This window comes from Bemisia tabaci, unplaced genomic scaffold (genome assembly GCF_918797505.1).
Source record: "Bemisia tabaci unplaced genomic scaffold, PGI_BMITA_v3".
Lineage (NCBI taxonomy): Eukaryota > Metazoa > Arthropoda > Insecta > Hemiptera > Aleyrodidae > Bemisia > Bemisia tabaci.
Genome location: NW_027311758.1, coordinates 106359 through 175997, shown reverse-complemented (window position 1 = coordinate 175997; position 69639 = coordinate 106359). Strand labels below are relative to the sequence as shown.

Here is a 69639-nt window from a genome sequence, read left to right as displayed (position 1 = left end):
CTGTAATCTTTATTCCCGTTTGTGACATTCATGAGCCGAATAGTCTTGACTCTCAGTATAAAGGGACTCTAGTCAAAGCCATAGTGAATCCATGAATGTATCATACTCTTGAATAATATTCAAAAAGGGACGTAAATTGAGACCGACCAGCATTCCTCATCACGACGGCTTACGGGAAAACAGAAATGGAAAATGAAATTTCATAAGGATCGAATTTATTACTTTTTTTAGAAATACTGATTAAACCTTGGGAGGTCTGAAAGCGTTGCAGATCGTCTTTCTGTTGATGCTGCGGTATTATGCTACTCTACTGAAGGTGCCAGACACAAAGAGGGGGCAAAAAGGGGAGTTTAGAGAGAAAAACCCCAACCTAACCTCTAAACTAAACGAAAACATTTGCAACGGGCGAATGTTTTAGGATTGGGGTGAAAAATTTCAAAATGTAGAATCACTGTTTCTAGGCGTTTCTTATCCTCCTAATTGTATCCTCAAAAGCTTCAATAAATTTCATGAAATTTCACGCGTGAAATTTCACTCGAATAAATTTCATGAAATTTTCCATCTCTGCGGGAAAAGCAACGACAGCTTGTGTTTTTTCGACATTTTTTAATTCAATCGACATTAGTTTGTGCAAATTTTGTTACAAATACATATTCAAAGCCATTATGAATCCATTAGTGTACGGTGCTCCTGGATAATATTCATCTATGGACTCCATTTCAGACTTATTACCGGCCTACTTAGCTGGTTCATTCGTGTTCAAAAATGGCGGTGCTTTGTTTTGGTTTTTTTAAGATGGGAGGGGGGTCATTGCCAACTTTTGACGGTTATCACCAACCGCACTTGCTGCCAACCTTACTACGTAAGTAGGGTGAAAATGGGAATTTGAGCACAGTAAATTATCCAACAGCGTTGCATGATTGTGCAGAAAAATATGAATTAAATTACAGCGTTGTATAGGGAGTATTGTTCAATATGGCAACGCTGTAAAAAGAAAGTATTGCATGTTGCCCCTTCAATATGCGGGTTATGCAATGGTGTAATAATGCCCCTTCATTTTTCGGGTTATGCAATGGTGTATTTTTCAAGATGGCGCAGCAGCGTTGCCGAACGGGGCACGTAAATAAATGATTTATTTATTGGTGAAATTTTGCAACATCGCATTTTACAGTGTTGCCAGATGGGGCAAGAAATTAGTTGATTTTTCCGTACAGTGTTGCCAGATTGTGCAAAAAAAATTCGGATTTTCGGACTTGTAAAATTTTTCGGTTTCGAGAGACCGTATCTTTCCATATGTGTCGGTATCTGATACTGTAGATTAGGGTCTGATTCGGTAATTTCAAATTTTGTACTAGTGTGCGCTTGGAATGGATATTGCAATGTTCCGTTTGACGAATCAAAAATTTTTATTGGATATTTACAGTTTCAGTTTAAAAAATCAGTTCGCGTTTAGAAAACGCACTAAAAACGTGAGGGTTGTCAACCACAAACATCGGATCCTTCTCCTTCTCCGAACTTTAAATCTACACTTATGTCATCGACTTTCCGATTGTTATTTTTCCGGGCCATCCTGATGAAACGAAACTTGCAGTCGGATGAAAGGTACTTGGAGTACAGGTACGGTGCGGAGCAAATGAGCGCCAGTAAACTCAAGATGAAAAGAAGAACATCCGTCAAGGTAGAGGGTGCGCATTTGATTTCCGGACAGACAGGGCACATTGTGATGTTTGCTTCGGATGAGTTTTCCACCAGTGAGGATTTCACTCCAACAACAGCCGAGTTTGGTGATTAACAAATACTACTATATTTACTTTGAGGTAAATCATGAGTCTACAGTTTCTTTCCGCTCGGTGAGGAAACTATATATATTTACCTCCGCGTAGAAAACTCGTCAGTCTCACTTTTGATGATATTGGAAACCCTCGAGCTTATAATAGTATTCACATGTTCACTCTGAAATCTTTTCAGAGAACAGAATCTTACAAACGAGAAAATAGTGTTGATTTTCTGTTCTGACGAAATCAGAAAATCTCGAGCTTATAATAGTATAAAACTTTGAGCTTAAAATAGTATTCACTTGTTCGCTCTGAAATCTTTTCAGTGAACAGAATCTAGCAAACGTAAAGAAAGTGTAAGTTTTCTTTTCTGACCGACTCGGAAGACTTTGAGCCTGTATAAATAGTATCTTTATCATGGCTGCTCAAGAACAGAATGTTGAAACTTTCATCCAATGTGATATTTGTGATGAATTTTATAAACAAGGTGAAAAGCATGAACATGGTGCGGAACAAATTAAGAAGGAGGAGGGTATCAACGATGAAACGTATATTAAACAGGAGCTCATCCAATGTGATATTTGTGATGAATTTTATAGACAAGGTGAAAAGCACGAACATGGTGCCGAACAAATTAAGAAGGAGGAGGGTATCAACGATGAAACGCACATTAAACAGGAGCACAACGCGCTCATCCATTGTGATCTTTGTGATGAGTTTTATGCGGAGGGAGAGAATCATGAGCAATCTCCCGAACATATTGAAAAGATGTCCACCTCATCACCTACCGATGACAACAACGATCAAGAATATTGTGACACGTGTAAAATATCATACCATAAAAGAGAAAAACATGAAGAATCTGCAAGTCACATAAGAAATTTGTTCGAGATGAAAGTACCGATTGTTCAAGTTGAGACTGCTTGTCAAAGCAGGTTGAAAACATTTTTCATCACAAACTTCCAGCCAGAGAATCTCATCATAGATGAGTACCTCCTATCGGCTAAAGACCTCATGCTTAAAAAAATAAAAGAAGAACTCACCGGCGAGGCATTGAAGGTTAATATACTAGTTTACGCCGAGTACGAGAAAGCTGATGATAAGGACAAGGAAGGAATGCAGTTGAAAAAGTTTAAGACTAAAAACGAAGCTATTTTCGCGTCAACGGATCTGGACGAGTATTATGAAAAGTTCAGGGCCAAGATCAATAAAGAGTCATTCGATTTTCACATGAACGGATCCGGATGGGTGCTGAAGAAGATACAGAGTATGGAGCTACGTGTCAACCGCTATTACGCGTTACATCGAGGAGGAACGTATGTTAAGCTGCCATTTCGAACGAACAATGTTGTCAATGTAAATAACGGTGAATTAAACGATTGTTTCTTGTACGCAATGTTGGGAAAGTTTCTCCCACTCGATGAGAGAAATAAACAACGTCCGGAAAAATATTTAAATCTGTTCGATCGTTACGATTTCTCGGACGTTCGATTACCCACGAGCATAGATGACATTATCAAATTCGAGAAAAGGAACAACGTATCGGTTTCGGTATTTGGGCTCCGTGAGAGTTTGGTGTCCAACAAGAAAAAGTATACAGTTTACCCAATTAAAGTTGCCGACCCGGAAAGAGAGGACCACACCGACCTACTATGTCTCTCAACCCCCGTACCTTTAAGTTACCATTATTGCTGGATCAGTAACTTTGAACAACTTGTACGAAAACAGTTGACAAACCATCACGGACAAATCTTTATCTGCAAGAAATGCTTTACACACAAGAACTCGATGGAGGAATTGAATCAACATAAAGTTCTCTGCTCTTTAGTCAGCAAAGACGCATTTCTAGCTTCATTTCCAGACGAGCGATACCTCAAGTTCGAAAATCACCACAAGGAAATAAAACATAATTATGTAATTTATGCAGACTTTGAAGCCTACTTGGAACAAATTCATGGTGACTCGGAGCATCCAGCGTCTGCGTATAGGCGGCACATCTCAAATTCTTACGCTTACCTCCTCGTCACGGAGGATCCCGAATTTAAAATGACGGAACCGAAACTGTACCGTGGCGAAGAGGCACATATCAAATTTCTGGACGATATAATCACTCTCGTAGGAAGAATCAGTGAGAGTTACAATGACAAAGAGAGTAAAATAATAATGACACATGAAGACCGGGCCACATTTGAAGCGGAAAATAGGTGTGGACATTGCGAGGTGGATTTCTCACAACCAGGTATCGTAAAGGTAAGGGATCATGACCATCAAAAGAGAGCGGGAGGGAAAACAGGGTCCAATTATCGAAAGGCGCTATGTTCAAATTGCAATCTTATTTTCCGACATGAGAAATGTGTTAGAGTCGTCCTGCACAATGGTAGCAGGTATGATTTCCACGAGGTAGTGCTGGCTCTGAACAAATATCCTCATCGCGTCGAAATAATACCACACACGGAGGAAAATTACATCAGTATGACGGTCCATCTGGGAAACAGGTTTTCGATCAAGTTCATCGACTCGTTCCGATTCCTCCCCGCATCGTTGGATAAACTGGTTCAGACGATCCCGCGCGAATCTTTCGTTCGCACGAGGAAACTCACTCGCACAGACAATGAGTTCGATATGGTTTGTCGGAAAGCTCCGTTCCCGTACGATTACGTTGACAATCCGGCCAAGCTGAACGAGACGCGTCCACCACCGCGAGAGGCTTTCTTCAACACCCTGACTCAAACGGACATCTCTGAAGAAGAATACGAACGGTTTCTCCAAGTTTGGCAAACTTTCAATTTCCGTAATCTCGGCGAGTATTCAGATTTCTACTTGCGACTCGATGTGTGCCTCCTCAGCGATGTGTTTGAGGAGTTCCGACTTTTCGGAATAAAAAATTATAGTTTGGACTGTGCCAATTACCTGACGCTACCCGGTTTCGCTTTCGACGCCTTCCTAAAAATAACTAATGTGAAAATTCAACTCTTCAATGATATGGATATGGTATTCATGATTATGAGCTCGATCCGAGGTGGGATAACACAGGTGGTGAAACGGCACGCTCTCGCAAACAATCCTTTGATACCGGATCAGTTTGATCCTAAAAAACCAGTGAACTATATACAATACTTGGATGTGACGGCACTTTACGCACACACCATGAGAAAGCATCTGCCCTACGATAACTACACTTGGGTCCCGGAAGGAGAAGAGTTGCTAACTCTGGCGAAAACTATAATCAACCATCCCGACGACGCTCCTTTCGGGTACATACTCGATGTAGATATTGAATATCCAGAACACCTCCACGACCTGCACAAGGACCTTCCGTTCTTGTGCAAGAACGAAATACCACCATCGGGAGCGGGGAAATGTACGAAACTATTGACGACTCTAGCTAATAAAAACAACTATGTTATCCACTATGTAATGTTGAAAGAAGCGCTTGGTCAAGGATTAAAACTCCTGCGCGTCAACCGGGCCATCAAATTCCGTCAGGCTCCTTTCTTGGCACCCTTCATCGAGCTGAACGCCCGGTTGAGACGGGACGCTACGAATCCGTTCCACCAAACGCTCCTGAAACTGTGCAGCAACGCTTGCTACGGAAAATTTATCGAGAACCCGTTGAAGCGAAAGAATATTAAATTGGGTACAAACAGCAGACAGATATTGAAAGCCATCTCACGGGTCGATTTCGTAGATCGCACGATTTTCGCAGAAGAATTGGTAGCAATCCATTTACGGAGAACAGAGGTCGTCATAGACAGACCAATGATTGTTGGTTTTTCAATCTTAGATCTGAGTAAAGTACACATGTATCAATTCCACTATAATCACATGCTTAAGAAGTACAATCCCGACCAAGTTCAACTTCTCTATATGGATACGGACTCGTTCATTTACGAGTTGACTACACCGAACGTCTACGATGATATGATGTCAGATCTACACTTGTACGACACCTCCAACTTCCCAGAAGGTCATCAATGTCGCAGCGCGACAAACCGTAAAGTAATGGGTAGTTTTAAGGATGAAACGGGTGGAATACCCATTGCTGAGTTTGTCGCGCTGCGACCCAAGATGTATGCGTATCGTTTTAGCGACGGGGAAACAGAGAAAAGGGCAAAAGGGATATCAACACCAGTGGTAAGATCGCTAAACTTTGCCAATTTTCTCACAGTATTAAAAGATCCTGAATCGAGAATGACCGCCTCGATGCGCAGGATCGGGGCGCGGAAACACCAACTATACTCCTTCGAAACTACAAAAAGAACCCTCTCCGGCTTAGACGATAAACGTTGTATTTTAGAAGACGGTGTTAGCACTGTTCCTTGGGGTCATCGTGACAACAAAGATCCTTGCATGGTGGATGAAAGTTGCGGAGCCGAGACCGAGTTGAGAAAAATCCTCGCTGTTAAACAACTTCGTATAAATAGTATAGATAATTCTGGAGAACCGTCAGTTAAGAAACCTCGAATTTGAAAATAGGAACATCCTCGCTGTTAAACAACCTCGTATAAATAGTATAAATAATTCTGCTGGAGAACCGTCAGTTAAGAAACCTCGAATTTGAAAATAGTAAAAGTGCAACTAACGGAACGAACAAATGATGGCTTGTCTCGATGTACAAGGTTTTTGGAGCCAAGGAAATTTCATCGTCAAAGAGTTTGGTCTTGTGGACATGAAGTGTACTCAAACTGAACTCTATTTATTCAAACCTCCGTTCCCGAGCAGCATGTTGAGCGCTAAAGACGTTGTGACAAACAACTGGTTAACACGCAATTATCATCACTTGGAATGGGAAAGCGGGTTTCTCGAGTACGATGAATTCACTTCAAAAATGAATAGCATCGGGAACCGCTACGATGTACTTTATGTTAAAGGTGAACAAAAACGAAATTTCATCAGTAGTTTCGTGCCGGACAAATGTATCGTTGTAAATTTGGACACTAAAGATTGTCCGTCCTTGCGACTATTGGCTCGTTGGTCGACAGCATATACGTGTCCTTTAGTACATCCATTCTGCGCAATGTCGAACGCATTCCGATTGTGTATGTGGATGTCGGCATCTTATTATCGTGATTATTTCACAGATGAAATCATGCAATGGCAGGAGAAGATTATAGTGGCAGACGAACAAAGGAATCACCCCGATAATAATAAAGGAGTAGTAGATGAACAGTCAGATTGAACGAACCGAAATATTGCGGACGAAAAGTGAAATCATCCGTGCTTAATATAGCAGACAAATTGTCGAATCAACCCGACTTAATACATATATAAGTAGCACACGAAAAGTGGAATCATTCGCAGACGAATTATCGAAGCGAAATATAGCAGTCGAAAAGTATCCGTGCTTAATATAGCAAACAACTTGTTTCACTCGAAATATTTAGCGCACGAAAATTGGAATCATTTGTACCTTGAAAGAACTGACGACATGGAAGTTTTCAACAATTCAATCTTGATCGTCAACGCTAAAGAGCTGACTGTAAACGCCCGCTACAAGATGAACAAACTCATCAAAATACCAACCAAGTACGGGATCACCGTTGCCGCCGATATCATCTTCGAGAATCATCATCGTCTCCTCTTCCTACCTTCGCACATTACGAACCGTTTGACGGACGATGCAATTCAGGATATCAACGCTGGATCCTTCGATCTCATCTACGAAGGCCCGATCGGAAGAACATATAAATTCGCACTCGTTCCAAACATTGCAGCTTAATTTATATTGTATGTCATGTTTGTATTCTTTTGTAAATGATGTAATGTTTGAAAAAAAAAAAAATAAAATAAAATAAAAAAAAAAAAATGAAAAAATAAACATGTTATTTTTTTTTTAAATTTTTGCTTAAGATCAATCCAATTGCCTCACGGTTCCGTGCAGTAGTTCGTACGAATACTTCACAGGAGTGATCAGAATCACTTGGGCTGTAGTGTTGGCCGGGAAATTCTCTTTTACCACAACGGTCAACGTGATATCCACCGGAGCTGTTTTTAGATCTTCACCTTGAACGCATTTGATGACAAAAATCGCGCGATCTTTGAAATTTTCAAACAACATAGCTGGCTCGCAGAGTTTCTCACCTTTCCAGTAGTCTCTCATAAAATCGGTGTAGTTCAGGTAGGCGTGATTATAATCCATAGTCGGGAAATCGTAGATCGTATCAACTTGAGGAAACCGACGCTCACCGATTTGAACGCTGACCGAGCGCACATTTACATGGTCGAAACGAGAGGAATCCTTCAGGTGATTGTCCCGTCGATCCGTTTGAAATACCAAGACCACGAATTTGGGCTTGTGCCTGCTGGTTGTTCTTACGCTCCATTTGAACGTCTTGGTCGGAAAAATCCCAGGGATGTCGTGCGATTCCCAATTCATGTAACCGAAACTCATCTTATCGTTCTTCTTCATCTTGAGCAAGATTTGTTTTTCCAGTTCCAACGTGAATTTGACGACGGGAATCTCCCAATAGATTTCGATTATTTTAAATTTAATGGTGTAACCGTCCGCGGTCGCCGCGTCGGTGATATAATATGCATTCTTATCCGTACCACTGCGCACTAGGATCAACTCTTGCGAGCATCTGACTAGAACGTCTTTGAAATGTACTGCGAATCCGCTGAGTGAAGACAACGGAACGACGGCGCACTGAGTTTCATCCAACGTTGTCATATCCCATTCGGCCCATGAAGAAGAGATGTCACAAAACCCGGCAGTTGCGAGTCCCGCGGTTTCCGCTCTAGTGTATGTGAGATAATTTTTCACGGTCGATGTCACTCCGACACACTGCATGCTATCGATTTCCGTCCCGTTCACTTTGTACTGCATACGGTCGAACAAGTGCAGGGGATAATTGTTAGCCCACTTGACTTTAGGTTTCGCAGCATCTGCGGCGGCTCCAGGATTTTTCTCGAGTTTCACTTCTAAACGCATGAAGATCCTCGAATCTTGAGGCACGGTGATCAGACCGTGGGTATCGGGGGTGAACCGGATCGAATCGTTGTTTCCACGCCGTTCGTCGACCGGACCGAAACGGATGTATTCGTATTCGATGATCTCTTGTCGCCAAGCTTCCATCTTGTTCTTATTTCGGATTTTTCACCACGAATCCGAGTTGTGTGAGAGCCCTCTTGGAATATTCGCTCAAAGTTTTCCTCTGTTGCTGCTGTTGCTGACAACTAGTCCGTGGATTATCAATACTATTATATGCGAGAGAATTTAGGAACGTATCGTCGTTCTGGATCCTTCGTTTACCCATAAGTTACTGGTCTCACGTGCAGTCGAACTGTCACTTCTTCACCACCGAAATTGATCGCTCTTCCTTGTTGGTCTACTATATTAACGAGCAAACGTTGGATCTTATCACCCAAGACGGGGTAGTAATGAATCGTCGACGGTTGCTCTACCATTTTGAATCCTGGTTCGATATCGGGAGCAAACGCATAAATGTGATGTCCGCGCACCCCGTTCACGTATCCACCGTCGGCGATGCTGCATTCGATGCATATCATGTTTACGGGCGAGATGTTGACGCGATAGTCAGCTTCGTGCCATTCGTCCGGTGCCAAGAGACGCTTTCCGAATCCGAGCACCTTACGTAAAGTGCCGGGTCTGCGGAAATCGATCCAGTACTTGGATTTGATGCTTACTTTAAGCGTAGCGTTGTTCGCTTTGAGTTTGATAGCTTCCGCTCCGCCAAGATCTCCCTGCAAGTATTCTTGTATACCCTCGATCTCGTAGGCTCCGATCGGGAACGAAATTGCCGAGTAATTCTCTTCAGGGCTCTCGGAGTAGAAAAGCAGTCTGTTCGTTATATCGATGTTCGGGATGGAATAATAAGTTACAAAACCCGTCAGACCGATCTCGCAAGGTCCGAACAACTCGAGAGGTCTAGGCAGTGCAAACTCGAGAACGTTGCTCCTCCCCGTCAACATGAACGTGTGACATCTTTTCTGAGTTTCCATATTCGGGTTTCGAGAATACTATATATTCCTGGTTTGTACGAGCCATTCTAAACATCGTTTCCCGCAGACGCTCGAGTTGAAATTTTGTTCGCTATCATAATTGTATCCTATTGTCGTCGTTGAGCTACCGCGTGAGCGTAAAATGTATCGCGTAATTTCAACGGGTGGTGGTAAATCACCGAAGCTGTCGTAGTACAATGCATTACCGCTCTTTGAAATCCGGTATGCTGTCCAATGTGTACCGGCTCCATCGCTTCGGTCCAGATTGATGATACCACACTCGGGACGTTTGGGTTTCTTGGTCGCCAATTCATCGATCATGAACACACCGCGGAAATGCGGGATTCGTAATTGTTCTGTCGCAGCGATCCTCAACTCAACATCCGTCATCGCTCGGCGCGGTAGCTCACGGATCAGTTTAAATTCTTACGGTAAGGTCTCAAGTAAAGTCCGTAACCTTTACGGTACGGTCGCAAGTACAATCCTTCACCGAGGTGTACGTTTTTCTTCAAAGATCCGTCGATGACCGTCTTGATCATTTTCGCTACCGGTGTGATTGTTCGCGCGGCCAGACCGATACTCGTCAGAAGATTCTTGACTCCGGCACCCGTCTTCGGGATAGCCAAGATTCGCTCCGCCGGTTTCTTCTTCGACGCTCCGGCACCCATCTTTGGGAGAGCCAAGATTCGTTCGATCGACCGCTCCACCGGTTTCGTCTTCTTCTTCGACGCTCTCTTCTTCTTCTTCTTGGGTTTCGGTTTTTTCGCTGCCACCGTCTTGTTTAGACCCATTCCGAGTTTGGCTTTGAGTTTCATAGCGTTCGTTACGGCGTATGCTGCCGCTCTTTCACCCAACGATGAGTCGGACGCTTTCACACGTTCCCAAGCTCTGTCGGCAAGTATGAGATCGGCTTTGTTCCTCTCGGTGGTGTCTTTGGTCTTACTGTAAGCGATGTCGTGGGACTTGCAAGCTTCGTCGAGCGGATTTATACCCGGATCTCCGCGTTTCAATCGTTCTGCGAGGCGAGTGCCCGGTCCGCAGTACCTGTAGTCGCCCGGTAAGTGTAGTTCGAACGGTAGTGAATTTATCAACGAGTTTAACAGTCCACGTCCTCGATTGGTTTTGCTGCAAGTTGATGTTCTTCTCGGTGACATACTCTGACGAAAATCTCCATACTATTTATACGGAGAAGTAAAAAATAACTGTCCGATAAAATAGGGAACGAATACGATGCGACTCGTCAAGCAAAGAAAGTCACTGCGAGTCCGGAACCTCGACAAACGGAAGAAGCAAAATGAAAACCGACGACAACGACGACGACACAGTGAACTGTTACCGAACAGTATCCGTTGCATTGTCGTTGGACCGTCCAACTGCGGTAAAACAAACGTGATGGTTTGCTTGCTACAACATCCGAACGGATTGAAGTTCCGCAACGTGTACTTGTACTCCAAGACACCGTTCCAACCCAAGTACGAAGAACTGCGTCAGATATTCGACGGAATCGACGGTCTCGGATACAACGTCTATTCGGACACGGCCGAGATTGTTCCACCAAACGATGCCGCATCAGACTCGGTCTTCATTTTCGATGATGTCGCTTGTGACAAACAAAATGCGATGCGGGAATATTTCAGTATGGGAAGACACAGCTCGGTCGATAGTTTCTACTTGTGTCAAACGTATTCTCGCATACCGAAACAATTGATTCGCGATAACGCTAACCTGCTCGTAGTTTTCAAACAGGACAATACAAACTTGCGACACATCTACGACGATCACGTCAACACAGATTTCACGTTCGAAGATTTCAGACACATCTGCTCGGTGTGCTGGCAGGACAAGTACGGGTTTTTAGTCATCGATAAAGATAGTAATAAGAACGAGGGAAGGTACCGGAAAGGCTTCGATACTTTTATTGAACAAGATGGATAACTTATCGTTGTCGACGATCGCTCAGAAATACGGTAGTATCGATAAAATCCGTCAAGATATCAAACGGAAGTTAAATACCATTCGCACCGGAGAGGCGGACGCTCAGGTGACGTTGAAGAAAGTTTTCAAACCGTTGACAGATCCGCTCGCAGCGTTGCAGAAAACTGTGTCGTCGTCGTCAACTCCCGCACTTGTCGCTGCTCCTCAGGAAAAGAAAACCAAGATCGAAGCTTCAAAATCGGAAACGAAAGATGGAACAACGTTTGTTGATAGTTTATTTGCTTCGTTCGGATCACCGAAAAATATAAACAACGATGATGATGATGACGATTCAAAGGAGGATGATGATGATGATGATGATGATGAATCGTTCCAAGATGCAACGGGTAAAGAACAAACAACGAGTCGCACTGAAGACGACGACGTCGATTCTCGAAACACAATCACTGCCCCGCACGTACAGTTCTACTTGGACGATCTGGAGAAACAACCGAAACAATCCGATACCACGTATGGTGTGCGGAAAGCGATCAACGGAAACTATCTTATCGGAAACCGAACCATAAGTTTCGATTCGGACGGACGACTAATCTTGGACGGTGGCGATGAGGTGTTCGAACCGACACCCGGGTTCTTGGAGCTCATTTTCAAGAAACATCCGCGTAATTACACAGCAGATGATCGTGCTAATTTCCAACGAGTAGTTACGCTCACCAATGCGCATTGGAGGAATCATCATCCACACGGTAGACCCAACTCGAACCGCAGTCAAAAATACCGCGATCTCATCAAACCTTTGTTCGCTACATCTACTCCGAGATCAACGAGGAAGTCATCGCGTAAAAAACTGAAGAAAGGCTCCGGTATGAAAATTCACCGTGCGAAACGGGAACTCGTCTATTGGGACGATCCGAACGAATTGGTCCAACGTCTCGTGTTACTTGTAGCTTCGAAACAAGCTGGTCACACCGATCACGATCGTGAAATTCTGAGTATCGTCGAAGAGCTTCGCGAAGCAGATTACATCCACTAAATATAGGTTCCGCACAAAAATGAGTCACACCGACCGGTTTGGAAGATCGAAAGGGATTTACGTTCGCAACACGAAGCAAGGTCTCAAAGGAGACGGTTTCTTACTGGATCCCGACGGAAATTATCTCGTATCCAACAAACGGATCCGACAACTGCAAGATCCCGAAGAGGATACCGACGCCGTGAACAAACAATGGACAGACTCGAGGTGGACGGAAGCTATGAATTTAGCACAGCTTTGTTTGGAGAGAATGGAAGAATACAAAAGTATCGCGCAACGACTCGAGACGAAATTATCACGACTGGAAAATAGAATCAGTCAATTAGAGGTTGTGAATCGAATGAAAGGAAAATAGTGTTGCGATGAGTCACACGGACGGTTTTGGCCGATCGAAATTCCGCCGCGGTCCAAAAGGAGACGGATTCTCACTGGATTCCGACGGAAATTATATCGTATCGAACAAACGGATTCGTCAAGTGCAAGATCCCGAAAGCGATGAGGATGCGGTGAACAAACAATGGTCCGAACGGAAGTGGAAGGAAGCCATGAAATTAGCTCAACACTGTCTGGAGCGTATCCACCAACTTCAGCAATCTTACAATCGTCTGGTTAAAATAGTAGCAACGAAACAGCATTTGAATCGAGAGAGCGGACGACGTCGACGGTAATTATCATGTCGGCAGAAAAACGTGGGATCGTCGAGGAGCTACATAAACCTGCACGACGAAACTATCCGCGTCGTAAAGTACGGATTCTCGGATTGTTCGATTTATGGCAAGCCGATCTCGTCGAGATGCAACCGTACGCCTCGGTCAACCAAGGATACAGATATCTCCTCACCGTCATCGACGCGTGCTCGAAAAGGCGTGGGCCGAACCGCTCAAATCAAAAACGGCCACCGATGTCACTTTTGCTCTGCAACGCGTTCTCAAAGCAGCCGGAAAGTCACCGAAACATTTACAAGTCGACATGGGCTCGGAATTCTACAACTCCAAATGTCAGGCATTGATGAAGCGTCACCAGATCAATATGTACAGCTCGTACTCGACAACCAAAGCCTCTATTGTGGAGCGATTCAATCGAACGCTCAAAACGAAGATGTGGAAAGAGTTCAGCGCGCAAGGATCTTACAAGTGGGTAGATCTATTACCGAAACTCATCCGTGAATATAACGGGAGCGTTCATCGCACAATCGGTATGAAACCAATCGATGTCACCGAAAAGGATGTACCGATGATCCTGCAAAAGCTTCGTGGGCCGCCGCCGAGTAAAATTGAAAAGAAACGTCTGGCCAGACGAAAACTGAATGTTGGTGATCACGTCCGGATCTCGAGACTCAAAGCCATGTTCGAGAAAGGATACACACCGAATTGGAGCACGGAAATTTTCAAGATTGTCAGCGTCAATCCCACCGTTCCGATCACGTACGATCTGAAAGACGCACACGATACGATCATCAAAGGAAAATTCTACCGCGAAGAACTCCAACCCACCAACTATAAAGATACGTTCCTGGTGGAGAAAATTCTGCGTCGCAAGAAAAACCAGGTCTTTGTCAAATGGTTGGGTCTGGACGCGAGTCACAATAGTTGGATCGATAGTAAGGATTTCGTATAAATAATAATAATAATAATATGCAACGTGTTTGCGTTTTCGAAACGTGTTTGCGTTTTCAAAACGTGTTTGCGTTTTCGAAACGTGTTTGCATTTTTTAAACATGTTTGCGTTTTCGAAACGTGTTTGCGTTTTCGAAACGTGTTTGTGTTTTCTAAACGCGAACTGATTTTTTAAACTGAAACTGTAAATATCCAATAAAAATTTTTGATTCGTCAAACGGAACATTGCAATATCCATTCCAAGCGCACACTAGTACAAAATTTGAAATTACCGAATCAGACCCTAATCTACAGTATCAGATACCGACACATATGGAAAGATACGGTCTCTCGAAACCGAAAAATTTTACAAGTCCGAAAATCCGAATTTTTTTTGCACAATCTGGCAACACTGTACGGAAAAATCAACTAATTTCTTGCCCCATCTGGCAACACTGTAAAATGCGATGTTGCAAAATTTCACCAATAAATAAATCATTTATTTACGTGCCCCGTTCGGCAACGCTGCTGCGCCATCTTGAAAAATACACCATTGCATAACCCGAAAAATGAAGGGGCATTATTACACCATTGCATAACCCGCATATTGAAGGGGCAACATGCAATACTTTCTTTTTACAGCGTTGCCATATTGAACAATACTCCCTATACAACGCTGTAATTTAATTCATATTTTTCTGCACAATCATGCAACGCTGTTGGATAATTTACTGTGCTCAAATTCCCATTTTCACCCTACTTACGTATAAGATAATTTTTCTCAAAAATTGCACACGATTAGCCTTAAAAATATGTATATAAGTCGCATTAGTGCATTTGGGTAAATTTCTCGTTACGATAAGCAAAGAAAACTACATTTTGAGTCATTTTGCATTACATTAATTTATGGCGTCCGCCTTTTTTGGGTCCCAAGGGCTCCATTCAGCCTAAGATGGCTGAGCCAATCAGAGGTGCGGTAACACCAGTGGCCATACTCTCTCAATATAGGTACTCTAGGAGTGGGGAGCGCTGAGCGCGAGTCTCTGCGCGTGCGTCATCGCTAGTCGCCGCACACTAGTCTTCGGAGTACTGGACAAAAAGCCTCCAAAAGTGGCCTCATCGGCGATCCAGCACATTGCGACTCCATTGTTGAAGGTCGTCCGAGCTCCGGACTATAGGCAAAATGTAAACAATGCTTTCTAAGTATGTTCTTCTTCTTCGACCGAGATACACTGGGAGTGAGCCCTCTTTTGGTGAAGCCTATAAACTACAAAAACCCTCAAAAACATTTTTCGGGCAAAAAATCCGGTCGAGGAAATTGACGTGTCACTTCCTTTTAATCAAGTATAAGATAGGCAAAAACCTTTGATGAATTCCCAAGGTCCACTAAGACTAATACTCATAAAAAGTTCCAAAAACTTACTCGAAAGGAAAAAAATAAAATGAAAAATAAATCCCTTGCCAAAAATAAATAAAAAACCGATTTTGAGATAAATCCCTCGAATGAACTTGAAATCGCAAAATCGGTCGAGGATGTCAACTGAAATTTTTCCCCCTTTAATTATGAGCTCCGCAACAAGCGTGACTCGCTTGCACCTTTTCTTACACGAGCCGCATGAATTCATCTCTTCTTCTCTCCTCTCCTTCCGTCCATGGACAGAGGTCCAAAATTTTTCGGATATACTGACCAGGGGCGTAGCTAGGAAATTTCTCTGGGGGGGGGGGGGGCATGGAACCACCTCTCGTGGTGAAGAGAGCGGGGGATGGGTGAGGAATGGAGAATCCCGTTTTTCTGGGGGGGGGGGGCAGGCCCTAGCCCCTAGCCCCCAGGCCCTAGCTACGCCTATGTTACTGACAAGACCGGCTGCGGCTCGATGCTCTCAGTGAATCGGTGCCTTCTTATCATCCCTGATGTCGGCTTCAAGTCGGTTGCAGTTTCACCAGTCGACCCATTTTTCCATAACCACATGTTAGACTTTTTCGAAACATGATTCATCTGAAACATGGATTTTTTTTTAAGGGAGCTTACCATTTGCTTTGTACGGTTGGTAGGTTGTAAGTAATAATTGTTTTTATACTCCATCAGTTAAGTATAAAATACATCTGTACCATTGGATGACATTTCGACAGACACGTTAAGTCCGGACAAGTGAGGGGATTTCTGAATCGCAAAATTATTAGTGGAATTGTTATAGTGGAGGAGTTAAGTCCCTTCACGGAATGAGCCCCACTTAAGTCGACAGGTTGTACGTGTTTCTCTCTGACTTATGTGTAATCTTAGTAATCCACCCATGCATCTTTACGCACCGAGCCGCAGCCGGTCGCGTCAGTAAATCCGAAAAATGTTGGACCTCTGTCCATGGATGGACGGAAGGAGAGGAGAGAAGAAGAGATGGATTCATGCGGCTCGTGTATGAAAAGGTACAAGCGAGTCACGCTTGTTGCGGAGCTCATAATTAAAGGGGGAAAAATTTCAGTTGACATCCTCGACCGATTTTGTGATTTCTAAGTTCATTCGAGGGATTTATCTCAAAATCGGGTTTTACTTATTTTTGGCGAGGGATTTATTTTTCATTTTATTTTTTTCCTTTCGAGTAAGTTTTTGGAACTTTTTGATGATTATTAGTCTCAGTGGACCTTGGGAATTCATCAAAGGTTTTTGCCTATCTTATACTTGATTAAAAGGAAGTGACACGTCAATTTCCTCGACCGGATTTTTTGCCCGTAAAATGTTTTTGAGGGTTTTTGTAGTTTATATCAGGTCGTTTTTGGGTGAATAAATACCTAAAGGTCTGGCTATACGAGGAGCTAGCAAAACCGAAGCATTCGGTGGCTCCCGGAGTTGGGTGTAGGATTCAGGAAGTTCAGAGCGAATCGGAGAACCGGAACGAAAGTAGAGCGCTACTGGTGGAGAAAAGTGAAAGTGAAAACTAGGGTTTCGGCGTTAGCCGCGAGAGAGCGCACCAATGCTGATTCTGATTCTTGCAACTTTCCAGATCCTGAGAACTCGGACCAATTGCAGCAAAGTAAAGTTTAAAAATTGCCCGCGAATTTATTTACTTTCAGATAGGGCTTTATAGGATGGCACACAGTATAGCAGCAAAAACTAAGAATATGGTGAAAATGCACTAAAAGAACAAGGGTTTTGAGGAGAATGTATTTTAAGATTGAAGTAGATATTCGTCTGGATAAAAATTTGCCTTCTTATTTTCGAGGTTTTGTTTATTTTGCTCTTGTTGCTTTCCTACCATTTCCCACTTACATTCCCTCTCTCATTCCGTTTGTTTCTTGTTGTACCCTTCGTTCCATGGTTCATACTCAGTCTTTCGCTTTAACCGAAATGCAAGAGCCAATCAAAAATTGATCCTACAAGACGAAACTCTAAGTATGAAACGAATCTGGTGTTCATTGGTTGAGAAGTAACTGCATCATGAAGAATGTGGCCACCACAATTGAGTCCAGAGAGTATAGAAGGTTAGAGGCCCGACTTAATGCTAGGTAATTGAAACAGAAGCGCTCGCAGCGCGCTCGCTGGCTACGTACGCAACTACTATTTTCTATTGTTTTCTAGAGCCCCTTTATACTGAGAGTCAAGACAATTCGGCTCATGGATGTCACAAACGGGAATAAAGATTACAGAAATTGAACGTTTTTCGTAATCTTTGATCGGCCCATTCTCAAATGCCTTTCTCCGTTCCTCCTCTCATTTCGTTTGTTCCTTGCCGAACCCGTAATTCCCTGGTCCATTCCAGATTATAATCTTTGCAATTGGTGAAAATGTAATCTTTATTCCCGTTTGTGACACTGTGGAGGCCTAAAATACGGGAACCAATCAGAAATGGATTCAAATTGTCTTGACTCTCAGTATAAAGGGACTCTATTGTTTTCCAGCGACTGACGGCGGGTATGTTGCTGCCGGACCACCCTCACGTAGGCAATTTTTTATACATCGTTCGTCCGCAACTCTCGCTTGGCCAATCAGCGCAGTAGTTTATGGGAATCCCGCTCGCCGCGCACTCTCGTGCCAACGTACGCAACTTCTTGCTGACGGCTCAAATTCTGTTTCAATTCTACCCTACCCTATCCAGTCGGGCCTCTAACCTTCCATACCCAGATAACAATTTCAACGTTGACAACAACGTAGAATTCCACGTTTCTCGTGAAACCTTCCCTGTGGAAAGCAACGTGTACCGGAACGTGTAATTCTACGTGGATGTCCATGTATTAAGTACCGTTTCCGGAACGATCCCGTGTAAACGTTGTCAGCGACAACGTTTACAAGAACGTTTCAGTGTCCACGTCGCAGGCACGTTTGCAGTGTCTACATTGCAGGGACGTGGCAGTGACTACATTGCACGGACGTGCAGTAACATTAGAATCCATTTTATTCGCAAAACATAGTGTGGCATTCATTTTTGGGCTTTTCGCAGTTTGTGCGTCTCTTTCCCTCCTAACGTGTTTACGATTAGAAAATTTCGTTAATTATCAACTTATTTGCGATAAATGACGATTAATTAAAATACTATCATTCACTTCATAGGCACGACTTTCATTTAGGTGTACGTACTAGAGGAGGAATAAGCACTTTCAGTTTTAGAGTAGAACATGAGGTCCACGGGTTAAAATTGTGGACATTGACTTGAGATACAGAATTAGAAACAGACAAGTAAGTGCAAACCAGATAATTAACGAACTTTTATGTATGTAAAACACGGAGGTATAAGCATCACTTCTAGCACAACATTAAACTGCGAAAATCACTTGGTACGCCAATATCAAGATAACAAATGGTGGACTCTCTCGAACAGTTGCAACCTTTGCTGATCAGACTGATTCCAGGAACTTGGTTGGTGCCGACATGGGCTGCGCATACGCTGTAGACTTTTTGAGTAATCTGCGCCGCGAAATGCAGCGCCACCTAGTGGGCGCTCCTGGCCTGTGTCCTGCCTGTGCCGCCTTTTCTAGTACAACGTGTTTTGGACTACGTTAAATTATACGTCCCGGAAACGTAGACAGCGAGACGGCGAGAGAGCGATTTTAACTTTTAGGTTAGGTTTACAGAGCAACGTTCCTTTCCACGTTCCTGTTACGTCGCCAGTAGAGTCCCTTTATACCCAGAGTTAAGACAACTCGATTATCAGCTGACTGGCAGCCGGCCTTGGCTGGCCACGGAGGCCGAAACGAGTGCACCCAAACGAACGATATTGAGGGATAAGGATCAGGAATCCTGCGATGTCTGTCACACAAAAACAACAACATCAAATAATTGATCAATTAAAAAGAAAATGGGATTGGTTTGTGAATAATTTCTTAATCTATATTCATTTTGGACCGATGGAAATAACAATTTACTCTTGATAAACCACAATTAGGTAAGATTTTCATTATTCTTGTTCACATTCGAGGTACCGCCATCTTGGTGCACTCGTTTCGGCCTCCATGAGCGAGAACCAATCAGATAATTGGATTTTTTTTTAGGCCACTTTCAGCCCAACCCTGGCCCAACCAAAAGTGAGTTGTCTTAACTCTGGGTATAAGTAAAGGGACTCTAGTCGCCAGTGAGACGTTTTCGGAGCACCCCTGTTCTTCCATGTTGATTAATACGTAGAAATTGTAAACGTTCCCGGAATGTTTCAAGGTCTACGTTGATTTCCACGTTGCTGAAACGTTCGATGTTATCTGGGTACTCTCTGATATAGTGAGTCCTTAGTTTTACTGAACTTCAGACAGTGGGAAACGCACACAGAACTGTTGTCAAATTAAATGATGTTTTCTAATGAAACAACTGTTCCGATGCACTTACCATTTAATGTTTTGCAACCGTAGGCTTCAGTGTTGTCACGATGTGTTCTGGCGTGTTTTTGCGGGGGTCTCTCTTTTTCTAATTACTTTGGTGCCGTAATTTATTAGATAGGTGTAGGTATTTAATAGTGTAAAAATTGGATTCTAAGTACCTATGTCTGAAATATGGTCTCCATTTGATAGGTATCTGAAACTAGTGCTTTGGCTACTAGAGAATGAGGCGTAATGGTTCCATCGTTGATTTTGAGCCATTTTGCATAGGAAACAATATTTTGTTCTTGTTGGAGTTGAAGTTAACGACAGACATATTCTTACATCTCACCCCATACAGTGTCCTATTTAAATAGCGCCACGCCATAACTGCGCGCGATGGGAGATTGGGACACGGTATTTTAGCGGGGCTGCGCGCGCTGACACGCTCCCGCAGCCCGTCCAACGACGCATCTCCAATAATCAATGGAACCAGTCCCCTGAGGAACGAAGTGCAGCTGACTTAGTTCCGCCACGAACATGGGTGTACACAGCACGTGGCTCATCTATCTAAGTTATCTTCTCTGCACCGTGCCTACTGAATCCTCGCGGGTTCGCGACTCATTTTATTCAAGCCTTAAGTACCTCCTCGGCCGAGGCCCGGATCTTCCAGACACACAGGTACGCACCCTGCGTTAAGCCCAGGTTCATCCGAATTTTCTGTCTCGACATTAGTAGACAATATCAAGCTGCACGCTAGGTTCTGAGTGTGTTCATCTTACAATGTTTACTTCAATTCTCAGTTTAATAGCTTTATTCCAATATGTACCTACCGGATGCTCTAGAGCACTTGTCCACTATCTTTTTCCCAGAAACGACCGAAAATTGAGCTTCGGGACGATAACTTTCCGCGATAAATCAACCCCTAACCTATGCTTAATCCTTATGGGGCGGGGTGCCCCCTGTTTCCCGCAAATTTCAAATGGGAAGGGTATGTTTTGACTACGGATTTAAATTCTAGGGCAAAAAATAAGAACTTTTTGTTCTATGCATTTTTTCCCTAAGCCCCCATTTTTGGAGTTACAGGGCATTTTTAGGGCAAATTTCAATTTGACACTGTAGGCATTAAAATTATTCGATTTTCAAAATCTAAAATTCTCCTGGGAGAAGAGGTCAATACCTTTTAAATGATGTGGTACATAATCCCTATTGACCCAAAATTATGGGGGCCACGACCCCCCCCCCCTTGAAATTTTGGGGCTTTAGAGGGCCGTAGGGTAGGTGGGGGTAAGAGTACGCATTTTTTGGTTTTTCCTGTATTTCCACGACCGAATCGACTTTCAAGGCGGAAAAAGTGGTCAGGCACCTACTGCAAGCCCTCGCGCACAAGTGCCCTTGCTGCGTTGTCCGAATTGAGAAATCAAATCTATGGCCGTGACGAATTTTTTAAAAAAATTTGAAAATACTTACTTTTGCCTCATTTAATGGGGCAAAAGTACGCAGGTGAATTTTTTTTTAAAAACATCTTCCGGGCTCCAAATTGCTGTTACATCCCGGAAAACGACTAAAACTGGTCTCTGAGAGTTTCAGTAGTGCCTAACCACTTTTACTGTGGAAAAAAATAAATAATTCAGTCATTACAAGCTCCCAAATAATTTTCGAAGTCAATATTTTTTTAAATAGGAAAAGAACAAAGTTTAAATGCTCAAATTGAACAAAGGAACATAAAAATGTATAGACCGTATTCGATAACGGTTCGATGTATCGTTTGGTTCAAAACAATAGAACATAACCTCAAACCAAACTGTAAGGATTTTAATTGGAAAAGCTGAAAATGAGAAATTTCCTGACAATTTCACTTTGCATTGGCATTTGGTACTCAAAAGAATAAAAAATCTGTTTCAAAAGATCCGTTCTCTCAGATATCTGAATTTACTTTTGAGGCTATGTTTATGTTTTGAACCAATCGATGTCGATACAATCTCACCCGTTTGATGTATCGAATACGATCTATTAAGATACTGAGTTGCCTACACAGAGTTAAGAAATTTCATGAAAGATTATAAAAAGAAATTTCATAATGAAATTTCATGAAATTTCATGAAATTTCGTGAAATTTCATTTAACACGCAGAAATCAGGATTAAACCCTTGAAACTTATGAATCTCCTTAAGTTCATTTATAGGAACGTGGTAAACTGTGAAAGGGAACTTTAGAAATGCCCAGAAAGTTGAATAAAACAGCAAAAACATAATTTTGAATTTTTTTCTCAAATCTTGGTTAAACACACAGCCGTACCGGTTGAACACCAAAATAAATTTAACGGATAAAGTAAGACGTTAGCTTTCATATTTCGAGCAAAACAAATTTCTTGACTATAAAGAATCCTAGTACCCTCTTATAGTATATCGTTCTTTTTTGGTACAAAAGGGAGGGATCTTGAACTATCTTTGAAACAATTTAAATGATTTTTTCATTTGTCTCTGATTTTTTCAGAAATTAACAGTTTGAAATTTGAGGTTAGGGTCCCCGGTCCCCCTCCCCATGATGAACCAGAACTGCCAGAAGAGAAAGAAAAAGTAAGAGAAGACCAGAAGAGAAGAGCTGAGAGAAGACCGCGCTCCAACTGGTCTAATTGACGAATATTATTCTCTTTGAAAATAAAAACAAATTCTGTTAGAAAAAATAAGCATTTTTGACATTTTGTCGGTCGAAAGAAATTTCATTCGATGAAATTTCTTTTAGCAACTCTGTAGCCTACATCTTCTACGTTGAAGTTCCTTTACACCTCCCCCCACCACCACGCTCCACTTTTGGGCGCGTACTTTTGCCCCATTCTGGCTGCGTACTCTTGCCCCATTTGTAAACATTGGACAACATAAAATAAAACTTGGGGCCCGAGGCCCAAGGTGTGGAAACAACTACGGATTATTAAAGCCAACACTATACCTCTTTGATATGGTGCCTGTCCGATTTTTTCCATCAACTATTCTACTCACAACAGACAATACAAATACTAAAAAAATCGATCTTTTTCGCATGAAAAGTGAATTTGCCTCATATTTACGTCAAACACATCTGCTTCTAACAAAACTTCGTCAAGAGGTAAAACTCAATGTTGCCAACAACCAACACCCAGTGCCATCATAAATTCAAACAATAAGCGCGCGAAAAAAGTGCGGTGCGCACTTTTACACCGTGCGTACTCTTACCTTACCACCACCTACCCTATAGCTAAGCCCTACACCATTTTTGACCTCAAGAAATCCCTCTTTTCGGCTTCTTAAAGTCTTTTAAGAACATTCATTTTCAGCACCAACACTGTTGAATCGGGAGTTGTGCAGATATATGGTGATACCTTAAATCCTTTCTTTCTTCCAATTTTAGGAATCCTTCGGAGTGAGTTCCATCACTGAAGTTGGAAACTGGCCAATACGATCCATTCAACATCTTGGACAAATCTCTGGAATTTCAGTGAACCCTGCAGGACAACCGGTGATTTTTCACAGAGGTCCTAAGATATGGGACTCAGGGTAAGCTGCGACATTTAAACTCCACTTTTACTAATTGTAAGATGGGTATTACTCTATATAAAGCTGCTGTTACCACTCACTCTGGATTATCCCCCCCCCCCCCCCCAGAGAAAAATTGGCTGAAGCGATTTCCTTTAAACTTGGTGCACGCTTAGCGATTGTCCTGAGGAGTTGATCAAAATTATTCCGCTGCTTAGGACGCCCGCGACATGGAAAAGTTGTTTCTCCCTATAATAATGCATTGGGTATACGTGGTTGTTTACGCGCACCGCGCCGAACAGGTTCAATCCTGTCGCGTGACGTCACACTATTGACAAGAATGAGGTTTTGGCGGACAAAAATCCATAACTTTCTTATTAATTGATACTTCTGCTTGAAAATTGGCATGGTGACTCTTGGATAGGTATACTGAGATGCCCTATAGCCAAAAAAAATTGTGTTCCCATTTCCCGCCATCATGGGGGTCCACAAAGTTCAAAATGGCGGCAAAGCAGAACACTTGTGAAGAAACTATGAGCCAGAGGGTTTCTTTCTCCGCGAAATACATCGAGATACATCTCGATTCCTATATAATTTCGGTAGTAAATTCCGAATTTGGCCGTTAAAATTTCTCAAATTTAAGTCCTTTCACCCAAATTTCCATAAATAAACTAAAATAGCTCGGAATTGATAGTTTTTCAAGCGAACATCTTTGAAAATACATCAGATGATTGGTTAGTACCAACCAAGACACCCTCACATGCGTGCAAAAATTGAAGAGGCCCGAAAATTGGCAACAATGGGCCATAAAATGCCGGTTCTGGATGGAATATTCAGAGTTTTCAGCTTACCTTGGGGCCGGAAACATTTTCCCCGACTTGGTCTCGTCGGAAATGACTAAATACCTTTCCTAGAACATATTTCTGAGTTGTATACGAAATTTCAGCGAAATTCGCCCGCGAGTAGGCGAGATATTGGCGGATTAGTAACGTAATTTTCAAAAATCATGAAAATCGGCCCGGTGGAACTAAGCGTTACCAGTTATGCAAAATTAGGAGGTCTCGGAGCTTATTGTATAGAGATGAGTCCTAGACTTAAAAATATCTATTGTGATTTTTAAATAATCACTGATTTCGGAGCCGGATTTTCGCAGCGCGACGTGGTGGATTTTTCCGGAACTAGGTATACAGCTGAAGATTCACCTTAAATGAAATTCAGAACCAACTGTTTGAAAATCTGTGTCCAGATATGAGCCATTTCTCAAGTGCGTTTACGGTAAAAATTTCAACGCTAAATCATTTATTGTAAAAATGCCTGTATTATCCTCTGTAATAGGGGTTATGATCAGAATAGAAATTAGACAGTTCCACTTTCCGTCCGCCTATCGAACGACCACTCCACGTGTGTTACTTTTCCGTAGGCCACTATAGTGCGGTGGCTAGTTGCAACTTAGTGGCAAATCGTGATACAGTTTAGCGGTTTTCAGGGGTCAAACTAGATGACATTTTAAGAGTTTTGAGTCGACGAGGCATTTCAAATCTAGTGGCAGATCCAAGATGGCGGCCATTCAAAATGGCGTCCGGGCGCGTACTTTGAGCCGCTATAGATCGAGATCCACTGAACCGATTTAATTTTTCTTTTTTTTTGTTTAAAATGTAATTTACAGGTGAATATAACAAAATCACAAAAAATTTTGATTTTGACAATATACAGGGTGTTTTTTTCCACAAAAACCGGTTTTTGTGCATTGAAAAAAAAGCTTTTAACCCATATAACTTTTAAAATTGCATTATTAATGCCACTTTAAATATGCTTTATGTTAAAGAACGTGTTTTAAGCTTTCAAACGATATATTACATGATGGGTCTATAATTTAAGGTTTTCGCACCACTGCGATCCGCGCGATGGCGGCACAGCGCCGGCCTGCAGAAATTAATCCAGGGGCATATGTTGAAAAGAAGCCTCCCGTGGAATAGTGAATGGAGTAAGTGTGGAAAATGGCCTAATCTCTTCTTTTCGATGTGTAGAAAAATAATTTTGATGTTGTCAAGCTCAATTTTGCGTCCAACCCCTCCAATTCAAGATGGCGGCCAAAATGGGGGCTCGGGGGTTGAAGATGTTGGAATTTGTTTTTGATGTCGTGTAAGGGGTCTATCACTATGTAACTTTGGTCGTAGAGTCCGAATTTGAGGTCCAAAATTGTCTCCGGCTCAAATGGATGTCCAAACTCCAATACGGCCTCCAAAATTTCCACGATAGGGTCAAATCTCCGAGAGTTGCGTAAAATTGCCGAGTAGGATATCTTTCATAGAGTTTTCTGGGTCGTAAATTTCACCGATGAGGTCAGGATTTTACTACAGGTTTATTGAAGCCCAAAAATTTCAAAATGGTGGCCAACATGGCTGCCGCTCAGATAGTGAGAACGGTAGAGAAGTTACCATGCATACAATGATGAATTTTCGTGCATGTCATGTACTCCGCTGATTCCGTATGTAGTCATCTAGTACATCGGAGTGGTAGCGATAGCTGTCTGTAGTACATCTAGAACATGTTCAAGAACGTGTAACCTGATTTTTCCCAAGAAGATACTTTTCTCGATTGAAGGACAAAATACAATATCCTGAATACAACGGTCACCCTTGGGAGTTCAGCGGACAAAGGGGGATTCCAACTTTGGAGAGCGGGATTCTCACCACGATTTTAACATTTTTTTATTTTAAAATCAGAAAGTAAGCCGAGATATACGATAAATCGAAACCAAAAATTCCACCATCAGCCAATCCCTCAATGACAGAAAGGTAACTTCTCTACCGTTCTCACTATCTGAGCGGCAGCCATGTTGGCCACCAATTTGGTTCTTAGAGAACTTCTATGGGCCTGTTTCGGTATTTGGACCTCATTTGTGAAATTTACGACCGAAAAAAACCCATGCAGGGACATCTCACTCGAGGATACGAGTCTCAACAAAATATTTCACTCAGCAACGGCAGCCATGTTGGCCGCCATTTTGAAATTTTTGGGCTTCAATAAACCTGTAGTGAAATTCTGACTAGAGTCCCTTTATACCCAGAGTTAAGACAACTCGATTATCAGCTGACTGGCAGCCGGCCTTGGCTGGCCATGGAGGCCGAAACGAGTGCACCCAAACGAACGATATTGAGGGATAAGGATCAGGAATCCTGCGATGTCTGTCACACAAAAACAACAACATCAACAAATTGATCAATTAAAAAGAAAATGAGATTGGTTTGTGAATAATTTCTTATTCTATTTTCATTTTGGACCGATGGAAATAACAATTTACTCTTGATAAACCACAATTAGGTAAGATTTTCATTATTCTTGTTCACATTCGAGGTACCGCCATCTTGGTGCACTCGTTTCGGCCTCCGTGAACGAGAACCAATCAGATTTGGATTTTTTTTTGGCCACTTTCAGCCCAACCCTGGCCCAACCAAAAGTGAGTTGTCTTAACTCTGGGTATAAAGTGACTCTAATTCTGACCTCATTGGTGAAATTTACGACCCAGAAAACTCTATGAAAGATATCCTACTCGGCAATTTTACGCAACTCTCGGAGATTTGACCCTATCGTGGAAATTTTGGAGGCCGTATTGGAGTTTGGACATCCATTTGAGCCGGAGACAATTTTGGACCTCAAATTCGGACTCTACGACCAAAGTTACATAGTGATAGACCCCTTACACGACATCAAAAACAAATTCCAACATCTTCAACCCCCGAGCCCCCATTTTGGCCGCCATCTTGAATTGGAGGGGTTGGACGCAAAATTGAGCTTGACAACATCAAAATTATTTTTCTACACATCGAAAAGAAGAGATTAGGCCATTTTCCACACTTACTCCATTCACTATTCCACGGGAGGCTTCTTTTCAACATATGCCCCTGGATTAATTTCTGCAGGCCGGCGCTGTGCCGCCATCGCGCGGATCGCAGTGGTGCGAAAACCTTAAATTATAGACCCATCATGTAATATATCGTTGGAAAGCTTAAAACACGTTCTTTAACATAAAGCATATTTAAAGTGGCATTAATAATGCAATTTTAAAAGTTATATGGGTTAAAAGCTTTTTTTTCAATGCACAAAAACCGGTTTTTGTGGAAAAAAACACCCTGTATATTGTCAAAATCAAAATTTTTTGTGATTTTGTTATATTCACCTGTAAATTACATTTTAAACAAAAAAAAAAGAAAAATTAAATCGGTTCAGTGGATCTCGATCTATAGCGGCTCAAAGTACGCGCCCGGACGCCATTTTGAATGGCCGCCATCTTGGATCTGCCACTAGATTTGAAATGCCTCGTCGACTCAAAACTCTTAAAATGTCATCTAGTTTGACCCCTGGAAACCGCTAAACTGTATCACGATTTGCCACGATTTGCCCTTTTTTGGTAATTAGCCACTGCACTATACCAATAAACAGTCTCTATATCTTTGATTGAAAGTCATCTGGCAGTGAATGGAAATATATTTCCTCTCAAGCTGCAGTACATTTTAAATGTGGTAGTTTTAGATACAGATTAAATACTTATCTAGAAATGTATCTGATACATAACACAAAACAAAAAAAATGAACAAGTTTACCTGTAGGTACGGTATTCGGATATTACTTATATTTTACACGATTTTTTCAGTATTTAGTACGTATTTTAAACATGTTTGGATACGTATTTTTTCCGTATACCCATCTTAAGGTGATTCGACGGTTGCCATTTTTTGCGTCAGAGCGACGTGCAATAGATCGCATCAATTCGTTCCATAATTTCAGCTACTTTTCATTTTTTCCGAATTTGGAAATCGCACTTCTGTTGTGATCAGACTGAAGAATTCATGCAGGTACCAAATTTGACAAAGAAATTAATCTTAATAAAGGCAGGTTTTTTCAGAGGAAAAATATCGCATTCGATATTGATATCGAAACTGCACTCAAATGCGAAATTTTTCCTCTAAAGAAAACCCTGCCTTTAATACGTTGAATTTCTTTGTCAAATTTGGCACATGAATTCTTTAGTCTCATGAATGACAACAGAAGTGCGAACTTAAAATTCAAAAAAAATGACAAGTAGCTGAAACTATGGAATGAATTGAAGCGATATATCGCACGTCACTCTGACACAAAAAATGGCTACCGTCGAATCACCTTAATTTATGTATTTTTGTGGAATTTTCACTCTTAGGGCTGTATCGAATACCTAATTCTACTTCACTGTAGGTAATCAACCCGGAATCCCAGATGCTGTAATTTTTGCAGAAAAGTTTCCCTTAATTCCTTATTTAAACGCTTTTTTCAGGTCCTTTAATGAATCAAATTACTTCCAAGAAGGCACTGAAGAACCAATAAGAGTTGACACAGTTATCACTTTAGATGCTGAGACTGGTAACATTTTATCTAGCTGGGGAGGTGGCATCTTCTTTCTTCCACATGGCATTCACGTGGATTTTGAAGGAAACATATGGCTCACAGACGTAGCTTTACACCAAGTTTTCAAAGTGAGTTTTCTCACTCATTTTTCTTTGATTTCGCACCACCCAAGGAGCATTTTTCAACGGAAAAATCGCGATTTTATCGCCGATAAAATCGCTAGGATCATCAACATCTGAGCGATTATCCTCGATCTTTTCGCGATTTTATTGCGATTTTATCGGCCTGAAGAAATTGCGATTTTATTGCGATAACATCGAGGATAATTGCTCAGATGTTGATGATCCTAGCGATTTTATCACCGATAAAATCGCCCAAAAAAAGGAATTAGGTAACGCTGTTAGCCGATTGCCGTTAGGTTCAGCCGTCAGGTCCTTTGACGAAGACGAGCGTAAAATCCCCGGACCCTCCGCGGGGATTCGAAACCCAATCGCCACGGTGAAAGGCCAGCCTTTTGCCACTAGGCCATGACCCCTACATGACTGACGAGTGCGAATTGAAGCCTCTTAGGTGGATCGGCGCTTCGCAACATTACAACTTTTGTCATTGCGTAGACTGACACCGAGTTTTCATTGGAATTTTTTTATTTTCCCTCCTCTGTATTTTATTTCATACCTTGAAATACGGTTGGTAAAATAAGGTTCTATTAGTAATCTCATCATTCTGTCTCTGTAAAATTACCAGTAGTAGTAAGATGGCAAAGTTACCGATGGACCTTGGTAAAAACGCCATATTTTTTATCGACTGCTGTGGTAGAATTACAGAAATAAAATGGTAAAGTTACCGAGAATTGATTACCAATAAAAGTGGTATTCTTACCTGAAAAAATCAGTAAAAATACCGGTTTTTAGGTAAGCTTACCAGTCTGTCTTTGTAACATTACCAATAATTGATAAAAAAAATGAGATGGTAAAGTTACCAACGGACCTCGGTAAAAACGGCGGCGGCGGCATAGAAACATCTTTCATAAGCGTCATTCTTGCGGTCGTGGGCGTTGATGAAAAATTGCAATTTATTGCAATTTTATCTCTATGAAATCGCGTTCGATAAAATCGCGAATTTATTGCAATTTATCGCGATTTTTCTCCCGATAATATTGCGATGAATCGCGACGTCGATAAAATCGCGATACATTCTCCGATTAAATCGCAATTTATCGCGATCACTGCTACTTGGGATGTTTCATTTCAGATATAAATAAATTAATCACACTAATCTTTTAATACAACTAATCTTCAAAACTAACAGAAATCATTTATTAAAGACTTTGAAATAGATCAGCAGAAGAAATTTTTTTAAATTTTTACGATAGGCGTATCCAGACACTTGGAAGGTGGGGGTGTGTGAAAGGGGGGAGGCAAAGAGCTGTTGCAACAAATAACTTTTTTTTCAATTTCCAAAGTCTCGACCCCTGCAACGCACCCCATTTTTTATGTATCCCACATAGCACAGAATATTGATATAATACTACAATAGTACTGACACGTCAGTAGTGTCATTATTTATATAATGCTGATGTATCCTGATTTAATATTATATCAAGACTATGCCAGTATTTATTAGTTACTGATTTGGAGCTGTCAAAATATTGTTACACTATTGGCCGAAAAGGTTGATTTCATATGGAAATCAGGGTTATGACAAGGTCATCAGAACACTGCAGGACACCGACAATATGTATGCGTTACTACGTTCACACTGACACGTCTGTACACTCAGCGCACTCTGTCAAGTAGATATGAAAGTTCAGACCATGACTGTCATTTTCATAGTACTACACATGTATTACATTTGAAACATGAATTACACAAGTATACAAGTATTGAATATTATAAACCACTTACTTGATGTCCTGCGACGTTTAGTATAGCGTAAAATACCCGGACGCCCTCGGGTGGATTTGAACCCGAACCGCGGAATTCCTAGCCCAGTACTCTGCCATTGAGCCACAGGGAACTGATGGTATTTCGGGTTAAAATCACGCCTGTCAAGGCTGTTACAGCATGCATAGCATCAGTGCGCGGCTCGACTTTCATCATAACTTTGATTAACACCGTGTTTTCTTAGGCTTCTTTTTCCTCCTATATTTTTTTTTTCAATTTTTCGTGTTAATTTCTTTTCGTGTTATTTTTGTTTTACCTCGTCAGCATTGACTCAATACTGTTGTTTGATATATTGAAGGTATTAGTGTTATATTCATGCTGACGCGGTATACCTTTTAACCGACAATCTTAATATCATACTGCATTAGTGTTGGTGATATCATGTCAACATCCAACAATATGTATCAGTATTGACATAAGATTCTGTGCTATGTGGGATAGAATGCACATTGTAATGAAAAGAAGGCAGTCCATGAACTCTGATAACAAAGTAAGACATAGAGGGGGGGGGGGGGCGTGTTCATCCCCTGAAACAACCCCACCCCCTACAAAGAAGTTTCAACACTGGAACTGGTATGAAATTTAAACTATTGCAGAAAAATATAGGATTTTTTACCCTACCACCAAGTCTCGGAGGGGGGCAGACTGCATTCTTGCGCCAGGCGCTTAAAATTTACGCAACGGCCTTACATCAGCGGGAGGAGGGGGGCATAACTTATTCCGGGACAAGAGGAGCTAATCTAACATTGATCGATTAAATGTGATTATAAAAAAAGAGAATATAATGCACCAGCTGACGCAATTATGCAAAAGATTAAACTCAGAAAATGTTTGGGGGGCCTTCGGAAAAGTCAAATATTCGGATTCCAGGTGGTCTATCACCCGGGACGTTTTTTTCACGAGCCTCTAAGTCAATTTACCGATTGTGAATTTTGGGAAGGTATGGGCCCGCACCTCGAAGGGGTCGATACTTCGAACAGGAGTGAGCCGTTTGAACTTCATGGTATCGATTTGGGATACAATTTTCCGCAATTTCTGAATTTGATAGAATCGTTCCAAAATTGTGAAGGGGCGGTAGAGGCTTCGGGGCCGTGAAATTCGGCTGCCTTGGGCATGATCCTCTATTCGACCCTGCAGTCTTCAAATTCATCCGACCTGGAAGAACGGAAAAAAAAAATCCTGACACGGGTGGTCCGAGACATCCAGTAAGTATACATTAATTGTTTTTTACTGCAGTTTTCCCTTGGCGCCAGACGTCCTCTGCTAACTATCGGGAAGCGATTCAAGCCTGGCTCAGATTTTGGTCACCTTTGTAAGCCAACATCGGTAGCAGTAGCTTCAGATGGACACATTTTCATCGCAGATGGTTATTGCAATTCTCGAATACTCAAATTCAATCATTTCGGTGATCTAGAACGAGTCTTTCCCCAAAATGAAGGTTTGTATTTTCCATGTTGATTGATAAATCAATTTACAATCTAATGTAGCTATAAAGTCGGTACCTACTTTCTTTTTTTTTAAAAAAATGTGAAACTGAGACTATCTCTGCGGGTAGGGTGGGGGAGGGAGAGGGAAGAGAGTTGTATTAATTTTATTCACGACGAATGGCAAAGACAGAGAACACTGATTTTCAGTAACTTATCTGTTGCCTCTTATGATGTTATCATCTTCACAAAAGTAACTTATCTGTTGCCTCTTACGATGCTATCATCGTCACAAAACTTTAACCACGTCCTTTGACGAATTTTTGAACTTATTACCTACAATTGTGATAAGAATCACACATTAATTAATAATTTTGTCCCCACCTTATGACAATTTTCTGTGGAGGTAGGTATTGCTTATTTTAAACTGTTAAACATAGATTTAGATTTAAACTTTGGATTTATTGCAGTAAAGCGGGGTTCCAAGACGCAGAAGTCAGCCTCTAAGTAAAGGATTCTCGCTGCACCTTAGATCATGGTGTGTTCAGATGCATTTCATGAATTAAATCGGTGAAATAAACTTATTGACGCACCACGCACTCAACAAAAGAGATGATTTCTGGCCTGTCATATAGGTAGTTGCTACTATGGCCTAAAGCTTCATCCAGGCATAGATAATTTTTAAAGAAGGATACGATATTAACATCTACCGATAAGTATCATACTTAAGTATGATATGTAGATGATGTCTAAAAATTAAAACAATTAGTATTAGGATATATTGATAGAAATTTATTACCATTTATTAGATATTTTACATCTCCTTTGAACAGATTTTCTTTTAGATGTTTTATGCATACCTTGATTGATACTTCAATTCATGCTTCTGCCACTAAGGTTCAAACGATAAGAACGTTTATTGAAACCTCTCGTCTCCAAAAATACTTCATTACAAATATTCTGCTTTACCTAATCCTTTTTGACTTCTTTCAATTTGTTTGCATAGGTGCAATGGTGCATTGTGTTAAATAGATAATTTTTTGTTCGTTTTGTTTACAGAGTTCGTTAGCCTGAAAGTCCCGCACAGTATAACTTTGCTTGAGAAGCAAAACCTTTTGTGCATCGCTGATCGCGAAAATATGCGGATAGTTTGTGTAAACCCAGAAATGGATCATTCTGTTGTGCGGACACAACACAGCATTCAGCAAGCAGATTTGGGTCGAGTTTTTGCTGTTGCAAATTCAGGTCAAGGTCTTATCACTACGTTTCTTCATTTTGATTATTATTGAATCAGTCATAAAATGGGATGTTTGAGCACAGGTTAAATCTTGTGAAGTTATCATGGCCATTTGATTATTAGAATCTGAGCCAAAACTTCATCTTTTCTAGAGTCTACCTACATCAATTAGACTGAAACAGAAAGTCCAAAATCTCGATTTTTGCATTTTCTTACATAGCAATATGTCCAGGAATTAGGTAACGTCCCCTAATCACTAACGACTTTAATTCTCACGCTTATCTGGTATAGTATACTCATATTGCTAACATTGTGTTTGAATGGACGCTACCAAGTGAGCTGAACACGAGGATACCCTTGGTTCATAAATTGAATAATTATTGGTGGAGGTATGACAAAATTTATCTAATCTGCTAAAATACATGCGTTTCAATGGAAAATGCCGCAAGATGATGTCACTACCCAAGTAGCAGAGGTTGCGACAACTTGCAACAAAATCGTTTGATTCTTGCAACTAATGGATTGATGTGCAGATTGCCTACTCTCTCCCCCGAAGGAGCTATCATTGTTGGAACTAGTTGCAATTAAGTTGAGACATGTTTCAACTTCAAAGTATTGCTGGTATGCCTATCTTTAGATTTTAAACAACTTCGGTTCAGCAATTTTGCAATCTCAGAAGGTTGCAGCTTTGTCTTCCGATCAGATCGCCGAAAATCGGCACTTATCGACCAAAAGTTGACCGAAAGTTGAAACTTTGTTGCAACTAATACCAACATTGTTTCAACTTGTTGCAACTTTTACATTGAAAAATGCTACTTGGGTAGGCGGCGCATTTTCTCACTTTTAAATCTGTTTTTATACTATTTCCTATACTATTAGCCGAAAAAAATTATAAAAAATACTGCTAAGTCCGCTCTTTAGGCGCTTTTCCGATGAAACAATGAAAAATTGGCTTGCAATTTCTCCATTTTTGCGTTAAGTCAAACTTGACTCAACACTGTGCAAAATCGGCAAAATTCGTGTAATATTTTGACCAATTTTCAATAGGTATGTTATTCCTTACTATAGGAAACGCCTTTCTCCAAAATTTCAAGGCCTGAAATTCAGGCCGAAAAAAATATTGAGGCGCAGTTTGCGCTAAAATTCTTAAAAAATTGAGTTTTTTTGAAATGTGCATTCAATTTGATCGTTAAGGTAATTTAATATTGCAATGATGCCATTTTTCACACTTTCTTATGGGCCAATTTTTTTCAACTCCAGTACATCGTCGAATGCCGGATTTTCGATTCGAACAAAAAGCTGTTCATTTTCTTTGTCGTACTCGAGGAGAGAAAATTACTTCCCAAGTAGCATTTCACAATGTAAAAGTTGCAACAAGTTGAAACAATGTTGGTATTAGTTGCAACAAAGTTGCAACTTTCGGTCAACTTTTGGTCGATAAGTGCCGATTTTCGGCGATCTGATCGGAAGACAAAGTTGCAACCTGCTGAGATTGCAAAATTGCTGAACCGAAGTTGTTTAAAATCTAAAGATAGGCAACCAGCAATACTTTGAAGTTGAAACATGTTTCAACTTAACTGCAACTAGTTCCAACAATGATAACTCCTTCGAGGGAGAGAGTAGGCAATCTGCGCATCAATCTATTAGTTGCAAGAATCAAACGATTTTGTTGCAACCTCTGCTACTTGGGAAGTATCTCGGTGTTGGGCTGCATCAGGATGGAAAGATGAATCAGGCTATTAAGAACACGATGATGAAGGACAGAATAGCCATCGCGATGCTGTACGGGATGCTCTGGGATCAGAGGATTTCAAAGACAAACAAGCACCGGATGTATGACGCAATTATGAAAAGTACCGTTCTCTATGGTAGTGAAATGTGGCCCTTGACGAAGCGAATGCAAGATTTGTTGAGGGTAAATGAAATGGTGTTTGGCGGCGATCTGCCGACATCTCGAGAGGGCAACCGATTTTTCCGCCGCCATTTTTAAAGTATTTAGTATTTAAAAAATCTAACAAAAGATTCATTTTTTTCGAGCCAAAAACCACCAAAGTATCGACTTTCGTGCAAATCCATCGGTAAACAGCCGTGATATGGATTTTCCGTCATTTTTTCGCCGCCATTTTAAATTTTTTTAAATTTTCAAAAATCCAATAAAAGATTCGTTCTTCTCGTGCCGAAATACCCTCGGATACCAAGTCTCATACAAATCCAACGATAAACAGCCCAAATATCTACTTCCCGCTCTAAGCCGCCATTTTAGCCGCCGCCATTTTGAAAAGAACTGACTTTTCTGGAAAACTATGCCAGAGTCGTTTTCCTCGTCCTAAAAAACCTCAGGATTCTCAGTTTCAGACCAATCCGCCGATAAAAAACGGAGATTCCAAATTTCCGCCATTTTGAACTTTGACCGGCCGCCATTTTGTCAAAAATAAACATTTTTGACCTGCGGTTTGCGCTAAAAATGTTCTTTTTTTATTATCTTTCGAATAAGGTATCACAAAAGGGGGGTTGCCATTTGAAAAAAAAAAGTTAGCCCCGTCCCCCTTAGGGGGGCTGCCCTCCAAAATTTTGGGGGGACCAAAACGTTGCTACATTAGACCGAGGAACAATGCCGAAGTTTCAAGTTTCTATCTCAATTAGGAAAAGAGTTACCTACACCCACATAGCACAGAATATTGATATAATACTACAATAGTACTGACACGTCAGTAGTGTCAGTATTTATATAATGCTGATGTATCCTGATTTAATATTATATCAAGACTATGCCAGTATTTATTAGTTACTGATTTGGAGCTGTCAAAATATTGTTACACTATTGGCCGAAAAGGTTGATTTCATATGGAAATCAGGGTTATGACAAGGTCATCAGAACACTGCAGGACACCGACAATATGTATGCGTTACTACGTTCACACTGACACGTCTGTACACTCAGCGCACTCTGTCAAGTAGATATGAAAGTTCAGACCATGACCGTCATTTTCATAGTACTACACATGTATTACGTTTGAAACATGCATTACACAAGTATACAAGTATTGAATATTATAAACCACTTACTTGATGTCCTGCGAAGTTTAGTAGCGTAAGATACCCGGACGCCCTCGGGTGGATTTGAACCCGAACCGCGGAATTCCTAGCCCAGTATTCTGCCATTGAGCCACAGGGAGCTGATGGTGTTTCGGGTTAAAATCACGCCTGTTAAGGCTGTTACAGCATGCATAGCATCAGTCCGCGGCTCGACTTTCATCATAACTTTGATTAACACCGTGTTTTCTTAGGCTTCTTTTTCTTCCTTTATTTTTTTTTTCATTTTTTCGTGTTAATTTCTTTTCGTGTTATTTTTTTTTTTTACCTCGTCAGCATTGACTCAATACTGTTGTTTGATATATTGAAGGTATCAGTGTTATATTCATGCTGACGCGGTATACCTTTTAACCGACAATCTTAATATCATACTGCATTAGTGTTGGTGATATCATGTCAACATCCAACAATATGTATCAGTATTGACATAAGATTCTGTGCTATGTGGGCAGGAGTGGTAGGTGACTTTTGGATAATCCTGTATAGGAGAGTTAATTTTAAGTATTAGCCGCGTCATCGGCAAAATAAGTTACCTATCATCTATATAATTAGTTAGTTATTTTAAATTTACAGAGAATATGGAACTACCTTCGCACTAGCTAGCAAAGGGGCTTTCTACTCCCTCAACTTCAGATTCTTCGATTCAGGATCGTATGTATGCCCTGTAAGTGTACCTACAGGTGCACCCTATGAACATATGATGTACACATATGATGGGTGTCATCATGGCTTTCAGTCTTTTTTTATTGGTAAAATGTCGAACATCTCACCAGACTGCTTCGCCAAAATTACACTGAGATTCCTAGCTTACCTACTGGACTATATACGTTAATATTAAAAAATTTTCTGTCGAACATAATCAAATCCTGCCCTTAAATTTTGACCACCATCTTGGGTTTGGCCCACTCAGTTTGACTCGAGGACATTTTACACTTTACATTTGTAATGTAGGGTCAAAATTACATGGGAAATAAGCCCTCACATCACGCAATGGATCGATGTTAAAACCCTCAAATCCGAGGTAGTCGTTTAATGGCTGCTATAATGAATTTGCGGCATTTAAAAGGGGATTCTGGGGTTACAACGTGGTAAACGTGTTGTACCTACATTGTCCCGGAGGACCTAGTGAGGAGGTTTCAGTGGGAAAAAATTCGTGCGAAATTTTCTCCGGGTTTCCCTCTTTACTTTTCCGTATTTCTCCTGGATTATTGCAAGATAATGAAATTAGATCAAAGACATAAAGACGGAGGGCTAAAAGCAAAAAATGAAGCTTCTTTTCAACCACCTCTACGATTGGCTAGAGGATTGGCGGCGAAATCGGGACAAGTTTGAAATTCAAATGTAGGGCGGGAACTAAATAAAATTGCGGAAACAAAGTATTTTAGGTTGATTTTTGCCCAAATTCAGGTACAAACTCATATTTTTTTAACTCTAGGTTAGTTTCCGTCCGTCGTCGACCGATTAATTTCATTTGGGAGTAACGTTGATCTAGAACTGTAACGGCCTGTTTGAACCTGCAGAACCACCATGAGCAGAAGAAAAACTAACTTTATCTGAGATTACTGCCTGTTACCGAGCAAAAGTAGGTGTATTATGTTAGGACGCAGACCGAACTTTCTTAGTATATTCGTTTTAGGAATTTAAAATACGTTTCGAAGAAGAAATGTGCAAAAATCAAGAGGACAAGTTCAAATCAAATTTCCGTTTGCCGCCATGGATTCCCGCGCTCATTTACACACTCACACAAGTGCGCAGCGCCGAACCTAGCTTCACTTTTTCCCCGTGCTTTTAGATACGAGCGCTCCGTCTTCATTGTCTTTGAATTAGATGCTCTTGCACAAGAGCTGCACTCAACTCCGGTCTGTCCTCTTAGATGCTACTATAAACCATGTTTATACCAATGGAGGGGTTTGGAGGACAAGGAACATGAGTGAAATTTTTGCTTATTTCAAGAAATACACGTTATAAAGATTCAACATTTCATAAAGCATGGCAGAAAGGAAGTTTAACTCACTTTTTGATGCTTTAAAGTTGCATTGTAGTTGTGAATTTGAACAAATGCCTTATTTTTTTTTCAAAACCAGCACTTTTACGCCTTGTCCTACAAGCCCCTCAACTAATTTATTTTAATTTTAGGTTCCTTCTCTCCCTGCAAACGGATTTTCGAATTTTCTTTATCAAACCTTTGTTTTGGACGTTTTTTCCCTCCCACTCCTGTTTTCTTTGGAAATCCTTTGTTTCAGTCCTAATCTGACAGATTCTATTTTTAATTATTCTAGATGACATGATCTATGCTATCAACGGCCCAACATCTCCTAATCTCCCTGTGCAAGGGTTCACAATTGAGCCTCTCTCGGGAAGAATCATCCATCGCTGGGAACCAACATCTGATGTGAGACTCTTTTCAAAATTAAAAGGGCTTTTTACAGGATCAAAGCGGAGTGTCACAGTGCTTGATGCTCAACTGTCTGATATCCATTCACCATATGTTTTCCTCGTATAAAAGTAGATCGCTCTATCTATTAAACCCGGAGGCGCAAGCTTGCACTCTTGGAATGGGGTGACTGTGTTCAATTGTTCATCGTTAAAAAATAAGAAAGCCCCTTACCTAAGCTTAAAATTCAGGGCCAGAAAACTTTTCTGTAAGAAAAAGGATTAAAAACAGGGAATATCCTTGTGTTCACTTTCTGGACACTGTCGGGAGCTATTGAAGGAATAACGCCCTGAACGCGCCGCACATTTCATTTGTATTGAAATAAAATGTCAATACTTTTCATATATTTTTCTAAATATTCCAGTAAAAGTGTCTATGCCGGCGCGGAGTGCCGGCAAAAGCGAGAAAGTCTTGTGCGATCCTCGCACCATGATGCCTATATGCCGGCGCGAAGCGCCGGTACGCGGCGCTTGCGCCGCGCATATAAATTGGGCGGAGGCCAATTTTTTCTTCATGTAACACAAACCAAAATCGTTTCTTCTTATAAGAAGCATACTTATCGTAATTTTTTACGGAAAAAGAACCGACATTGATAAGAAGTTGAAGAAACGGCCGAAAGCGGCCCTCCTTGATGGCGCAGAGCGCTTTTAGGGAGTTGGGCCGCGTAGCGGCCGAGGTACGTAGCCCCCTAATTAACCAGTATTAATGAAAATTGGTAACCACGGGTAATTTTTAGCACTCTTTTCATTTTTGACCTCCAAAAAAGGAAATCTCATTTTAAGGGGGGGGGGGGGTATCGAACCTAAAGGTGGCCAAAATTAATGTTTCTAGTAACAGTATAAAGCCGACTGCACACACAGCAAGTGGGGACCAGCAAGTGACTGCAAGTGGCTCATCGGTTACATCGGTGAGCGTGCAAGCTGCGCGGCCCGCGCAGTTTGCACGATCAACACTCAACACAGCGGCACCGATGTGCCATGCCACTTGCAGGAACTTGCAGGTCCCCACTTGCTGTGTGTGCAGTCGGCTTAATTGATTTTTGACGGCACCACTACCTTCAGCGTTGAAAAATATTCCGGAAATGTGTTAAGCATTTTTTCGCTATGACTCATCGTTTTCGAGATGAAAAGAACCGAATGGAGCGCGGGTGGGCGCGAGGAGGGTGGGAGTGCCTCTGGGGAAAGCGTTTTTGGAAAAGAAAAGTTAGACCACAAAAACGTCTCTTTTTAACCCAAAGAATCGACTCCTTCAATATTCGTACTTAATCCTGCGACACCCTGTGTCGTGAAGGTTACTGAATCATCGAAAATTGAATATATCCATAGAACATCCATAGGGTATCTGCGGATATCCTAGCCAAACCTAGGCTGTTTGGCCACTCCAGCACTCGTCCGTGGCCACTTGAATATCCTATGGATATCCGTTTTTTTTCTCGGATATCCATAGAACATTCTATGAATATCCGTGTGCTATCTGGGATTGGTCGGATGGTTTTGGCAACGGTGCAATGGTCAAAACTGGTTCCTAAGGGCTGAAAAGTACTATTTTATATTATTTCCTAACAAATTGTGATTCATATTTGCCTGTTTGATTTCGAAACACCTCTTCTGATTTTGATTAGAGTTTCTTAAAATGCCGCAATTTCGTTGCACGCGGGGCCTCACAAACGGCTGTGCCGTGACCCTCCTCCGTCCACCCTTTGAGTTAAAAGTGTGATTTTCTTACTCAAAATAAGCCTGTGGATACATCTCTAGGAGAAAAGGGGTGTATGCAAAATCGACAAAAATTCCCCCCTCATGGATGTTGACCAATTTTCAGTATGTCATTCCTCACTGTGGGATACGCCTTTTCCCCAAATTTCAAGGCCTGAAATGAATTTCTTTTCGCGTAGCAGCGTTGCCAAGTCGAAAACCGTCGAGTTCCATATCTTTTGAACGAAAAGAGATATTGAGGTGCGGTTTGCGTTGAAATTCTCCAAAAATTGCGTTCTTTTGAAATATGTACTCAATTTGATCGTTTAGGTGATTTCAGATTGCAATGATGCCATTTTTCACACTTTTTTGAGGGTCAATTTTTTTTCAACCCTAGTACATCGTCAAATGCCGGATTCTCGATTCGAAAAAAAAAAAACTGTTCAATGTATTATTCGTACTTTTCCATTTCTTTTGATATATTATAGCTCCCAGGGAAACGATTGGTAACGGAGATATGAGCAATCTAAGTTTACGCTCCGCGCGCGCCGACTGGAATCCGGGCGCCGCTCGCCGCTCGGAGTCGTCTGAACACTCCCTTTCTTAAGCTTCACGAGGTCATTCCTATGTATTTTTTTGCGTACTTTCCATTTCTGGCCTTTGAAAAGGGCCTCCGATGAATTTTTAGGGGCCTCGCGGTCCATTGTTGCCATTTTTCGCTCGTATTTAGGGTTTTTTTCCCTATTTTACTCACAATTCTACTGAAAAACTTAATTTAAACGGAAACCTGTGTGCGTTGAGGAAAAGAACGTTAAGAAAAAATAAAAATTCATGTATAAATTCTTCCTTCGTTGCCAAATTTTCGAGAATAATCGTACCAAAGAGTCATATATTGAGCTACGAGACCACGTTTTCTGAGCAGTATAAATTGCTTGTGATGAATTTTAAGGGACCTTACAATCCATTGTCGCCATTTCGGCCAATTTTTGGGTTTTTTTTTCAATTTTACACGCATCAGACCTGATTCAACCTATAACCGTGTACAATGTACACTCACATTTTTGGAAATAACGTTATAAAATATATCATTTTAACGTTCTTTGAAACTTTTTTTTACGAGACCATATGTTGTAGAACGTAGAAGGTTTTAGGAAATGAATAATGACTTTCATGCAGAATTGAAGAGCCTTCCAGAAAAAGGGCACATACCGAAAAAACGCGTTGTGAGAAAAACACATTTGAAGTTTTCATTCTTACTTTCTGGCCACTGATGATGACATACATCGGAACTGGGGCACTCATATCAACGTTCATACACCCTAAAACGAATAACGACCATTGGTGAAACTCTCACTTCTTTCAGTGTTGTGGGAAGAATTTTTTTAAAATTTTCTGTTATGTGCTCTTTTCACGGAAATGGACCGGTGGTCATGGGTTTTGGCTTTTGAGGCTGAATTTTCGAGACGTTAACCAGTTTTTGAACAAGAGTAAATAATTCTGATTGATTAATAAATCATAATTTCGATTGAGAACGCGCGGGTGGATCATTTTCGATCATTATTAATGAAAAAGACTGCGCAACACGCGAAAAAATCGAAAAATTCAATCTCACACGAGACCATTAAAAATTAAATCATTATTAATGATTACAAAAATTCACGTGTGACTGGTGCAACGCGTAGATAATCCCTACAATCCCTGCAACCCGATGCTATAGCATTGATTAGCAGAATCAGTGCGATGCATCTGTAGTGAGGGATCCTTATCAGTACCAATCACCTCCCTGCCTGCCTGCGCGCTATCTCCTCAACCAACGGTGACTATACCCAGAAGCAAATAGATGAAATACGTCTGTGACCCCTGACTTATTGTTAGCCTCACAAAACGTGGTATCGTAGCTCCAAAAATTGATCAATTAAGCTGAAACTCGGGACATTGGTACATTAGGATGCGAGGAATCCATTTCTGTCTTCTCCGATAAAGGGCACATACGCTTAGGTATGTGCCCCTTTTCCGGAATGCTCCTCAATTATGGGATACTCTTCTCATGCAGCCTCTCATGTTGCGGAAGTGGCCCGTAGCATTAAGTCATACTTATAATTATAATTGTAAAATTAAGTTGAAGTCATACCTAATTCACTTTCCTAGAGATGTCTTCGTCATAATTAATCCAATTTTTGGCACTTTAGGACGATTTTTCTCGAAAATTTGGCAACGTAAGAGTAAGTTCCTACGAACGTTAATGATGTACTTTTTCACGTTCTATTCAAAAATGAAAATTACAGCACAAATACAAACGATACACCCTTACGGAAGATGACTAAAGGTCGAAAAACATTCAAAAGATGTACCTTACACATAAGAAAAGGCCGCAAAAGGTGACATCCCGGACAGTTTTCAGATCGTGGGAATCCAAATACAACTATGTTTTTTTAATATGTTGTATAGATAGGTAAGATAGGTAAGATCTGTTACGTAAGTACGTCAATATGAAAGCTAAAAGTACCCCACTTTCATAAACCATATGGCGTGGGAATTTATCCAATTTTTCAAATATTTGGCTCTGTGGTACGATTATTCTCGAAAATTTGGCAACGAAGGAAGAATTTATACATGAATTTTTATTTTTTCTTAACGTTCTTTTCCTCAACGCACACAGCTTTCCGTTTAAATTAAGTTTTTCAGTAGAATTGTGAGTAAAATAGGGAAAAAACCCTAAATACGAGCGAAAAATGGCAACAATGGACCGCGAGGCCCCTAAAAATTCATCGGAGGCCCTTTTCAAAGGCCAGAAATGGAAAGTACGCAAAAAAATACATAGGAATGACCTCGTGAAGCTTAAGAAAGGGAGTGTTCAGACGACTCCGAGCGGCGAGCGGCGCTCGGATTCCAGTCGGCGCGCGCGGAGCGTAAACTTAGATTGCTCATATCTCCGTTACCAATCGTTTCCCTGGGAGCTATAATATATCAAAAGAAATGGAAAAGTACGAATAATACATTGAACAGTTTTTTTTTTTCGAATCGAGAATCCGGCATTTGACGATGTACTAGGGTTGAAAAAAAATTGACCCTCAAAAAAGTGTGAAAAATGGCATCATTGCAATCTGAAATCACCTAAACGATCAAATTGAGTACATATTTCAAAAGAACGCAATTTTTGGAGAATTTCAACGCAAACCGCACCTCAATATCTCTTTTCGTTCAAAAGATATGGAACTCGACGGTTTTCGACTTGGCAACGCTGCTACGCGAAAAGAAATTCATTTCAGGCCTTGAAATTTGGGGAAAAGGCGTATCCCACAGTGAGGAATGACATACTGAAAATTGGTCAACATCCATGAGGGGGGAATTTTTGTCGATTTTGCATACACCCCTTTTCTCCTAGAGATGTATCCACAGGCTTATTTTGAGTAAGAAAATCACACTTTTAACTCAAAGGGTGGACGGAGGAGGGTCACGGCACAGCCGTTTGTGAGGCCCCGCGATTTTGCATACACCCCTTTCGTTTTTCTACATTTTGGCGCAATGTATAGCCACACTAATGTGGCCGTTAAAAATAGCTGTTTCGAATTTTTAATGGGAGAACCCTGCAAAAGTTTCCTTTTAGTGTGTACAGAAAGACCTAAAAAAGAAAATCGAAAAAAAATAAATTTAACCGTGCCGCACGGCCGTTGTATGTGGTACGCGTATGTGGTAGGGCAAAAACACGATATCTGGAAAATAATTATGGTAAGTCATATCTTGGCTTCATTAAGTTTCATAATCAGTCCGGGCGACTTGGAAATTGCTTTTTGAAACACTTAATATATTTTGCCATAAACTTTGAGCTGAATGCTGAGTCCATTGTAAAAGCTGCAGGTTGCAACGCGTTCGCAGGTGGTCCGCAACTAGGTGATCGCGCGTGCATAGAACACGTTGGAAAATATGCTTGAAATCGGATGAAGTGTCTGAGCTGCATTCATATTTTCACTCTTTAGGTACTTGTTAGTTGCATGATGACCATCTGTTTAGAGGGTCGACGACTGACTTTCGTTTGTTTAATGTCGTGTGAAATTTAGGCCCCCCCCCCCCCCCCAAGTAAGGACTCATGTTTGTTTTCCTTCGAAAATGCCGACCACTCGGAAAGACACCTCACACAGTACGTTTTAAACACTTTAAATGCGGTCTACGTACCACCCGCAATATTTTTGCGTAAATGTCAACTAGAAGGCCTACTGATCGCCTACTGAGGCCTACTGTCGTGCATATTGCCCAAAATTCGTATCTTTAAATTCACGACTTCCGGGTTTTTAGGGGCTTAGTCAAGGAGAAAATCCGAAAAAAAGAGAGTTAAAACTCGGAACAAATTGCTTAACAAACTTTTCCTCTGTAAACGTCGTCAGCAGGTCCTCTTGAACAACATACCAAAAGTTTACCACAGTTCGATCCCATAACACCCCCCACCCCCAATTGCCTAAATTGCAAAATGGCGGCCATTATAAGGCCTCTGGGATTTCGATTTTTTTAAAATACGCATACAGTGCCATGTGATGTGTCAATTCCTATGCAATTTCGGTCGTAGATTTCAGATATGAAGTCAAAAAAGTCCCCCGGTCAAAAGGGGTACCCCAAATCCAAGATGGCAGCCAATTTTGAAAGACGAGGGTGAATTTTTAAAAAGCCAATATATGACTTAACATAATTATTTTCCAGATATCGTGTTTTTGCCTTACTTTGAGGGTAAAAAAATCGTACTTTGAAAAATTCTAAAAAAAATTCCGTCAACGCCACGTGAAAGTACGCAAAAAGTTGAGTTAATTACCATAATTTCAGATGTCTAGATGGATTCCATCATGCCTTCGGAGACGCTTCGAAACGCCAAAAAGCGCGATTTGCGGAAATCGTACTTGCAAGCGTACCTACCTACCACATACAACGGCCGTGCGGCACGGTATTAAATTTTTTTTTTTTTTTCTATTTTCTTTTTTTGGTCTTTCTGTACACACTAAAAGGAAACTTTTGCAGGTTCTCCCATTAAAAATTCGAAAAAGCTATTTTTAACGACCACTAGCTACACGCATTTACGTGGATTGGCCCATTTTCCCCTATTTAAACCTATGTAATTTTTTTAGGAACCCGCGGCTATCGGTACCCGTCAACTATTTCAAATTTTGAAAAGTCCGTATGTATTTTTAGAATTACTATATAGAGGCAACTTTACCGCACTACACTTTTAAGGTAAAACTGCCCCTTCTAAGGTAAATTCTCGGATTATTTGAAAGATCAGTACCCTCAGTGAAATATCCGCAGGATTTTAGTTGTCACCTGGTGCAGGAGGCTCCTCGCAGAGTTCTGACTTTCTACCTATTCTGATACTGCAAAAATGCTCAAATTTTATACTAGCGGCTATTTGCCATTTTTTTTAGGGAGGGGGGGTGGGGGTGCGTGAAAACTCGGGAAGTAATAAATGAAAACTGAAAACTGAACTTAACTGAAATTAAAGATGCACTTTCCGTGTCTCATTTAAGTAACATTCATTTTTAGAGCTGAATGCTTTTTACACTTATATTTCAGAAATTTTCAATTACTAGAGGAATATAAATCTTGATGACTCATTTTCCTTTCCTAGGCTTTCCACCAACCTCATGATGCTGCTGTTTCTCCAGACGGTCTTTATTTGTATGTGTGCGAGTTGCAACCGATTCGGCTGTGGAAGTTTAAACTGTGAATTCTTTTCAAGTGAGATACTGGTATTAAGTTAGGCCTTGTCTCCACGGGACGTTTTCATGGGATTTGTCCCAAGTTCGAATCGCAGGAATGAAACTTCGGGGATTTTTCCCAGTTACCGTCTCCACGGGACGGGGCTCATACAGTCCTGCGAGTTTGCGGGGGAAGATAAATTAGTTAAAGTCGAGTTTTTAACCGGGATCAAAATAATAATTGCACTCAATTGACAATTAGACACATTATTTTAACGAAACAAACATGAACAATGGAGTCATCAACAAAATATCGCACAATTCGTTTTCACTTCTTCTTCCTCTCTCAGTTCCTTCGAGGGGTACAAGGATCAAATTTGGTACTGGGAAAAATATTGATTAACTCAATATTTTTCCCAACTTCGTAAGTGGGATTTTTCCCTGGGACAAATCCCGTGAAACGACCCGTGGAGACAAGGCCTTAGGCACCTTCCTGTATTATTTTAAAAGTCTAAGACAATTTGTAGGTCAAGATGAAATTCAAACGTCTATTTTTTCTGAGGGATAATAAAGAATAATTTTATGTTTTCTTCCAAATAGTTTTTCCTCTCCTTCTTTTCCTGCAGAATTTTATTTAGGTGTTCCTGAATTTGCTGACTAATTACGAGGGTCGTTCCAAAAGTGAGTTTCCCTATTTGATTCCTCCGAAAGTATTATAGCTAGAGCAAATTCGTTACCTAGCTAATACGTGCTCATAGGAAATATTTTAAGCTTTTCAACGAGCTACAGTTTCTTTAATATGAAACAGTGGTTGCCAAGATATTGAGGTTTTCCCACGCGCACTTCCCTACTCCACGGGTCCAAATTGGTCCAAACGAGCTGAAGACCACCAGACGAGGTCTGTCAAAGAAAGGCAAAGAAAACTCTGTCAGCGCGTAAAACGATGGCAACAGCCCTAGTAGCCAAAATATTATTTTTAATACTTATCGAAATAGCAATTTAATATGTATCCAAATAGCTATAAAATAGGGTATAAAATAGCTGAAAATAGATATAAAATATCGTATCTAAATACCCTATACAGGGTGATCCAAAAGTCCCTTCCACCCTCTCTAACTTTTTACCTAATTGAGATAAAGATTTGAAACTTGAGGGATATTCCTAGGTCAAAAGGGACTACTTTTCGGCCCCCCTAAAATTTTCAGGGGGCCCCCCTTAGGGGGGCAACGGCCCCCAACTTTAAATTTTCAAATGGGAAGACCCCCTTTGTGATAGCTCGTTCGAAAGAGCATAAAAAAAGAAAACTTTTCGCGCAAACCCGAAGTCAATATCTCAAACTGTTTCAAAATGGCGGCCGGTTAAAGTTCAAAATGGCCGAAATTTCACACCGGTTATTTGTCGATGGATTTGCGCGAAAATTGGTATGTATGGGTATTTTGGCACGAGAAAAACGAATTTGACGTTAGATTTTCAAAAAACCGACATTTCCAAAATGGCCGCCGGTTAAAGTTCAAAATGACCAAAAATTTATTTTTTTATAAGTCTAAGTTCAAATTTGTTTATCTTATGCCAAAATACTCTCAAATTCCAAGTTTTAGGCAAATCCATCGGGGAAAAACCAAGGTGAAAATTTTCGGCCATTTTAAACTTTAACCGGCGGCCATTTTGGAAATTTTGGTTTTTTTGAAAATACAACGTCAAATTCGTTTTTCTCGTGTCAAAATACCCCTGCATACCGATTTTCGCGCAAATCCATCGACAAATAACCGGTGTGAAATTTCGGCCATTTTGAACTTTAACCGGCCGCCATTTTGAAACGGTTTGAGATATTGACTTCGGATTTGCGCGAAAAGTTTTCTTTTTTTATGCTCTTTCGAACGAGCTACACAAAGGGGGTCTTCCCATTTGAAAATTTAAAGTTGGGGGCCGTTGCCCCCCAAGGGGGGGCCCCCCTGAAAATTGTAGGGGGGCCGAAAAGTAGCTCCTTTTGACCTAGGAATATCCCTCAAGTTTCAAATTTTTATCTCAATTAGGTAAAAAGTTAGAGGGGGTGGAAGGGACTTTTGGATCACCCTGTATAGTGTCCTTTTTTTCAACTATAAATACCGTATTTTATAGCTTTCTGTATAGCTATAAAATAGGTATCTGAATGGCTATTTAATAGGTATATGGAAACCTATTAAAAAGGTATTTTACTTTTGAAAGAGAACCAAAATTGAGACCTTGAAAATCATAAGGTGGTAAGTGCATTGATACGTTGCCAAGATTGTGCAACTGTATACGATAAATGCAGCAAATCAAAACCATGTAGAGGCGAAACTTTTTTAGCAAAAATTCCCTGGGCTATGCTGATTTTTTTTTTTTTTTTTTTTTTTTTTGCATTGAAGTTTGCAATTCTATATGATTTTGGTTTGCAAAAAATAAAGTTGCTCCATCATAGCAACGTTGCAATGCACTTATCATCTTATGGTTCTCAAGGCTGCAACTAAGAATAGTAAGAAAATTCACTAACATGTTTAGGAAAATACACAATAATTCTTGGGTTTCTTAAATTTGATGGTTGAATGATGCAATTTATTCCACCCATTTAGTGTTTTAAATTATTCACTTTCCCATGAAGTACATGACTTCCCTTAATTTAATAGTCCAAATAAAGTCTTACAGTCAATAAAGACTTTTTGTGAAAATATTGTCCGCAATATTCTTAAATGATGTAAAGGTGCCGGATCTTGTACGGATATTTTCGGAAGATTAAGATGCTAACTGGGAACTGGGCATGTAACCCTTGCAACAGGATGAGTGGCTTGAAAGAAGAAAAAAACGTATTAAATAGCTATAAAATACATATTCTCAAACGGAAATTTTAAACCAAGATAAATGCGCATGGAATATCTATGAAATAGCTATAAAATACCTATGCTATTTGTACGATACCGTATAAAATAACAAAATAAATAGCTATAAAATAGCCTATCCGGCCGATACCTATTCGATAATCCTATTTTGGCTACTAGGGAGTGCTTTTGGATGTCTACGGGGTATTATAAGTTGAGTATTGCCACGCGGTGAGACAATATTATTAGATATTATTGGAGACAATAGTATTGGACGCGCGCCCGTCCATTTTCCCTTTGGATTTTCCGGCAACCCCCTCTCATCATTGCCTGGGGCAACCGCTCCACTCGCTCACACGACGCCTTGGCCCTGGCGTCGAAGGCAAGACGGCAAGTTTTGTACTTGTACTCATTGTAGCTAAAAATGTTTGAACTTTTCTGTTTCGTTTTCCTCGCAAAAAAGTGTGGTTCTAGCACTATTTGGCCACCTTGTTACACAGTTCGGGTCACGTTTTTAGGGGTCTCTGTCTTTTTTTCTTGGTTGTAAGGAAAATGGTCGAAAAAATCAAATTTTAAGGGCGGAGCTAGTAAACTGCTGTTTCACAGGATTAAGCTAAGCTTTGATACTTTTGACGTATGTTTTCTGAATGTACTATCGACGAATTTAGTTTTGCGCATAGGCCGCTCCAAATCAAATGTAAACTGTGCGACGAGGCGCAGCGCAGCGTGGCGCGTTTCGGACATATCGGGTGCTGACTGGACCTATCTCATCTCATGCCAACGAGGAAAACGGAGGCACCTGGACAATTGACAAATCTACTACTTTTTCAAGAAAATATCCCTCAGACAAGCATCTACAGGTGCAAACTATGATAGACAGCGTAACACCGCGGTCACTCGAAAATAGAGCTAAAATTTCATGAGGTGCAACTGATTTTTTCTTCTAGACGCCGGCCGCCGCGCCGGCAGGTTACATGGAGTTCTTTGGGACAAAGGCGTATGCGCGCATCCGCCGTTTTTCGGGAGAACGCGGTTACTGAAACTGGATTCTTCCTAGTTTCAGGGAATATACATAGTGTACTAAAAAGTCCCCCCCCCCTTTTTTTTACACAGCGATCCACGTTATCATGTAGGAATCATAGGGGAATGTAGTCACAATGTTCCGTTTTTGCAAGTATACTCTCAAAGACTTGTTCTTTTAAATTAATTAAATTTCGTGCGAAGATATTGGCTACAACCAGCGCTATACACTTTTGAACTTTCAAAAGCGGTTTCTGCGGAACTACTTTTTCTAGTATACGCCCTTGTTCCAAAGAATTCCTTAACTCAGGATATACTTTTTCGCGCAGGAAGTTTAAAAATGACGCAAGACTGGTACGCTGTTGACTATGGAAGATTACACAAGTATGCACCAAAAAAAAAAGTTAGTGCTTTAAAAGCGGATTCTCGTGTAATATTCAGCCCTGGGTCTACGTATGACCTTGGTTTTTCCCTGTCTCCGCCATTTTCCAAGTGAATTGGGATTACCTATTTAAAAATGAATTTTCCTTGGAAAATTTGACTGTCTGAAAATTAATGCATGATTGAGAAAAACCAAAGTAATTCTTGAATTTAGGAGCTAAAGATACTGAGCCAAACATATTTCGCATACCGCATGTCTAAAAAATATGCCACCCTTTTTCTGATAACGAGTATGATATTTCCCGGGGGATTCACCCTCTACGCGGAGGGGGCTCCAGAAAAGTTTGGAAAATCATCACAATTTTAGGCTATTTTCAGGATCAAAATTGATTGATAGTGTCACACATATATTAGAGCGCCATCTGTCGGCCATTCACTTCACTTTCTATCAGAGTCTCCCTCTCTTTTCTCTCCCCCTTACTACGTTCGACTCCTTCAAGTATGTCACTTCACTTTCTATCAGAGTCTCCCTCTCTTTTCTCTCCCCCTTACTACGTTCGACTCCTTCAAGTATGTAGCCTGTTCTTCGTTGTCTCGCTCTCGTGTATCTGATACAAGAATAAAGTATTCATGTCTTCGAAGTTATCGTTTCTCTTTATCCCCTAAAAGATAGCACAGAGAAAAAATTTAAAAATTGAACGTGTAAAAGTAACGGATAGACTTGTGAAATGAAAAAGAAAGCGAACAAATCACAGCTACTAGCAGCATCCAAGCACCGTTATTTCTAGAGAAACCGAGGCAGAGCCGGCGAATTAAATTATTGCTTTAATGTCTATAAGTCTGAAAATTATGAACCCAAGAAACATGTCAGCTAGAAAGATCTTTTTAGCCTCCTCGATCGGAAAATGAAACATGCAATCTAGTAAGTATACAATGTAAAATTTTGAAGGAGAGAGAGGGGGAAAAAGAGTGTTGAGTTTGGCTAAGAACAATGTGTTCAGTGAGGCAAGTAAAAAAAAAGAGATAGGAACAAATCAATTGAATGCATCAGAGGTCTATAGCAGGAAGTGGAAGTCCCATTCAGGAATAATTTTATTGGAAATGAGAATATTTTCAGACGTGACCGAACAATTGGAGCCTAATTTTGTGAGATTGCATTACCAAATTTTATTGAAATTCACAGACTGAATGGTCTCTTTTGGATCCAATGTTGAATCCTGACTTTTTGCGAGGTATATGCAGTCATTTTAGGATACTTTCATAAATCCTTAAATGCTGAAGCCGGGTCAAATCGACTCGAGCCTTCCTAACAAAACCTGCCCCGCAGATTGTATGGGGCCGGTTCACGCGAGCTTTAGATGTTGGTCTGCAAATCATTCCAAAAATAGATTCGGACATGGACCTGAAAAAAAATCGCTTATCAACTCAGCCGAAGACAGGAAAGACCTATATTCGAGCCCCTTTTTTAACTTTTCTCCCGAATCTGAGCAACACCTCACTGGCAGCATAATAGCGGAGCATTGCGAATTCACGCCTCGGGCCATTGCGCCTTCAATTTTGCAGATGCAATACGGATATCCATCAAGTACGAATATTCCTATCTCTACGCCGTCGTCAACGCACATCCTTTTCCTTGCTCTATTTCCATATTGTGTTATGGCATAGAGAAAAAAAAGGAAGTTGTTTGCATCTTGAGGATTTGTACCCACCTACGTCATCAATGTAAACAAGACGCTCCTTGAGGGTTATGTTGACGCTGTAAAAACGGACCATAATGTCCGATTTTTTTACTTAAATCAACTCTTTATATAATTTCAAGCACTTTTTATAGAATGACTTTTTCCCTTAAATTACACCATTTCCAAGAAAATCGACAGGATAAAAACGTCGCTGTACCCAATGACGTCATCAAAGCTATAGATACTCTATGAAAAATTCCAAGATGCCCGATGGTGTTATGGTTTCGTCTGTCTCACGTGTAGTGATGCTTCAAGGGCTACGTGAGCAACACAGCCGAGGATAGGAAAAACGTAATCTGACCTCATTTAACTTTTCTCCCGGATCTGACTAACGGCATAGAGCAGAGCATTGCGAATTCACGCCTGACGACTCACACCATAGCACCTGAAATTTTTCATGTGCAATATGGACATCCATCTAGCACGGATAGTTGTATCGCGTTTATAGATGTCTCTTATTTTTGAAATTTGACATGATTTAAGCTTTGGTCACAACTTTTTTTTCTCCTTTTATTTTGCTATCCGTCACAGGCGCGCATACTCGACGCGCCGCGCCGTGGGAACGTATCTGCCAGTGGCAGATCGGCCTTTTAGCTTTTAGGGCCTGGTTCCTCGAAACAGCCCGTTTTTAAGGAAAACCTTGGTTTCCCTAAAAATGTTGGAGGGAAACTATGGTCACAAGAGTGAACTCAGCGCTATCAATTGCATTGGGATTAACCATAAAATTCCTAGCGTTTGTTCAGAAGAAGAAAAAGAAGAAAACTCAGTTGCACTCCTATGTTATGCACGACACACAGCTTTGAGTCCATCTGCGTTTAATTTTTTACGATTCGGAAACCGTCTATACTTATTCAGGCAGTATAACTATAAAATATTTGGGAAAATTTATTTTTAACGCCTAATTTTGAATTTATTGTAATCCTTGAATTTTTGTCTCATTTCCGATCTACGAGGAGTAAAAACTTCGTCATGGCATTGCAGAGGTGTAAACTATTTGAACGGGGGACCTGCAATCATGCATGTCATTTTTTTAATACCATTTTATCGGTTATAAGTTCTTAATATTTGTTCTAGTTGTTAAATTCCATTTCAGGAGACTCGTAAAGGGATTTCACTCGAAAATAAATTCCTCACATTTTCTCAAGGACACCAAAAGAAATAGAGGGAGAAAAGATACAGTTCCAAAAAAGTTCTGAAAAATGCGATTGTTCTTAGACTATTCGTTCCCCAACAAGAAACTAAGCTTTTTCCTACCTCTTTGAATCTCTCATGATTCTTTATTTGGATTGAGGAAAAGGATTCGTCACTTAGTTAGCGACTTTACAGCCTTTCCGACAATTTTCAATTAAAACACAATTCGACGCAATTTTTGTACCTGAGGAAGTATCTACGAAAAGCGCAAAAGATGATGTTAACTCGTTTACCTGCACTGGAAAAAAAAGTCTCTTGGATTCGGAGTTCGGACTCTCAAAAAATACTCTCGAATCAATCGGATTTTTGCTTGAACAAATAGGAAATCCGCTTGAATTAAGAGGCTGGGCTCGACTCAAGGAAAACGATTGAATCAAAAGTATTTTTCTTGTCGAATCTTGAGTCTGGATTTTGGATCCAAGATACTTTTTTTTCCATCCGAGGAAAAAATTAAGTAAGACTGAACATTTTGAAATCTCGCCACAGACAGACATCGATTCCAAGTTTGCTACTGCGCATTGCTGACAAGTGAGAAAAACTATGGGTTAAATGGGAACATTCACCCAACAGCGCCATTTTGTGAGGAGAGGTGGGTGAAAAGTTGACCCACTGGACTAAATGACACTATAGGTATTTCTACTCCAATTTGCCAACTTTTTTTTTTTTTTTTTTTTTTTTTAGAAGTTCTTTTATTATAGTTTAAAGATACATTCATACAGTTGATGATTCTTAATTTTATATTTTATTCTAATTATCTAATCTTAGTCTACATCTATAATATGGAGATCCCGGAACCGCCTGTTGGCATTACGTCGGGGTGTGGGTGAGGGGGTGGCTTTGATACGCAGTATTGTTTATCTTATCATTGTACATTTTATTCTTATCTTCTAAAGTATTCTTAATGTAATTGTATCCTGAGTTCCAGTATTTCCTATTCTCTAACATAAGTTGTAATAAGTTATTTGCACGTATTTGATGATTGATTTCCTTTTCTAATTTTTCCCTATCTTTTTCGTTTCATTTACAAGCAAAAAATGTGTGTTCAGGAGTATATCTAATTCTCCGCCGGAGCACAGAGGAGAATCCGTGAGATGTCTTTTATCCAAATAGCTTCCGTATGCGCCATGTCCGGACATATACTGAGTCAGATAGAAATCAGGGTAGCCGTGAGTTCTATCCAGCCAGGCATCTAAATCATTTAGTACTGTTTTTATCCATTTGTTTCCGGTTTCTTTTTCCCAAATTTCTTGCCATTTGTCTCTAATTTCGCTTTCTACAGTTAGTTTATTCTCTCCTCTTGCTATTCTTAGTTTTAGTTCAACGAGGAGCCTGGCTGGGGGAACCCCCGATATTACATCTTGGGCAAAGTTAGATATCGAGTTATAGCCGCAGATTATAGTCTTTTTTAAGGGTCGAATAGAAGTTTCAATTAGTTTCATAGATTTTTTCCATTGTGTAGCAGTTATCCAAATAGTTATGCCGTAGAAGAGGATTGATAAGAGGGAATGAAATATTATTTTTCTTTTATGAAAAGTGGGACCGAACGTGTTTGGTAGAATTCTTCTATAATAATTGGCAGTTTTATTTAATTTTTTACAAGTCATTTCCAAGTGTTTATTAAAATTTAAATTTTTTGTGAGATAGAAGCCCAGGTATCCCAAGTAGCAGTGATCGCGATAAATTGCGATTTAATTGGAGAATGTATCGCGATTTTATCGACGTCGCGATTTATTGCAATATTATCGGGAGAAAAATCGCGATAAATTGCAACAAAATCGCGATATTATCGAACGCGATTTTATAGAGATAAAATTGCAATAAATTGCAATTTTTCATTAACGCATGAATGACGCATATGAAAGATGTTTCTATTCCGCCGCCGCCGTTTTTACCGAGATCCGTTGGTAACTTAACCATCTCATTTTTTTTTTATCAATTATTAGTATAATGTTACAAAGACAGACTGGTAAGCTTACCTGAAAACCGGTATTTTTACTGATTTTTTCAGGTAAGAATGCCACTTTTATTGGTAATCAATCCCCGGTAACTTTACCATTTTATCCGGTAATTCTACCACAGTCGATAAAAACTATTGGCGTTTTTCCCAAGGTCCATCGGTAACTTTGCCATCTCACTATTATTGGTAATTTTACAGAGACAGAATGATGAGATTACCAATAGAACCTTATTTTACCAACCGTATTTCAAGGTATGAAATAAAATACAGAGGAGGGAAAATAAAAAAATTCCAATGAAAACTCGGTGTCAGTCTACGCAAAGACATAAGTTGTGAGGTTGCGAAGCGCCGATCCATGTATAAGAGGCTTCAATTCGCACACGCAAGTCATATAGCGGTCATAGCATAGTGACAATGTGCTGGCCTTCCACCGTAGCGATTGGGGTTCGAATCCCCGCGGAGGCTTCGGGGATTTTACGCTCGTCTTCGTCAAAGGACCTGACGGCTGAACCTAACGGCAATCGGCTGACAACTTTAACCCCTTTTTTTTTGGCGATTTTATCAATCGCTAGGATCATCAACATCTGAGCGATCATCCTCGATCTTATCGCGATAAAATCGCAATTTTTTCGGGCCGATAAAATCGCAATAAAATCGCGAAAAGATCGAGGATAATCGCTCAAATGTTGATGATCCTAGCGATTTTATCGCCGATAAAATCGAGGATAATCGCGACTTTATCGGCGATAAAATCGCGATTTTTCCGTTGAAAAATGCTACTTGGGATCTAAGTGTTTCTTTGGTTTCAATTTCAGTTTCATCTACCAATTTGCTAACTGTTACTCCCTTTTACTGACAATCATGTATTTCTAACTATCATCAATTTTTCCGGATATATTTTTAATGCGGGGCAAAGGTGAAAGTAAAAATCTGTCTATGATATTATGACATTAACTTACCGCAGAATTGCAGGAACATTTCATGCAGGGGTCTCTCAGTAAAATGAAGGAGAGTGGGTGATGAGACGGTCTTATTCAAAAGTGGTCATTTCCAATCTCCCCCTGTTCTACGAAATACTTTCAGGGTCGATAGAGGATCACCTCTCAAGTCCAAAACACTGACGATTATTGAAAGCAAACAATTACGGATAGAGGGGAAGGGGGGGGGTCAAAGTTAAAACCTCAAACTAGCATAACTCGTGAACGGCTTGTCGTAGAGAGATGATCTTGGTGTCAAAATTTAGAGAAAACCGCCAATTTTAACATGATGATGACAAAATTGGTCCATTTTGAAAATTTCACCCATTGCTGTCACGTTGGCGTAGCTCAAATTTTCAATTTCTTTCATTTTTAGTTGGGGCGATACCTTTTTAGGTCACTCCTAGACAAAATCATTCGTCAAAAATGACAAGATCAGGATAAATGATTAATATGCGATGGATACAGGGGAATCAAAGTTTTCGATCATAAAAAAATTTATGTTTAACACCTTCAACGGTTCTCTGGGTATAAATAAGAGGAAACAAGAAAAGCTGCTAATAAAAGCGTACCATTTGAGCGTTTTAAAAAATTTAAGTCCATCCTAGAGAAACAATTTGAAACAGAGTCATGATTTTTTAAAGTTGATGCAGCGAGCGTTAGCTGAGGCTAGGTACTCCTGTAACATTCATATGTCTCCATATTTTCTTCTTTTTTAATAATTTTCTTAGGGAATGAGCTAATGGGGTATCGCAATTCGTGGTCGGTTTGGGGGCATGGGTGATCTTGGGACTCGGAACAAACCAGGTTCTAGTGTACCGCACCCATTTTGAAAAATCATATCTCTCCTCCAATTTGTTTTCCGAGGATGAACTTGCGTGCTTGTTTTGAAGCTTGAACGGTCTCCTTTCACCAGAAAATATTTTTGTTACTTTTAACTGCGAATCCCTCAACGTTACAGCTGAAAGTGTGAAAATTTGAATTACGGCAACGGGGCAGCAATGGATGAAATTTTCAAAATGGACCAATTTTTAAAACATTGCCTGAAAGCATGTGGTATTTTCTAAACTTTGAGACCAAGATCACCTGTCTACAACAAACCATTAGCAAGATATGCGAGTTTAAATTGTTTACTTTGACTCCCCTCCCCTCCCCCCAGATTGTCCGATTTCAAAAATCGACAGTGTTTTGGACTCGAGAAGTACTTAATCCTCTATCAACTCTGAAAATATTTCGAAGATCAGGCCAAGGTTGAAAAAAGGCAAAGCTTTGTTTACAGTCCGAAGAGCCAAAAACGTGAATTCTGACATTGAATGAGCGAAAATGTCTGTGTGTGTTTCATGTGCGTCCGTGTTAGTGACTACGCACTCACAGCGGAACGAGTGCGTCTTCATGAGACTGTTATCAGGCAACGCGCCGCGCCGCTCCGTCGCTAAATAGTCACCAGAGACTCTGCGCAAAACTAAATTCGTCGATAGTACCTAAATTTTACGCTCTGTTAAATGAGCTTAACAGTTTTTATCTCAGATAATCGTGGCTGAAGATATGAACCAAAGTTTCTAAAAAAATCAGCAAAAATGCGCCTTATTTAAGCCAATTTTTCATGAAAACGTTAATTTTGCGACTAAAAAATCAAGCAAGGAGAGAAAAAGGAGGGTGATTTCGGTAGGAAATTTAATGCTCTTTCTAACAAAACTTTTTCTTTTTCGTAAAATTAACCGTTCAGGAGATACAACCAAAAAACTGACAGTGGGTTTTCTCAATTTTGAAAAATTCAAAATGGCGGCGCCCTGAGCACCAGACGATTTTCCTGAAGTGAGTATGGGCATTTTCAGACTTCTATATCACCTAGGAATCGAAAAAAAAATTGGTTTGGTTCGAAAGACAGAACCCATGTTGAGCGGTGTTATTATACATTAATATTTATTTAGTTCTGAGTCGTGGAAAGCTGAAAATATTTTCTATAAACACAAATTTTTACAGATGTGTTCTAGATATAATGCTTCTGGAGAAATTAAATATAGGGAAACTTACTTTTGGGACGACCATCGAATTTTGATAGGTACCTGTCTTTGCATCATACCGGCCATCATGAAATAAGACTTTAAAATAACTTCTCAGCTAACTCATCAACAATTTTAAACCATAAAATCGATTTATATGTATACTATTTAATGTAATAAAAAAAGAAAAATATGGTTTAACAGTGTCCGAGGATTAATTAGCTTTACTTCAAGGAGTACCTAATTCTTCAGGTCAAAACAATACCCTTTTATTAACCAAAAAAATAAATTCAGGTATTAAAGTTAAACGCTTCAAACGACAGCTCCAATTTTGTATCTACAAATATTATCCTAAAATGTTTTCTCTCGGAAAAAACCACGCCTTTATCACGTTGAATTTCTTTGTTAAAATTGGTAAGTGAGTTATTCTCCTGACAACAGCATTGCGATCTCAAAATTGGAGAAAAATGACGGGTAGCTGAACAAATGGAACCAACTGATGTGATATATCGCATGCCGTTCTGACACAAAATATGGCGTCCATCGAATCACCTTGAGTCAAACTTGACTCAACACAGATTTATAGTGGTGTATGCAAAATCGGCAAAATTTCCCCCTTCGTGTAATATTTTGACTAATTTTCAATAGGTACGTTATTCCTTACTATAGGATACGCCTTTCTCCAAAATTTCAAGGCCTGAAATGAATTTCTTTCCGCGTAGCAGCGTTACCAAGTTTAAAACCATGAGTTCCATATCTTTTGAAGGAAAAAAAATATTAAAGCGCAGTTTGCGCTAAAATTCCTTAAAAATTGAGTTTTTTTAAAATGTGCATTCAATTTGATTGTTAAGGTAATTTAAGATTGCAATGATGCCATTATTCACACTTTCTTAAGGGCTAATTTTCTTTCAACTCCAGTACATCGTCAAATGCCGGATTTTCGATTCAAACAAAAAGCTATGTTCATTTTCTTTGTCGTACTCGAGGAGAGAAAATTACTTATTTGCTTTTTTTTTTTTTATTAAAGTGGGAGATCAGGAAACTCCAGCAGTGCTAATAGATAAAATGCTAGATATCTTCTCTAATACAATCAAGGTGCAGTTAAGGTTAGAAGATCTGAATAAAGTTTGAAAGGAAAAGAAATTGCAAATAGTAGGCCGATGTTAGTTGGGTTCGTGTCCAACTTAATACAGCTGGAGGTGCTCAAAATACGGCTAAACTTAATTTGAGTGGTTACATCGGTTTCAACAGATTTTACTCCGAATTTTGTCCAATTTTAGTCCGGATGAACGAGAATCCCGAAATTTGTTAGTCTCTCGTTGCAAAGAGTTTAAGCAAAATAAGCAGATAAGCAGTGTCAAAAGAAATGGACTGTTAGTAGACGGAAAATTTCATAGTATGGAGGAATTGGAACAATGCATTAAGATTATGCATCAGGTGGACAGCAAAACAAAGGAGATTAGCAGGAGGTAGAGATGATAGAAGGATCGTCATCGGGGGAGGACGTCACTCTGATGCGGAGGTAGAGATGGCAAGGAAGAGAGGAAGAAATGCAATCAATTGAGAAAAGGACAAAGAAAAGGAGCGGAAAGGAGATTTGAGGTCGTTTTTTCGGGGTTCTACAAAGCCGAGCACCGCAGAGAGAACAGCAACTCAAGAAGGAGATGGAGATGGAATCATTTAAAGTTGCGGTTTATAATGTTGTAGGAGTAAGAAAGGAGCTGAATAAACCGGACTAGGTAAAATTTTTAAAATCATTCTGTGTATCCATCTTAATTGAAAAATTTTGTATTTTAGAACCAGGTTTGGTAAGTAAAATGGAATGTATTTTTTCGGAGTTTAACCTGAAATTTTTTTTTTTTTTTTTTTTTTTTTTTTTTTTTTATTGAGAGTTTAGTGGCTTTATTCCTTTAGGAATCTACAGCCATCTATAGGCACTATTTATTATCCGAAGACATCAGGGAGTTTGGTAGACATCCATGCTCGGGCTTACAAATTTTCACGGATTAAGGCCGAGCGAATTCTGCTTACAGATCCACTCGTCAGTTCCATGAAAATTTGTCGCCACCACCGGGATTCGAACCCGGGACCTATTGACCTAGAGTCAGACGCGCTAACCACTAGGCCAACCGGGCCGGCAACCTGAAATTTACATCTTCAAAAAGAGATAGTAGGTTTGGCAGGCCAAAAGGGGGCTGTATACAGGGTGTCCCAAAAGTCCGTACCTACCCTCCTTCGTAACTTTTGAACGGTTAGAGATAGAAAAACGAAACTTTGGGAATGTTTCTATCTTAAAGGAAACCATCTTCTAGGGGAGGGGGGGGGGGGTCAAAATTTTTGTACCCCCCTCAGGAGGGGCGCGGGGGCCCCCAACTTTTTTTTTTCAAATGGTAACCCTTATCTTGTGATACATCATTCGAAAGAACATAAAAAACTAAGAATTTTGGCAAAAACCGCAGATCAATATCTTAATTTTTAACCGAGTTACGATAGGTCAAAGGTCAAATTCGACCTATTTTCAAAAAATCATAACTCCGGTTCAAATCATCGTAAAGAAAGAAATAAAACGGGAAAATTTACCAAATTGTAAGCACTTTTCAGTAAAAATCACAGAAATTACTTCAAACTAATTTTAAGGGGGGTTTCGGACCCCTAAATACGTCATTTTAAAGGTCATACGATTTTCCCGCGAAATGAGCCAATTTCCCCTTACTTTTCTTCAACATTATCTTGGTAAGTTCAAAATTAGTTCAACGTTGCATTTTCAAGTCCCCCCAGATTTCGGGCAAAGTTCAAAAAGCGAGATTTAAGGTGATTCAATGGGTCTGTTGCACTCGGGAGGGATTTGGAGTTTAATGAGCTATTTCTATGTAAATTTTCACAAGAAGACGGTTGGTGTGGTTAAAAACATTCTTAGTTTGATATTAAAGCTGCAAAAGCTAAATAAAGTTCAAAGTTCCAACGGAGGCCTCTCATTGGTCGTCTACGTCACAACCAGCAATCTTATTTCCCGCCGTTTCGACGCACCTGTGCTTCCCCATAAGGAATTCAAAGTCGTTTTTCTAAAACGAATTTCGGTCGATATTTAACTTATTTTACCAAAGAGCCGTATGCAAAAACGACATTTTTCGCCCCCCCACTAAAACTTATTCAAACTTCGTCTATCAGTTACTAATACTGGAGCGTTTCTTTCCCCAAATTTTCAGACCCCCAAAAAATTTTGGGGGGGCGCTAGGGGGGGTGGAAGTCAAAACCTGCGACCCTCGATATCTTTCGAACGAAACAAGATATTGAGGCCCGGTTTGGACGAAAAATCGTCTAAAATTGCATACTTTAAGACTCTAAAGGTCAAAATCCCAAAATTAAATTTTTAACTTAACTTATGTGCTTTTTTTCAGTTTTTGAGAAAAAACAATTTCTTTTAAACAGATTAAACTGAAATTTCACATTTTTTGATTTGAACCAAAATCAGTTTTTTAAATCGCTCGTCTTTTTTCGCATCCAACGAGTGGTCGTATAAGCTGGGGAACCGAACGGTTCCGGAGTTATGATCGATTGAAGTTTCCGCTCAACGCGCGCCGACCGATTTTCACGCGCAAAAAAGTCTGATTTGACTGTTATAAAATCAGCTACGCACTATTTTAGAGGCCCACTGAGCGCCGACCGGCCGCTCAGTGGTCCTGTACGAAGCTGTAATTTTAAAAACGTGAATTTTTTGGAAGTATCTGTAATTTCTGGACTCAGCGACCCTCAAGAGTCCCTAATAATGCATTTTGCTCAGTTTGAACATTAAATCTGATTTAATAACAGTCAAATCCGACTTTTTTGCGCGCAAAAATCGGTCGGCGCGCGTTGAGCGGAAACTTCAATCGATCATAACTCCGGAACCGTTCGGTTCCCCACCTTATACGACCACTCGTTGGATGCGGAAAAAGACGAACAATTTAAAAAACTGATTTTGGTTCAAATCAAAAAATGTGAAATTTCAGTTTAATCTGTTTAAAAGAAATTGTTTTTTCTCAAAAACTGAAAAAAAGCACATAAGTTAAGTTAAAAATTTAATTTTGGGATTTTGACCTTTAGAGTCTTAAAGTATGCAATTTTAGACGATTTTTCGTCCAAACCGGGCCTCAATATCTTGTTTCGTTCGAAAGATATCGAGGGTCGCAGGTTTTGACTTCCACCCCCCCTAGCGCCCCCCCAAAATTTTTTGGGGGTCTGAAAATTTGGGGAAAGAAACGCTCTAGTATTAGTAACTGATAGACGAAGTTTGAATAAGTTTTAGTGGGGGGGCGAAAAATGTCGTTTTTGCATACGGCTCTTTTCTTGCAGATATCAGTTCTTCACATCCTCTACTTTACATATTTATCAACGAATATGTTAAAATCGCATCATATTAAAGTTTAATACATGAAAGGAAGTCCCGAAAGTGTGGTTATGTCTCCCTTTAGGGGGTTTTGCTGGTCAAGTTGATGCTGTTTGCTCAAATACATCAACGCATGTATTAGATATATTGTGTAAAACCAAGTTTGTATTCATTATTTGACTCTTAATGATGACTTATTGTCCCAGTATTTCAGTGCAAATGATGTATGAGTGAGGTATTCCTGATCTGTCCTGCTTACTGCAACAGCTACCTTTCATTGGAAGTTTTAAAAATATGTTGGAAACTATTGACTTAAATATTTACCCCCGATATCATACCTATATAGTTTTTGTATATACTATTTGCATCATTAGTTGTAAGTAATTATTAAAATACCACATTCATCCAAACAGGCACTGGATTAATCGGAAGGGTAATAACTCCTCAACCGGACGGGTGATTAAGGACCTCCAACAGTTCATAGCTGGTGCTTGGTTGGCAGAGAATCTTACCTTATGTAAAATTGATGGTATTTTCAACTAATTTACTTATGAGCAGACAGATTTAAACAAGTGAATATGTTCAAATGAGTACGTTGATCCCTCAGCTAGTCAGCTAGCGCAGCTGAGCAAGAAACATTTCATGCAAAAAAGTAGAATCTAATGATCCAATATCCAATGAATTAGATTCAGAAAGCTGCATCATGCCACGGCAGATAGTTCCTAGGAATAAGGAACCTAAAACTACATTATATGAGAGTTTTACCGTGAGAACAGGACTTACATGTATCCCAGATAAGATTGTAAACATAACCTCACTTTCGTGACATGCTTTGATGCATCGGAAATAATTAAATCATCTGATGCGATTTGTAAGTTACTAGGGATGTTTTTATCAACTAGAGAGTATAAAGAGTCTATTATCGCAAGAAAATTTGATGATTACGGCCTCCAACCGTCTGATAATTCCTTTTGAAAATTTGCCTCTCGACCCCTTATGGGGAAATCCATGTATTTGTAAAATAAACAAACGTGGGGTATAAGTTGTGACGTCACAAAATGGCATCACTCTCCAGTCATTTGTAGTTTTAAATTTTCCCGCCGAAATTTTTTGAACTTTTGGGTGCTTTTTTGGGGTGTTTGGGGGGTCCAAAAATTCTGGGAAAAATTCATGAAGCTCAGAATGATGCACTTTATTAGAAAATGAATTAAAAAAAATAGGTGCAACAGACCCATTCAACCATTCAAATTTCTTTTTTTTAAAACTTTGCCCGAAATCCAGGGACCTGAAAACGCAACGTTGAACTAATTTTGAACTTACCGAGATAATGTTGACGAAAAGTAAGGGGAAATTGGCTCATTTCACGAGAAAATCGTATGACCTTTAAAATGACGTATTTAGGGGTCCGAAACAAAGACATAAAGACGGAGTGCTCGTATCTAATCAAAGCACGGGGAAGAAGTGAAGCCTGGTTTGGCGCTGGGTACTTGTGTGAGTGTGTAAATGAGCTCGGGAATCCATGGCGGCAAACGGAAATTTGATTTGAACTTGTCCTCTTGATTTTTCCAAATTTCTTCTTCGAAACGTATTTTAAATGCCTAAAACGAATAAATTAAGAAAGTTGGGACTGCGTCCTATTATAATACACCTACTTTTGCTCGGTAACAGGCAGTAATCTCAGATAAAGTTAGTTTTTCTTCTGCTCATGGTGGTTCTGCCGGTTCAAACGGGCCGTTACAGTCGTAGATGACCGTTACTCCCGAATGAAATTAATCGGTCAACGACGGACCAAAACTAACCTAAAGTTATAAAAATATAGGTGTGTAAGTGAATTTGGGCAAAAATCAACCTCAAATACTTTGTTTCCGCAATTTGATTTAGTTCGCGCCCTGCATTTGAATTTCAAACTTGTCCCGATTTCGCCGCCAATCCTCTAGCCAATAGTAGAGGTGATTGAAAAGAAGCTTCATTTTTTGCTTTTAGCGCTCCGTCTTGATGTCTTTGGTCCGAAACCCCCCTTAAAATTAGTTTGAAGTAATTTCTGTGATTTTTACTTAAAAGTGCTTACAATTTGGTAAATTTTCCCGTTTTATTTCTTTCTTTACGATGATTTGAACCGGAGTTATGATTTTTAGAAAATAGGTCAAATTTGACCTTTGACCTATCATAACTCGGTCAGAAATTAAGATATTGATCTGCAGTTTGTGCCGAAATTCTTAGTTTTTTATGTTCTTTCGAATGATGTATCACAAGATAGGGGTTGCCATTTAAAAAAAAATTTTTGGGGGCCCCCGCGCCCCTCCTGAGGGGGGTACAACAATTTTGACCCCCCCCCCCTTAGAAGATGGTCCCCTTTAAGATAGAAACACTCCCAAAGTTTCATTTTCTATCTCTAACCGTTCAAAAGTTACGAAGGGGGGTACGGACTTTTGGGACACCCTGTACGTAATTGGCTCAAAAAAATCGGAAATGAAGTGAGCCAGGGTCCGATATGTTAATGAGTATATTGTCTATCCGTTAATAGAGCTGTGTTTTTACGGCCAAAGAACTTTGCTGGCCCCGGTTCTGTTTAAATTGTGGGAAATGGGCATATGACTTTATATCTCTTAGTAGGGTAATAGACGAATTTCAAGGGCACGAATGGATTCTGATGGGAGATTTCAATTCCAGAATTGGAAACCTGCAGCTATTTCCGGCTGAATTGATGGGAGACCAAGTGGCAAGGAAATCGGAGGTGTGTAGAACATCAGGACCTGTTAGATAAATTTTCCTAGACCTGTGGTAGTGTGTTACTCATGCATTTTGAGACGCTGAATCCGAATAACCTCCGTATTATCCAGCACTTTCAACTTTTTCAAAAAAGCCGATTTTACTCGGAAAAATAGCAATTTTTGGTGCTTTTACGATTGTAACCCCCTGCAGAATGTGGGTGAATGTGTTCTCAGGTTCAAGATAGAGGTAGTCCGATGTATTTTAGTTGCTAAGTCCGAGAATGGCCTTTATTTTTCCCTTTCACCTCTCAATTTTCCGGAGAAGCAATTTTTTCCCGGGAAAATGAGCAAATTAGATGTACATTTGTCGTGCATGCAATTTACTTTTATAAATTTTCCTTGACCCGTGGTAGTGTGTAACTTATGTAATTTGGGCTCCTGAATCCGAATAAGACCTCGGTTTTTTTCTATCACCTTTCAGTTCTCCGGTAAATCCGATTTTACGAGCCGAAAATTGTGTAAAAGCTTTCTGGGACTATAAAAGTGTATTAAAAATTAAAATACATTTTAAAAATGTCTCCGAATTGTGACACATCTATTCCTACGTATTTTGAACTGTGGAATCCAAATACGATCTCAGATTTTTCTCTTCACCCATCCTTTCCCCGGAAAAGTCGCTTTCCCCTAGAAAACGCTTTTTATAGGTATTTTTGCAATGATTTTCCTGATGAGGGAAAGCTTTTATCATGTACTTATCACTCATTGCAAGACAAAATGGTCGCACAGAGGGAGGGGTCTTCGCTGACTGAACTGTTTTTTGGAGAATCAATTGAAGGCAACAAGGAATTATCCTTGTACCTACGTCTGCTACACTGCAAAGAAAGGTTTTCAAACGCAAATATCTAGGTTCCTTCTCATACGATTTAAGTGATTCTCTTTGCGTCAAACCTAAAATGAAATTTATTTTAACCTTTTGAGGCTCTAACAAAGTCTACTAGGTGCTACTAATCTGCTACATTATTGCAGGGTTTTTGACTGACCTACGTTGAGAAACTATAAAATGAAGCACAATATTTAAACGTAAATTACCATCAGGAGAAAAAGCAGATATATGGGTTCAACATTTAAAAATGATCATCTAAAAGTCATAAAAATACTTAAAAAGAAAAATACTTGTTTTATGCGGTAATTAACATAAATCAAAGTCATACAATCAAGAGGCACTTGATTAACAGCTAACTTTTTATTGAGCTCTGTCAGACAACTGTTTCAGAGGACTAATCCTCTAGTAGGTCTTCTAATCTTTGCGCTTCAATATCTTCTCACCATAAAAAATTGGAAATTAGGTTTTCATGAAAAATTACAATAAATTGCGTAATTTAGGATTCTTGCTGAGATAGTCTCGCAGTTTGATTTTCACGCTGTACAACCAACATTTGTTGGGCTCTTGAAAGAAGACACTTTCTTCAAAAAGAAGAGCCTCATAGAGCCTATTTGTTCATTTAAATTATTTTAATAAAAGTCACTGCATAAACGTCTAATTCCATTCTTCTTAACAAGTGTTCATGGGTCTTGGGGCGATTGAAAGTTCAGGAGTCATATGGAGTCAAAATTGACCCTTTGCAAATGGGTCAGTTACGCTGGTCACAGAATTGTGTTTTGATGCTTGATTCTTGTAGATCAGCTAAAAATATTCAGATCTGCCCGAACCGCAACTTTCTACATTCGATATTAACCGAGATATCGCCCTTTGAAAAGTCGGGTTTTTGACGTCATCCACCGCACTAGTGACACCCTTGGTTTCTTCCACCTTGCTTTCATCTGCGTTTCTCGTAGAGTAGCCGGTGCTTGTGTCTCCCTGACTGATAAAACCAAGGTGTAAGAAACCAAGGGTGTCACTAGTGCGGTGGACGACGTCAAAAACCCGACTTTTCAAAGGGCGATATCTCGGTTAATATTGAACGTAGAAAGTTGCGGTTTGGGCAGATCTTAATATTTATAGCTAATCTACAAGAATCAAGTATTAAAAAACGATCCTGTGACCAGTGCAACTGACCCATTAGGTAACCTATAACTCATGATTCTCTTTCTAAGACCTTCGACATGATAATCCAATTTTTGGCACTTGACAGTTTTTCTCGAAAACTTGGCAACACAGCAAAAAGTTATGTGAACATTTTTTACGGGGTTGCCACAGAATTGAGAAAATAAATTTTCCTAACATTTCTTTGATTTTTCTGACACATTTTAGTAAAATTCCCTGACGATTGAAAATATACCGGGTGGTTGAAAAGACATAAACTGAAAAAAAAGTTTTCAGGCATTAGTTGTTGGAGACATCAACCCCATTCTTTAAAGCAAATAATGGTGATGTAAAAATTTTCCCCTAACATTTCGACGTTTCCCTTGCCTTCTTAAAATTCTCTGACTGTTCCCATTATTTCCTGATTGGCAACTCTATTCTTCCAATTTTTTTTACTTTCTTTTAAAAAGTACATAGTTTTAAGTGAAATTGAGTTTTACACCTTAAAATTGAAAAAAAAACTCCTAAAAAGGCAGAAATGGATTGTTTGGACCTTACAGTCATATGAAATACATTGAAAGCCTTTTGAAGGCCAAAAATGGAAGATAAAATGCAAAAAATGCACAGAAGTCACCGTTTGAAAGATTCATAACAGTAGATGAAGATGCGATAATAATGATTTTTCAATTCCAGGATTTTAGGTTTATGGCATGCAGCTCTTTTGTATAGGCTCCATTTGGTAAAATAGTTAGAGAATGATCTATAAAGGACAAGTACCTTGAAAATATGAAACATTCAGCAAAATCCAGGTGGGGCCAGAAAACGCCCTTAATCCTACTCTTCTTATGTCAATGTGGCAATCAAATTTGGAATCCGAATTTCTGTTCCCGCAGTACCACCGGTGCAATTTCAGACATTTCATGAAAACTAAGGCCCCCATATCTTTTGATAATAAGGAGGTATACAAGTAAAAAGGTTCAACCTTTGACTCCCTGTGCGTTCCCCTATGGTTTCGGGGATTATGTTTCTTGGGAATGTTTCCTCCTGCAGATACAACATCTTGTTGCTCTCCAATCTAGACTCACCAACCACCAAAGTTCCAATATTTACTTTCCCAACCAGTGTCTCCTTTGCTTGCAATTATGGAAGTTAACAGACCTCAAAGCTCATATTGGATACCTATCATTTCGACGATATTGTTCCATTGTGTGTAAAATGCTGAACAATTCAGGAACATAAACATGGAACATAAGACACATTCCTAGAGTCCTGTCATTTAACCCTGGGACGCCCTGCATGCTGACACTTCTTTGATCAGAAATGAGTCACTGTCATTGCTGATCCTCTGCAGTGGAAGATCACTCTCAATCTAAGGCCTGAATCAACATTTTTCCTTGATTAAATACTATAGAATATTGAATATATTTTTGAAGGGGATTAGTTTGATAATTTTTAAGATAGAATTCAATACTATGTACTTGATGGAACAACTTTTTTGAAATACTGGATACCTAATAAGAGCTCTGACGTCTGCATACTGTTACACTTGCAAGGAAGGGGGACAGTGATAGAAAAAGCTGTATATATTTGGACTCTAATGGTTAGTGCACCGAGTTAGGAAAGCAGCGGATTCTACATATTGCATCTGTGATTGAAAACATTGCTGAAAAATTTACTATTCAAAAGCGTTTGGAGATCTGAAAATTTCAGAAAAGAAAAGTTCAAGTTTGAGTGATCAATGGACAAAATTTGGAGGAATGGAGATGTTGCATGTGTGAGGGATTTGCAATTTGACTGTTGTTTCTTATGTAAAAGTTCGCGAGAAACACAATAGTGCCACTGGTTTTCTCTGAAATCAACTCCCAAGCGCAAAAAAAGCTCTCAAAGTGAGGCCAAAATGGAGGGGATATCCCACCCTACCCTGAGAGTCCAACTCTACATCAAAACAAACTCTCCATGCAAAGATAGGGA

At 40.1% G+C, this 69639-nt stretch overlaps 1 protein-coding gene across 2 annotated transcripts; it reads left to right on the top strand.

The window, feature by feature from the left end:
• Positions 1-20560: 20560 nt before the first annotated feature.
• On the top strand, positions 20561-47063 carry LOC140225867 (peptidyl-alpha-hydroxyglycine alpha-amidating lyase 2-like). 2 transcript variants are annotated; one of them, XM_072305848.1, is made up of 7 exons: positions 20561-20753; positions 23460-23605; positions 28896-29094; positions 32146-32347; positions 33393-33578; positions 38943-39055; positions 46397-47063. In XM_072305848.1, the coding sequence occupies exons 1-7, from the start codon at positions 20613-20615 to the stop codon at positions 46493-46495; spliced, it is 1086 nt and encodes a 361-aa protein (XP_072161949.1). In that variant the 5' UTR covers positions 20561-20612; the 3' UTR covers positions 46496-47063. The 2 variants fall into 2 exon arrangements, with proteins under 2 accessions (XP_072161949.1, XP_072161948.1); XM_072305847.1 differs by having other exon boundaries at positions 33393-33584.
• Positions 47064-69639: the final 22576 nt, after the last annotated feature.

What these genes read in the sequence shown, in the direction of transcription:
- LOC140225867 (XM_072305847.1), top strand. Translation starts at nt 20,613, where the DNA reads ATGGGTGTACACAGCACGTGGCTCATCTATCTAAGTTATCTTCTCTGC. An exon ending in CTTTACACCAAGTTTTCAAA is followed by an intron (nt 29,095 to 32,145) that starts GTGAGTTTTCTC and finishes TTTTTACTGCAG; the next exon opens with TTTTCCCTTGGCGCCAGACG. An exon ending in GCTGGGAACCAACATCTGAT is followed by an intron (nt 39,056 to 46,396) that starts GTGAGACTCTTT and finishes TTCCTTTCCTAG; the next exon opens with GCTTTCCACCAACCTCATGA.